At 35.6% G+C, this 69468-nt stretch overlaps 5 protein-coding genes across 6 annotated transcripts in view; 4 read left to right on the forward strand and 1 right to left on the reverse strand.

Annotated features, from left to right (window-relative positions):
* The first annotated feature begins 12113 nt into the window (after window positions 1–12113).
* Window positions 12114–25787, forward strand: LOC123534668 (adhesion G-protein coupled receptor G6-like). Its single transcript, XM_045317011.2, has 2 exons — window positions 12114–12219; window positions 23736–25787. Exon 2 carries the CDS (start codon window positions 23844–23846, stop codon window positions 25686–25688), a length of 1845 nt encoding a protein of 614 aa, XP_045172946.2. The 5' UTR covers window positions 12114–12219; window positions 23736–23843; the 3' UTR covers window positions 25689–25787.
* Window positions 25788–35251: 9464 nt separating this feature from the next.
* Window positions 35252–43091, forward strand: LOC128547190 (uncharacterized). 2 transcript variants are annotated; one of them, XR_008366365.1, is made up of 3 exons: window positions 35252–35336; window positions 35896–42392; window positions 42952–43091. XR_008366365.1 is itself a non-coding variant. In XM_053519037.1 (2 exons), the coding sequence occupies exon 2, from the start codon at window positions 36034–36036 to the stop codon at window positions 42034–42036; it is 6003 nt and encodes a 2000-aa protein (XP_053375012.1). In that variant the 5' UTR covers window positions 35252–35336; window positions 35896–36033; the 3' UTR covers window positions 42037–42692. The 2 variants fall into 2 exon arrangements, 1 of the variants encoding a protein (XP_053375012.1); XM_053519037.1 differs by lacking the exon at window positions 42952–43091 and having other exon boundaries at window positions 35896–42692.
* Window positions 42846–56376, reverse strand: LOC123534423 (uncharacterized). The gene is made up of 11 exons (XM_045316664.2): window positions 56221–56376; window positions 50035–50092; window positions 49472–49606; window positions 48868–48924; window positions 48339–48536; window positions 47511–47582; window positions 46877–46942; window positions 45944–46169; window positions 45409–45546; window positions 44821–45171; window positions 42846–44584 (listed from the first exon to the last, which is right to left on the reverse strand). The coding sequence occupies exons 2-11, from the start codon at window positions 50083–50085 to the stop codon at window positions 43950–43952; spliced, it is 1929 nt and encodes a 642-aa protein (XP_045172599.2). The 5' UTR covers window positions 50086–50092; window positions 56221–56376; the 3' UTR covers window positions 42846–43949.
* A 3787-nt stretch (window positions 56377–60163) lies between these two features.
* On the forward strand, window positions 60164–61955 carry LOC123534801 (uncharacterized). Its single transcript, XM_045317225.2, has 2 exons — window positions 60164–60317; window positions 60460–61955. The coding sequence occupies exon 2, from the start codon at window positions 60462–60464 to the stop codon at window positions 61635–61637; it is 1176 nt and encodes a 391-aa protein (XP_045173160.2). The 5' UTR covers window positions 60164–60317; window positions 60460–60461; the 3' UTR covers window positions 61638–61955.
* A 6435-nt stretch (window positions 61956–68390) lies between these two features.
* Window positions 68391–69468, forward strand: part of LOC123534515 (PI-PLC X domain-containing protein 3-like) — a 9015-nt gene continuing 7937 nt past the window's right edge. Inside the window, exon 1 of the mRNA XM_045316802.2 lies at window positions 68391–68534. Coding sequence (XP_045172737.2) covers window positions 68459–68534 — 76 coding nt within the window. The 5' untranslated portion in view covers window positions 68391–68458. The remainder of the gene's footprint in view (window positions 68535–69468) is intronic.

A 69468-nucleotide genomic window follows, 5' to 3' on the forward strand; every position in this document is an offset into this window, starting at 1 on the left:
GAGAATTACTTTTCAATTCAGAATTGAAAAGCGTTTGTAACGGGGTACTGGATGTAAACTGCCTTAACCCTTAGCTTGCTGGCGGCGATTGATTTTGCCTTTGCGACCAGTGCAGACCAAGATCAGCCTGCACATCCGTGCAGGCTGATCATGGTCTGCACTGTTCGCTATTCAGTTAGTAAATTTTCAGTGAACACCCCTTCGAATAATAAATGGTATTGCCCAAACTGAATGATGGAACAGTCCATTTTAGAAATTTAGCAGGCTAAGGGTTAATTATATTTAACGATCGTTCAGCAAGAACGTATTGCTAAGGCCGCCCGAGTTCAATTACCGACGCAAGCACGTTTTTTATGCCCCCGGCATCTACTGGTATGGGAGGCATATAGTGATTGTCCTGTCCGTACGAGGTTAACCACGTGGGACCGTTTCGTCTAGCATCAATACCGCTTACAAGAATGAATTGATACTAATGCAGATGTAACCTATGACCATTCCTCATCTTTAGACATCACCTGATCTCAGTTTGACCTTGACCTCATTTTGGACTTAGGTTGCTATATATATGGGCCATCTCTTGGTTAACCAAATGGGACCGTTTCGTCTAGCATCAATACCGCTTACAAGAATGAATTGATACTAATACAGATGTAACCCGAGACCATTCCTCATCTTCAAACATCACCTGACCTCAGTTTGACCTTGGCCTTGACCTCATTTTGGACTTCGGTTGCTTTATATGGGTCAACTCTTGGTTAACCAAATGGGACCGTTTCGTCTAACATCAATACCGCTTATAAGAATGAATTGATACTAATACAAATGTAACCTGTGATCATTCCTCATCTTCAAACATCACCTGACCTCAGTTTGACCTTGACCTCGTTTTGGACTTAGGTTGCTGTGTATCGACAAGGATACCACCGGGGCCATCAAGCGTTTATTGAACGCAGCTCCTTGTTTTTTCTTGATTTTGCATTTTTAAGATAGTTTAGAAACAAAACCTCATGTTCTGATATTCACAATATGACCAAACATCAATTTATTTTTAAAAAAGTTATTTTTAGTCAAAATCTGGAGGTCAGTGTCTTTAAAATACAATAAACTAAAGACAGCTTTTCCTTCATCACCTGGTCCGATTTTGAAATTGATTAAAAGAAATGTTGGAGTACCCCCACTAAGGTAATCCAATTTTTTATCCGTCAAACGGAACAGCCGCGAAAGCTAAATGAGAAATATCTTCAAGTGACATGTTTTCGAAATTATTTAACAGAAATATTTCATTGAAACGCTCCTCCAATCCAAATCAGAATTGTTCAAATTCGTTTGTCAGAAAACATTACAAACTGACCTAAGATAATGAAAAAATCTTGAAAGGTCTAGGTATTACTGCGTTTTCCACCCCTACGGATTGCCAAATGTTTGTACGGATTTATAGGGATATTATGTTTTACCTAGGTTTATCCCTTACCCTGCTAATTTTCTATAATGAACTTGTCCATCCTCCAATTTTGACAGTACCATTCACTGTTAAAAGGGGTGCTTACCAAAAGGATACTGACTGAATGGCGAACAGTGCAGATCATGATCAGACTGCACGGATCATGATCTACACAGGTCGCAAAGGCAGAATCAATCGTGTCCAGCATGATAAGGGTTATAGTAACTTCCAAAACGTATTGCCCGGTCTGGGTCACAGTAACAAAGCGTCTCAGAGTCACACTTCCATTTACTAGTTGTTTGCCACGATTCGCTACGTTTTACCACGATTCAGCACTTTTTAATAGGTTGAGTCGAAAACCAAAAAACGTAGCGTAGCTACTCGTAATATGAAAGGTACCAAGTAAAGCCTAAAACCCCAGTCACACATACGGCGTCCGTATTTATCCGTGCCTGAGCCGTACCTCAAAGTAGTAATCCATATCAATCCGTACCTGCAAGTGAATACGTTTTGACCAAGTGTTGGTTCCTCCAATTTTTGAACATGCGCAAAAGTTTGAGCGATCCGTAGCCATTTGAGCGTGACTTTAGTCCAACTTGGTTGAAACTTACTCATCCGTAGTTAAACGTACTAAAATGTAGTTATCCGTATTGAAACGTACATTGCCGTATTGATCCGTAGCTGAACGTAGTTATCCGAGGCTGCCCGTACTTAAGCGTAGTTCGCCGCAGACCCGTCCACGCGCTGGGCAAGTTGCCAGGCGCAGTAAAACGTAGTTCAATGTAGTACTTATATTCGCGTCCTGTATTTTTTGTTCCCCGTTTCTCACCGTTTTTCCCGTACTAAGACGTACTGCTCCGTACTTATCCGTGTCCGTATCCCCCACTTCCCCCCCCCCCCCCCTCCCCCAGCACCCCCAGACAAATCCCATCCGCACCGTACCTCAACGCACGGGCATATCCGTATGTGTGACTGTAGCTTAAAAACTAATATAACTAATATAGCAGACTGCGTTTTTATACGTTCTGCTATGTATATCGAAACCCCACGTTTGCTTCTAGCTCCAACAAGAGAAATCATCGTTACGTGTGTTGTATCTAATACGTTTCTTTTGTTTTACTACGTTTTAAAAAGCCGTTGATGCCTGAAAGTGAAACTGGGGTTTAACGTTAAATGAAGTCGACACCGTTTACCCGTAAGCCAACCGTTAGTTCGGCTCAAGTTATTTCGGGTTTCGGGATTCGGAGGACAGTACAGAAGATGCTCAAATGTCAGAAACGTTACGGTCAAGGTGTCAGTTTTAGGTAAAGGAGCGGGGACTTGAACTCGTGACTCTTAGCATTTCAATACCATTTGACCTTAGAGCCGCACCTCGTGACAAATAAAAAAACACCCGTCACACATTTCGAAACTTTAACACGTAGACTGTCAAAGCATCATATAATATTGGCTTTAAAGGTAATCTAATCACATTTTCTCACAAATGACATACCTTTGTTACTATGGCAACCAGTCTGGCGCTAACCTCGCTTTTGTACATTATTCTTCGGCGAGCCGTTTTAGTCATTTGTGCGAAATATAGACAAAAATGTATATATTATAGATCTATTTTCGACTTTCATTAGGAAATGAATTGAAATAACAGGAAAAGGGGTATGTTTTTTTTTCGTTTCCATTTAAGTATATTAAAATCTGTATTTTTGTGTTTTATGATCCGAAATTAATTGTGACTCCTACCTTGCATTAATAAGAAAAGCTTCTTTTTTTGTCATTTCTAAATTTTATTTTTTTAATGATAAATTTTCTTATTCTCAAATTCTATTAAAATAATGTTTTTTAAATTATTCAAAGAATTGTAGAATGGGGAGTTAATCTACATGATTTTATTTTTATTCGTTTTAAATGCACGATTTCTTTTGTAATATAATATGAAAACGTAACAGTATTATTCTCACATATGGATCTAGTATTAGAAATGCATTATCTTTGTGTAAAATTCCGGCCTTTGAAAATTTTAATTTTTCCCTTGAAATCCTCGTGTAAGTAACTCACTTTCATACATACTGTCTATAAAATGTAACTTTTCATATGCGTGTTGATCCAGTGACTAATAGAGTCATATTGTAATTTATCTAAATTTTATGACCCAAAATATATTTCAGCAGTGACATTGTCAAATATTAAAATGATTTTTTTTTCTAACAGTTTTATCAACGTTACTATTTTCCTTTCAATTAGGTTTTAACTGGGTCACTATTTTTTTTTAGCTTTACAGATAAAACGGACTTTTAACACCAAAATATATATCAGCAATATAAAAGTGAAATACCTATTTTTTTTCTAACAGTTTTGACAACGTTACTGTTTTCCTTTCAATTATGTAACTTGATCACCATCTATTTGCTATACAGAAATTCTTAAAACGGATATCTAACTGTCTTCTTTTCTATTATATTTTGAGAACAGTCTTCCTAAGGTATGAACTACTTTCGTGAGAACTACTTTTTTCGAACTCCTTTTGTTAGAACTATATCGATGGGTCAGTGCAACATGGTCGTAACTTGATTTTTTTACCAAATACACTTTTTTACATAATTTGCCTTATTTAACATAAAAACATCACTTGTTAAAATATCTAAATCACATTCTTAAAATTAAAGTGAAAAAAAGTAAAATTGTCAAAAGGTTGTATCTCAGGAAGACACTTTCAGTCAGTGCAACATGGTCGTATCTCAACATACGTCTTTGTTGCACAGAGTTAGTATGCTATTTCACTTTGAAATTTCTGTGAAACATGGTTGTAACTCACAAAGTGTAACATATTACAATAGTTAAATGATAAATAAGGATGATTTTTGTTTTTAAACAACTTAGAAAATGGTATTTATATTACAAAATTAATATTGTTACCATATTTCATATTTTATCAATGCAAAGTGGTGTTAAGAATTTATTGACCAACATGTTTAGGATTTTACCAAAACACTTAATACTTTGTTAAAAAAATACTCTGTTAACTATTTCTCAGCAAAACTTCTTCCAAATTCAATATTTTTTAGCATTCATAATGTCCTGACTTAATTTTAAGAGGAAAAAAGGCACCTTTTTATACTTGTAATTATTAAATAAACTTTCCTTTATGCAAGTTTCATGTAAAACTGTGAAAGGATAACAATGAAATAACATTTTTTCTTTTTGTATGCATATTTCCATGAATTGTGCAAAATACAAAATGGTATTATTAAAGGTGGAAATTGTGCTATAAGTGAAGCATGACTTCTACTTGTAAAGCTCGTATTCCGATAATTTTTATTTGGATATACAGAAGATTTTGTTGGGTATATCGAATATTTGTATAAGTCGTTAAACCACTAAAACATAAATAAATTGACCAGCATTTACATTCAAATCTAATGAATGATTTACTTGATTTTTATGTTGCGAAACACCAACATAAAGGCCTGGCTGATCAAGGGCCATGACCAAGAGAGCCCGTGCTCCCCATATACACCCCAGTGACTTAAACTCATCCAAGCTGCATGCAAACAAAATAATATTTTCTCAATATATAGACCCAAAACTGCACCAGAGGCCACCATTTCATGCCTGCATTTCAAAATTTCCAGGAGGGGAGATGCTCCCAAGCCCGTAACAGGAGGGAAGTATCCCCTCCTATACCTCAACTTACAGACGAAAAATGCACTAGAGGCCATTATTATGTCTCCCACACCACTGTGTGGTGGGAGACATATTGATTTACTCCTGTCTGTCCATCCGTCCGTCTATCACAAATCTTGTCCACACTCTTTAAGTCGAACAGTTCTCATCCGATTTTCACAAAACTTGAAAAAAATGTGTTTGCCAATAAGTCCTCAGCCAAGTTTGATAACTTGCCAAATCATCCAAGGCACTTTGGAAGTATAGCCCTTGAAACATTGGTTTTTGATAATCAAAGCACTGGAAGTCTAATTAGGTTGTATCAAATCTCTGAAAGTCTGATTGGGTTGTTTTTGATAATCAAAGCACTGGAAGTCTGACTGGGAAATAAGAATACATAGGGTGTAGGGTTTACGCTTGAACATTTCTTGTCCAATCTTATACTACTATTCAGATGATTTGGCAGTTGTGGGAAACGTGCGCTTTTCTCAAAAGCAGCTCTAGTTTCATACCTAAATTTCAAAAACTTCCAGAGAAGACCCTTTCCCCCTCCCCAAATAGGAAGGAGGTATTATACCAAACAGGAAGGAGTTATCCCCTCCTGTACTTCAAAAATTTAGACCCAGAAATGCACAGGAGGCAACCATTTCATACCTAAATTACAGAAATTTCCAGGGAGAGCCCCTCCCCTTGGCTAACCTCTTGTACCTCAAAATTCAGACCCAAAAATGCACAAGAAGCAAGTATTTCATAACTATATTTCAAATATTTCTAGGGGAAACCCTCTGAACCCCTTCTCTACCTTTACATTTAAACCCAATTGCACCTGAGGCCACCATCTCATACCTATATTAAAAAAGAAAATCCAAGGAGAGATCCACCTGACCCCCCTTAACAGGAGGGAGGTGTCCCATCATGTACCTCAAAGTTGTGACCCAAAAAGGCACTAGAGGCTTCCATTTTATACCTATATTCCAGAGGGAGACTCCCCTGACCAACCTAACAGGAGGTGGGGACCCTCTCAATACCTGAAAATTTAGACAAAAAATATGCATCAGAGGCTGCCATTTCATACATATATTACAAAATATTCCAGGAACAGACCATACTGACATTCAAATTTTACATCAGGGGTATGGCATCATTTTTGATGTTAGTTCCATGTGACTGTGTTGTTGTGTTTATCATGTTCTTTAATTATAACGTTTTCAGTTTAACTCAAGCTAAAGAGCAAATTTATACCACTGATAATTGTTTAAGTGTAGATTTTTATGTAATAAAAAGACTTTTAGACTTGTATCAAGAAGCATGCACATGTGCTTTTGCAGAATAGTATTGTGCTCCTGTTGCATGCATTATTTATGCTGCAGAACCGATGCATATTTCTTGATGAAAATCTAATAACTAAACACAGACATATTCAAATACCTTGGACCTTAAAGGCTCATAATGCCTATATTCTATAAAATATGCAAATATCTTGTACTTTAAAGACACTCAGTATCTACATACTGTAAAATATTCAAGTACCTTGGACCAGTCAAGCACTTATTGTCCATTTACTGTAAAATACTGAAATAACTTTGACCATAAAAGCTTTCAGAGCCTATATTCAGTAAAATATGCAAATATTTTGGACCAGTCAAGCTTCTATTGTCCATTTACTGTAAAATAATGAAATACGTTTAACCATAAAGGCTCCCAGTGCCTATATTCAGTAAAATATTCAAGTACCTTTGACCAGTCAAGCTCTTATAATGTCCATTTACTGTAAAATACTGAAAAAACATTGAATACTAAAACTCTCAGTGCCTACATTCAGTAAAATATGCAAATATCTTGGACCAAGTCAAGCTCTTATTGTCATTTTACTGTAAAATACTTTTAGATAATTTAAAATGTGTTTTTGTAATAGTACATTTTTATTTCTACATATTATATGATTTTTTTGACATTTTTGCGAGTAAAACAAGTCAATGAAAGTACAGAAAAAGATAAATGGATATGCTTAAAAATATTGAATTAATAGTCTTTTGAATAAACATCTCTGTTATGAATTATCTCCAATAAATTGTGTGTTATCATTTAGTTAGACCTTGTTGCACTAAGTTTTTGACAAAATTTCCACACATTTCAGCGCAACATGGTCGTAACTGGAAAACTTTCAAATAACTCCTCAGTGAACATTTTTTTGACATTTTTTCCCACAGTATTGTAGTTATTATTGTTATTTGATACAAATAATATAGATTGTATTGTTTTTCATTACATCAGTTGAATACAAAAATATTTTTTGCTTCTCCTGTAAAGTTTTCAAAAAATGAGTTACGACCATGTTGCGCTGACCCATCGATATTATGTGTGAAACTGATTATATATACATGCACAGTGTTGTTTTTGTTCACCATTTCAAAAGCGTTAACATTAAAGAAATATATTTTCTGTATGTCAATGGATAAAAAACTTAAATTTAAAAAAATAGAATAATTTGACAAAAATCGTAAAATTAATGTTCAAACTTGTATTTGCATGAGTGAGGGTGTCCTTCGTTCAGTACTGGATTTAATAGAATACAAATGATTTCTGGTTTACATGGGGGTAAACTAGCCTGGGAAGCCGTTGATAATATTTGTGCTTTGTCAGAAGCATTCATACCTAATATCTATGCATGAAATATCCCACTTAATTTACGTTAATTAGTGTTAATTGGCATTCTTCGAGTTTCTGATATTATCTGTCAATTTGCAGGTAGAAAAAAAGTTAGAAATTGTCAGACTGAATTCCCAGGCTAGGGGTTAACAAAATGCCGCTTTACGAGTCGCTTTAAAGACATTCGAATAGCGTTATGCAAACCAAATCATATGATACGTGTATCATTATATGGTGGCGTGCCTGAAGTGCACGACTGAACATATATTGGCATGACGGCGTTATCCAAGGACAAATACTCGTTTTTTTTCTTTTCTTTTTTGTGTGTCCCTATTTTGTTGGTTTTTACGTCGCAACGACATAATTATAAAAAAATATACCATATTCCAGCTGTTCATGGTGGAAGAAAAGCCCTTTCGATTATTATGTAAGGTACGAACGGGCACTTTGGTAGAGCCGTCGGCATTACGTAAACCAGTTTGTTGCCGAGCGAGGTTTTAAACCGACAGCGGGGGTGGAGGGACTTGATTCGAAGCGTGTGAGCTTAATCACTGCCCCTTTTAACCAAAATAAATCTTATGGGAGATATCTTGTTCCGTTTCTGTTTTTAAGACCACGTTGTCTTTAGAATCATCTGTTTACAAAGAAAAACCAAAAAAAAAACCTGACCCCTTCTGTGTCGTTTCAAAGATGTTTGCGCAAGTTCATAACGTCAAAATGTTGACGTTATTTTTTTTTTTAAATATTTCTAATGATGTCTCTCACACTTTTAATATGAAGATGCATATTTATATTATTATGCTCTTGAAAGAAACTGAAGAAAATGTAAATGTAATATGATTCCCCAGTGTTTACGGGTAGTTCCATTTAAGGATAACATGGTGTAATAGCCATATTTCATATCTTGTAACTGGATGGTAATAGTTAAATAAAATTTGGTCACTTTAAAGACATTCAAAATTAAAATCTTTTCACCGAGAGATTTTTCAAATTTTATCATTTTTGGGGGAGATAATCGGTATTGAAGTTAACATTGATGCCTATGGGAAATATATAATTTCTTTGATTATAAGAATCTGAACTTGAGTTTCAAGAAATAGTTGCGGTAGAAAGCTGCATTATATGATTCTGATACAAATATCAAAAAGAAATCTAAAATTCCCCGTAGGGAAAAGGAGAAAATCATTTTTTTTCTAGTTTTCAGGGGAGATAACTCATGAAAAACCAAAATTATCAGGGGAGGTAATCTAAAGGATTTTTTCTGAGAAATTCTGTCACTATATAACTTGTCAATATGTACCTTATTTCTATCGTTTGACATTTTTAAAGCTTAAATTATCAAGTTTTATGTAGCTTTTGGTGAAATTGAGGCCTATTATACCATGTTATCCTTAAATAATTCCGATAACATTGAAAAAAAGAACTACGTAATTTTATTGTTTTAGTTTCAAGGTCTTTGTCAGTAGAGTCGATTTTGACTTAAATGTATACAAGACCCAAATTTCGTATATGAAAATATAAAAAAAATACGGCACATAATTTATTTAATCATAAAATCAGCAGGTTTATATGTATTAACTATATCATGAAGTAAGTTTAAATATTATATACACTTAAGACATGTCGGAAAGATTTCCATATGTATATAGGCAAAAATATTCTATCGAAAGAACCGAAAGAATTTCTTTAAACTTTGTGTACTGACTGAGAGTCAAGTTTAAAATTGTATTAAAAATCATAGGTACCCGGGCTTGATCTTGAATTATCTGCCCTTGAAAATCAGAAAATCTAAAAAAAAATCCAATTTTCAAGGACAGATAATTCAATATTAAGGCAAGGAAACTGTGCGTTTAAATTTATATTTCTGTTTCAGACTTCATTTGCAGTTAGTATACAAAGTTTAAAGGAATTTGGTCCATGGAAAAGACCAGGACTTTGCGGTATCATTTTGTCATGTTCATAGTTAAGGACATTTGCCACAGTGTCTATATTGACATGGGGCAAAATTTTGTAAGGATAGAATTTCTTCCTTAAACTCTGTTTACTGACAGAGAATCAAATCAAAAACAGAAATATAAAATAAAACAAATCATAGGTACCCAGTCTTGGTCAAGAATTATCTGCCCTTGAAAGTCGGAAAATACTGAGAAAAATTCAAGGGCAGATAATTCAAGATCAAGCCCGGGTACCTATAATTCTTAATACATATTTCCGTTTTAAACTTGATTCTCAGTCAATACACGAATATAAAGAAATTTTGTCCGTAGGAAAACTTGTTGCCTATATACATACAGAAAACAGTCAGATATGTCTTTGATACGTGTATAGCTAAACAGAGATTAATTATGTACCTCACAATACTAAAAACCCGGAAGTTTAACAATAAAAATCGACAGCTGCATACACAGTTAATTCATATATTTAGTAAAGTTAAATACAATTGATTATGACTTTCGACATTTCAAGTAAATATCTAAGGATAAAATATTTTCGCAGAAGATGTGAACTAGATATGTTTAAGGCCATTTTAGATACACAAGCTGAACACCACTCAATCCGGCTGTTCTTTATTTTATATAAAATCCACTAAGTTATTACGTTCTGGCATACCATATTTTCAGAAACCTCCCATAACGAACTACATTGTATATCGCTACTATAGAAAAAGTAAAGGAAACAGGGGTATTAACTTTTATATAAGAAAGCCACAATTTGTTAAATGCAACCCTCTGAATTTACTCCTTTTCGTATCTTTCAAAGTCTCTGTTCTTACGGCGCCATTCTTATCTAGCATGTCGAATTCGACAGAATTACCTCGTTTTCGCCCGCTGCACCAATATCGCCCTTTCAGTCGGGCTAGTTGCGCGCCGAAAATTCGGTACACCTGCGGGACATGCCGAATAGCCCGATCGAAACATCACGGTGCATTTTGGTGTGCCGATCATATGATCGGGATAGCCCGATGTTGTATAAATCGAAAAGACAATAAGATACGGTTCGGTCAACATAAAGATTTATCGGTCGATATCACTGTTTCAAGGTCGATAAATCCTCCTGTTGACCTCACTAAAAGGCAATAATATATATGGTATAAAATCGGGGCATAAAGTGACACAAGAACACTTTTGTACTAAGGCATAACTTTATTATCATTAAAAAAAAACTTTCAAATTCAAATGTGTTATTCAAAACACTCGTTAAAAATGCAAGAACAATAAAAAAAAGACTAATATAATCGTATTATAAAGTTTTAAAATGTATACAGTAAGAGTGTATGAAGGTCTAAGTATATATATTTCTTTGCAGGACTGGTTTGTTAATATATTCTTGTCAACCAGACTGGCACCACAATGGACCACAACTCTTACAGGTTCCTTTCTTTGTTGATGTTAATTGCCTGGAACAAACTTATCGTGCATGCTGCGTTGACGTCAAGTCAAAACATAACTTTAAGCTTAGCTTGCCCAGGATATAAAAACTGCTTTAAGGAACAAACTGCGGGATCCTGTTGTTTACCGTGTTCCTGTGATATTTCTGTCTGCTGGCGTAAAGGAAACTGCTGCCCGCATTTACATCCTTCAAATCGCACTGAACAACCAGCAAATCAAACGGAACAAACTTCAAATCAAACGGAAAATCTAAGAAATTTGAGCAATGGTTTCTTACCTGAACAATCGTGCGTCACAACAACCATCAATCTTAATAAAAAACGTAAACAACTATCTCAGCACGAAGAAAATGGCTCAATGTCACATTTAGGTGTCACCATGGTAACCGGATGCTTGCCAGGAGCTAATGAGACTCGCTGCACCGACCCTGATGTTACTAAGCCGAACGAAAGTATCCCTGTTTACAACTTTGACAATGGGATATCGTACAGAAATATATTCTGTGTAAGCTGCAACAATATAAGTACGGACAATACCACGAACCTGGGGCAATGGAAAGTTTATATTACCTGTTCTAAAGTAAACATTCTAAAATCAGACGCTTTGCTGTTTCCCGATTCAGCCGAGGCAATTTTCACATTCGCTGCTACTACAAGTGATCGTTCTTGTGGTATTGATTTCCTTCCGCCAGACGGCGTTATCGTAAAGCAGAACCTGTGCTTTGAGGAAGCTAAAGTTATCGGCACATGCCCAGAGGAGTTCCAAGACCAGTCGACACGTGTTGCATGTGGCGAGTTTCATATGCCATATATTAGTGCACAGGAAAATGAAACATTTGTATACGCGAACTACTTTTGCTATTTATGCAATAACGTTGAGGTCAAGGTCAAGGACAACCACAGTTGTCTTGCCAATATGGACATTCTGGTATACGACAATAACGACCTAGTTGCCGAACTAAACACGGACAAGAGAGACAATTCAAATATTGTGCCACCATGGTTACAAGTTGATCTAACACCGGGTAGTTATATACCTTCTGGTGTAAACTGCGGAGAACACTCGACTTTTGACCCGTTTTTGGTAAGAACATCCTTTTTATACTTAATATCAAACATTTATAAGTACATTTATATGTATAAAGAAATCTTGCACAAAGCCAGCTGTTCATCTGAAAGGATAGATACATGTTGAGGTATTTGCTTTGACTCATTGACAATATTACCTAGCATTGTTTGAAAACCATAGACATATATATTACCCACCATCACAACTCCAGCATATATTTAAGAAATGGTTTACACACGCCCGTGCCAACCATTAATTGGCATTCAATAAAAGGAAAAATAATGAAAAAAAAAATCAATATTTCCGCTGTTGCCGAGAAAATATTTTTTTATTGTAGTCGTCCTTGCATTGTCACGTAAAAGTCAAGCAAGATACCATAGCAATGTAATACTATACAGCACGTTCAGGTGTGAAAGCTCTGTCTGCCTTCTTTTGGTTTATAAATGGTAACAGCAATATTACATTACTGGCCACACCTGAAGTCGTGTCTGTGTACCGTAGATGAACAGTGTCTTATTTTTATTTAAAATTGCGCTACAAAACATCACTCTAATCACAAAAAACCTAAAGATTCCATGTCCAGGATATATATTTAACCATGAATTCCGTTGGTGCAGATAGACAACCGCATAATAGCACGAATACTATGTAATATTATATTTAATTGTACAGTGGTGTGGGAGACATATCGATTTACTCCTGCCTGTGGGTGTGTCTTTCTGTGTGTCTGTCACAAATCTTGTCCGCGCTCTAAGTCGAACATTTCTCATCCGATCTTCACCAAACTGGACTATAAGTCCTCGGCCAAGTTCGATAACTAGCCAAATCGGCCCAGGCACTTCGGAATTATGGCCCTTGAATTACCGATAGACCGCTTACTCCAACACGCTTACTCCAACATACCAATAGGTCGCTTACTCCAACACGCCTACTCCAACACTTATCCGATAGACCGCTTACTCCAACACGCTTACTCCAACATAGCAATAGGTCGCTTACTCCAACACGCCTACTCCAACACTTATCCGATAGACCGCTTACTCCAACACGCTTACTCCAACATAGCAATAGGTCGCTTACTCCAACACGCCTACTCCAACACTTATCCGATAGACCGCTTACTCCAACACGCTTACTCCAACATACCAATAGGTCGCTTACTCCAACACGCCTACTCCAACACTTATCCGATAGACCGCTTACTCCAACACGCTTACTCCAACATACCAATAGGTCGCTTACTCCAACACGCCTACTCCAACACTTATCCGATAGGCCGTTTACTCCGAATCTTACTCCAAAACTATCAAAGGTATATTTTCTGTGAGTAAACAGTATATAAAGACAGACTTACTATTCAGATGATTAGGCCGTTGTTGGAGACATGCGCTTTTCTCAAAAGCAGCTCTAGTTCAGTATTGAAATTGTTCAATGTTCGTCCGACTGCTGCAATGTACAACTGCCAGCCATAAAAACAAGTCGTCAGAACATACATGTAGTTATATATGCCTGTTTCTCGTCAATTCGAGCTTTCTCATCGATTCGAGCCCTTGTGTTTTAGTAAAATTCATGCTCATGTAGCATGTTCTTCCATCAGAAACTTTTGTCATTTACATTTTAAAATGCCTTGGAAAATATTAGTCATAAAACCACTGAAAAATTGATGAAATACCTTTTTTAAATTTTTGCATCTAAAATTACTTATTTCGAAAGGAAATTACATAGTGGGTAATATTGTGAGCCCAAATTTTTAAATTAAAAGCACCCCGAGCATATTTCGACTGTTGTAACGAGTGAACAAGAAGTCAAACTTGATAGAAATTTGCTTTATGGAAATAGAATATGCAAACATAAACATTTAATGACCTTCCAAACAGAGGGCTCGAATCGATGAGAAAGTTTTAAAATGATGTGGAGTTTCACCTCCTTCAGTCTCATGCAAAAAAGTACATATAAAAGATGATAACATTGTAATTCTTATTGCCCATTGTTAAATGCAAATATTTTTGTAATAAAAAACAAAAATTATTTAATTGAACAGGTTGACAAAAATTTGCACACCTCTAAAAGATTTAAGAGGCTCGAATCAAGGAGAAAGCAGCATACACGAATAAATTGTAATTGATTTTTCTGTTAATCCGTAAGCCTGGAGGGTTTGCGTTGACATTGATTTAATTGCTGATAGTGGATAAGAATTTCAAAGCATGTTAAATGAACAACAATATTGATCATCCAGAAACGCTATTAATTTAAAAGTAATATTTTCCACTTCAGAAAGAGAATTTATTTATTTTGTTGGGGTTAACGTCGCAACGACAAAATTGTAAGTCATACAGGGCGACTTTCCAGCTTTGATGGTGGAGGAAGACCCCTGGTGCCCCTCCGTGCATTATTTCATCACGAGCGATCACCGACCTCCCGTAAGCCAGCTAGATGGCTTCCTCACGTGTAAAAAAAATCAACGCCCCGCCCATATATCGATGAGGGGCAAGTGATTTGAAGTCAGCGACCTTAACCACTTGGCCACGGAGGCGCCTCAGAAAGAGAAATGTACTTGGTAAACAATTCAGCTTAAACGTTTTTTACAAAAGAAATGTTGATAGAAATATGTATCTAACATAAGATCAAATCTTTAATGCAGATAATGTTGCGAGTTCAGCCAATGCGGCTTTAGCTCTTCTAACTGACAAATTTAAGAAGTTAGGAGGTATGCCTTTTGAAGTGTTCTCTCGTCTTCTTGACGTAATAGCACATGGTGCGTCATTTATGGTTGACCTGGAATAAGTACAACATAGAGAAATGTGTTTTTTCTTGGGTGTCTAAATTTGCGCTATCTGCTACAGTGGCAAAAGAATTCTGGTGGAAACACACACCTGAGAGACAAATGGGGTGTGTCTGTAATTACTGAAAAATGTCTGAACCTGGAGTGAATGTAAAGTTTCCGAATAATGATTATAACAGGCAGAGCATAAAATTTAAAAAGAAATATCATACAGCTGGCCAAGGATTCAAAATTATCTGTCGTGTAGCATTATATCATAGTCAAATTCTTCCACGTCACAGAAAGTAACACACGGTTTCTACGGAAATGTATGCATTACTGTAAATTCACAGGTAATAGAGTACAAGCTAGACTATTGTAAAGTTACTAATATCTTCGTTGTTAGGTCGCACCAATTCGTATAGAAACATTGGGTTATGAGAGGTTAGATGTTAATAAAGACTATGTCCATTTTGTAAAGATCAATTTGGAAACAAAAGAAAAATTGATTAATGCCCACTGTATGTTGACCTTCGAGTAAAACTGTTTATAAAAGCTTAAGTTGTTAACCAAGAGTTTTCAGACTAAGATGATAACTTAATTTTCATTCTATTGTATTAAGAAGAATATTTTTTTTTAGCCAAAAATCTACTTTTTAAAGCTAAAGGGTTGATGCTTTTTACAAGACTTAGTAAGGAATAATTATGTACAAATATAAATAATGATTTTAATATTACATAATAACAATTTGGTAACTTCATTCTATATTTGATATAAGGTGATAAATTTGCCAATGTGGTTTAAGATGTGAAGCTTTTGCTGTATATTTAGTCAGGTCTTTTTTATCTGTTTAAAATTCTAGTTAGCTTTGTTCTGTTTTAATAGAATATCTGTGAACTGTTATCTTTGTAGTTATACAGGTACTTTCTGTAGAGTTAACAATAAGCGTTATGGTTTATTTGAGAGTTAGTCTACCTTATAAATGTATTAACACTTAGCCTGCTGGCGGCAAATGATTCTGCCTTTGCGACCAGTGTAGACCAAGATCAGCCTGCACATCCGTGCAGTCTGATCATGGTCTGCACTGTTCGCTATTCAGTCAGTAAATTTTTAGTAAACACCCCTTCAAATGATAAATGGTACTGCCCAAATTGGAAGATGGACCAGTCCATTATAGAAATTTAGCATGGTAAGGGTTAATAGGTGAGAAGAGGAAACATACTTTATGTGGGACGCTAAAATAACCCTTGGTCATAATCCCCTTGACTCAAAAATGACAAAGTAATAAAAACTCTCTCAGCTGAAATAATGTGGTCAAAATAATCCCCTAAATGGGTAGTAAAAATCCCCTTGACAAAAATGAAGGGGTAGTCAAAAGGTGGTCAAAATCTCCACAGTGTATAGTCAAAAATCACCTTGGCAAAAATGATGGGGTAGTCAAAATCCCATCAAAAGTTATGTGATGATTATCCCCTTTACTCAAATTTCAAATTTCTCTTTAAACTTTGTCCTTTGAAGGCAGCAGTTGTGTTGAGTATGGGACTGTTAGGAGACGGCAATTAAGTTGAGTAGGGGAAAGAGTACCTTTCCACAATATAGAAGACCTATCTTAAAAATAATTTAATGGTGCGGGTGAGAAAAGCATACAAGGTCAGCTTTTATTGAGAATTTTCAAGAATTCTCTCCCTTAATTATTGACTGTGTTAAAGCAACAATCTGACTAAAGTACATCTCCTCGTCACGCCCTCGTGTTTTGAGAGAAATCATATGTCATGGTACGGACTTGGTCACGTACAGTATCAGACAGCCGGTTAGTTCAGTCGGTAGGGCACTCGCCCTGTAAGCGAGGGGTCCTGGGTTCGAGCCCCGGACTGACTGCACGTTTTACTTACTCTTTGACATTCGACGCTATTTTGATGGTACAGCCAAATGCTTGTTGAAACAAGTCGTCTGATTGGTTCAAATAAAAATAGATTTGCGAACATAAAAAGGCAATATTCGAAATCCAAAATATACAGAAGACGGATGTGAATGGGTCATTCTCAGATCATCGTTTAGAAGATCAAGTACTTTAGTCAGATTGTTAAAGCAATACCCTTTAAATTGGATTGTCTCCCTTACATTAGCTAAAGTCATGTCATTCATGACCCAAGTCAATAATTCTTTGTCATGGATTTTGCATTATTTTGCTTTGGGCATTACACGGAAATTAAGCTCGCATATTACTCCATAGAAAGCAACAAAACATGTAGCCAGTTTTTTTTTATATAAATCATGTTGTTTTGTAGATTCATATAGAAATATTATTCTTGTAAAGATATAAAACATTTCTGTATGTTAGCTTATGATATTGCGAAATTCGTGTTGTCATGTAACAGAAAATGAAAACATTTAAATAAATTTCTTTTCCTTTCTTTTGAAACTTTGAATCCCGCCAGAAAATGACGGCTAAATATTGAAATCCGAGAATTATTTTATAAGCGAACTTTCCCACAAAAACATGTACATGTATAATAATTTTCCTCGAGGAAAACGAGACTTGTGTAAAGATGAATATTGACATTTTGTTTGAATGTCCTTGTCCATATAACGGTACTTTTGTGCGGCCACAATCACAATTCAGTAGCAGTTCATATTTTCAGGCCGAGTATCTTTCTCTTGAATATTGTACTAAAGTCAATAATTTTGTCATAAATTATGTTCTGAATATCTATTTGAACATATGCACATAGAAGGATTTGCATTTCACTGCCTGTATTACGCTTTTATTAGATACTTTTCTCTGGCTAAAATGACAAAATTATGCGATTTTACATTCAGTCAAATTCAATATATATTCAATCATGTAAAAAAATTTAATTACAACGAATTGTAAAGCAGACCGTTAAGAACACAGTCTTAGAGATTTATTTTGAAATTTTACCTGGTTACTGAATTATACACAAAAATCCAACACCATCAATTTATCCAATTTGTAAATCTGTTCACACATAATAATAATATCCAGTTACATAATAACAGGTGATATGATAAGTTGACTGTACAATGAAAAACTATCTTATCTTCCAATATAAATCAATAGAGTTAGTGTAGTGTTGCATTCAACAATCGATGTGTACTGGTTTGCCTTGCTAGCTGTGGTCAAATTCAATATATATTCAATCATGTAAAAAAAAATAATTACAACAAAATCAAAGAAAAACCTTGTGTATGCGATGGAGGCTGTATTTTTCAATTGATCTTCATGAATTTTGATCAAAATGATTGCCTTGATGAAATCTAGCCAAGAGCGAAAATGGGTCAAGTGGGATCAAAAACTAGGTCACTAGGTCAAATCAAAGAAAAACCTTGTGTATGCGATAGAAGCTGTATTTTTCAATTGATCTTCATCATATTTGATCAGAATGTTTGTCTGGATGAAATCTAGGTCGGGTTTGAATATGGGTCATTTTTGGTTAAAAACTAGGTCACTAGGTCAAATCAGAAAAACCTTGTGTATGCAGTAGGGGCTGCATTTTATACCAGATCTTCATGAAATTTGGTCAGAATCTTTGTCTGGATGAAATCTAGGAGGAGTTTGAATATGGGTCATCTAGGTCAAAAACTAGGTCACCCGGTCAAATTAAAAAAAACAACTTGTGTACCCAATAGGGGTTGCATTTTACACTGGATATTTATTAAGGTTTCGATGGAGGCCTTGAGAAACAAAAATCAAACAACACCAAATCATAGAAAGAAAGAGTTGTTTGACATGAAAATTGAACAGCATGTAAAACATGTATATTACTTTACGAAACAAGTGTCAGTATACTGATATAAACATTGAATTCCGGAAAAGGGCTGCCTAAAGGGGCTCCGCTTCCGGACAGTTAAACGCCTTTAAAAACTCACCATTTTCAAAGAACTGTTACACATGTTTGTTTTGATGCATTTGCAATAGCGTGCGAGTGGTGAAATTTCACGTAACAAGGTGGAACATAGTTTTCAGCAATTGTTTATTTTTTTTTTCTTTACAAATGGCATTCATTTTCAAAGGGAGACAACTTTTTCTCAAAGATTACTTAAAATAATCGGAAAAAGTTTTTCCCTTTGAAAATGAATGCCATTTGTACTTAAAATAATCGGGAACAGTTGTCTCCCTTTGAAAATAAATGCCATTTGTAAAGAAATAAAGATAAACAATTGCTGAAAACTGTGTTCCACCTTGTTATGCGAAATTTCACCACTCGCACGCTATTGCAAATGCATCAAAACGAACATGTGTAACTGTTCTTTGAAAATGGTGAGTTTTTAAAGGCGTTTAACTGTCCGGAAGTGGAGCCCCTTTAGGCAACCCTTTTCCGGAATTCAATGTTTATATCAGTATACTGACACTTGTTTCGTAAAGTAATATACATGTTTTATATGCTGTTCAATTTTCATGTCAAACAACTCTTTCTTTCTATGATTTGGTGTTGTTTGATTTTTGTTTCTCAAGGCCTCCATCGAAACCTTAAATTTAGTCACAATGATTGCCTTGATGAAATTTAGGTCCAGTTAGAATATTGGTCATCTGGGTCAAAAACTAGGTCACTAGGTCAAATCAAAGAAAAACCTTGTGTATGCAATAGAGACTGTATTTTTCAATTGATCTTCATGAAATTTGGTCAGAATGATTGCCTTGATAAATTAAGGTCAAGTTTGAATATGGGTCGTCTGGGGTCAAAAACAAGATCGCTAGGACAAATCAAAGAAAAACGTTTTGTATGCGATAGAGGCTGTATTTTTCAATTGAGGTTTGATGAAAAATGGTCAGAATGATTGTCTTGATCAAATCTAGGTCAAGTTCGAATGTAGGTCATCTTGGCTCAAAAACTAGGTCACTAAGTCAAATTGCAGAAAATTCTGTTCACACTTGAGACCACATTTTTGGCCCAATCTTAATGAAAATTGGTCAGAATACTTATTTCCATTAAATCACTAGGTCAAACATGTTTACACTGTTATGGTGTGTTTCTCAGGTGAGCGACCTAGGGCCATCTTGGCCCTCTTGTTTATGACCTTGTGTATTGGAACCTATTAGAACCTTATTTAGTAATTTCGTTGGGTCTAAGGTCGCACCTACACAATTATAGAACTTTGTGACAGGATGGACGTACCAGGGACAATAACTATCAGAACAAATCAACACCTATTACAATATTTACAAATTTATTTACAGAAAATGATTATTTACAATGAATAAATGAAAAGTGAAAAAAAGAATCTTATTGTAAGAAAGATATAAGAAAAAAATCTGAGCTCAGTAACTCTTTTAACAGGTATAAAGTCCTAACACTAAAAGTTTCGTGACACAGGTGTTTCCGTTAACTTCGAACTTTAAGTAGCACCAAAATAAACAACATATCTTCAAGTCAAGTCCCTCTAAACCGTGAAAACGTTGACTCCGTTTTGGCACCCTATGATGGTAGGTGATTGCATCCCTGAGCCGACTTCAGTGGATCACAAAAATCATCGTCTTTGCGGGTTACGGCACAATCATGGGACGAAAGCTCTGCGCTGCGAAAATCACATCCAGGCGAGTGAAGACAATTGTACTTTCGGGTCGTGACATCACCAGATAAAAGTCGTCTGGTGGAAGAAGCTAAAATACATATGGAAAAGATATGAAAACATATAGATACGGAAATGATAAACTGCAGCTATTATTTACAACTACAAATTAACACAATGCAACGCGAAATAAACGTTGTACAACAGCTGGTATCAATATAATATAAAATGCCATACAACAAAACGGACATTGTATGTACATACTATAGACTGGCACACAATAATTTCAAATTACAATAACATATTACATACATGGTACTAGACTTGCCACATAGATTTAACATTACAATGCAATGCAGTATCGGCGTTCCATAATTAACAACGAAATGTTTGACATATGTTTATGACAAAGAGTACTTTACAATTATCATGTTACACAAATTTCAGTTCAAATCTTACAGCTTATATAAACAAAATATTTGAGAGTCCTCTTTCGAAATAATTTACAAAAGTCTGATAAATTTGATAAATTAGCCTGACATGCCGAAACTAGCCAAAATCACATGTTGCAAACTCCAGTAGAATGAACAAAAATTTACTAAATAAAAATCGTAATTCAACAATTATACAAAAATCTAACAAATAAACTTCTTACCTCGATCGAGCATAAATTTTCTACCAAGAAAAATCAATTTGACGTAAATTCGTCTAATGTCGAAAGTGGTGTGCACTAGGCATTTCTAGTCCAGTCTATTTGTAGGGTAATGTCCCGCCAAATACTAAATTTCATGGGACTCATGACATATGCGTGTACTCTGACTATTTGCATTTCCACGGGATCCACGATATAGCCGGGAAATCTTACTACTTTGGCGCGGATTGGAATTGACAATTTAAGGCCCGTTATAGTGGTTTTGGGGATAAAAACATAAATTACTGAAGTTTATAAAATATCAACTTTCTTATTACTGAACAGAATTTAATAAAAATTACATGGAAATTTAAGTTATAGAAATACAGAAAAACATGAGAGGTATTTTATGCGTAAAATCTGACATTTACCTCAATAACTCAAAAATTTACAAAAAGATGATGCAGTACCTGCATTTACACTACAGATACAATGAGGCCCGTATGTCAGTTTGTGACACACTTCTAAAAGCCATCCTTTACATGAAGAATTCAACGCCCCGAGTTAGACTCGAACCCACATCGGTGAAGTGAGGGGAAAGTGATCCAAATTCAGCGGCCTTAACCACTCGGCCACGGAGGTCATACTGGAACTTCATTGTAAACAAATCTAGCCCTTGCTTCTACAATGAAGTCACACTGCCAATATCTAGGCTTTGAAACGTTGAATTTTATTGCAAAAGTCTTTGCCTCTCTCATATTGGATTTACACGAAGCTGTCGTTAAAGGCTGGCTCTGGAATGAAATAAAAATGTGGAAAACTATAAGCTTAGACATGGAAAGACATACTAGTACAAACAATGCAACAATAAGTAGTTTTATCCAATATTCAGAGTGGATTATTCATCTTCAGTATCTTCTGTACCAACATTGAAAAAAATGTACATAGGACTGACATTTATAATAATATTGTTTATAATATTGAGCCGTGCCATGAGAAAACCAACAAAGTGGCTTTGCGACCAGCATGGATCCAGACCAGCCTGCGCATCCGCGCAGTCTGGTCAGGATCCATGCTGTTCGCTTTCAAAGCCTATTGGAATTTGAGAAATCGTTAGCGAACAGCATGGATCCTGACCAGACTGTGCGGATGCGCAGGCTGGTCTGGATTCATGCTGGACGCAAACCCACTCTGTTGGTTTTCTCATGGCGCGGCTCATATACTTTAACGAATTTTTACTGGCAACTGATTTGCTTATCGAAAAGTATAAATGCACTGCTTTAGATTTCATAGAAGGCAAACAGCATCAATATATAGTTCATTTTAAATAGCAGGTGCTGTGGACAACTACGGAGTCATAACAACCAATTATAATGCATTGTAACATCTGCGTTGTCATTAAAGCAGGTCATTAATCCAAAGGTGTATCATAAAATCTAAGATGGTATGAATACAACTGAAAATATATTTTATTGATAAAAGCATAGAATGTGTGTTGATTGATTCAGATGAGACACTTGTTAATAAGAAAAGTCAAACATTTGGTGACAGGTACAAACTTAATACATGTATGTGATTTGACTGAATGTTTCTTTCTGGAATTCATTTAATGAAGCATACTTTTGGATTTCCCGTTTTCAGTTATGTCGTTGAAAGTGTAGTCTCCATTATTGAATTAGACTAGTTCCCGTCTCTATGTTTGTTCTGTCATATTTCTCATATACATATATAAGTTTGAAAAAAAATCATTTTCCTTCAGTGAATGTAGAATAATTAATGATAATAATAATAACATTATTATTATTATTATTTTCAAAAATATAGTAATGCTAATAAGAATAAAACACAGGTATAAAGAAAAGTCAATGATTTCTTTGTATTGACAAACAATATCATAATGATGAAAATGGTCACAACAGTGAAAGTGATCATATACAATACTCAATACAAAAAGAATGGGAAAATGATTTTCTCTCATATGTGCAGTCAGCATTATTGAAATACCAAGAATAAAATGACAGAATAAAATCAAAGTATTGTGTTTCATTTACACTGAATTTTTTTATTAAAATAATAAGTTGCACAAAGCGTACCTTTTTCAAGCTTTACTTTATAACGCTTAAATACACCTTTGGTTTTCAGTCTTTACTATATTCTGAAAGCAGTAAAATAAAAATTTAGATTAGTGAATGTCACATTTCTCTCAAATATAAAAAATTTGAAAACAAAATTTCTTCCTAAAAGCATGGTGAAATTTGTAACATATCATAAATATTATTATATCATTATGTTTGAACAACGAACATTTTTCTTTTTTAAAAAAAGGAGATTACAAAAATAGATATAATGTTTAAAGTTATCGCATAGTTATTGAATAAGTTTGATAATAAAATACACTGTTTCCTTTTCTCACTTTTTGATAAAGTTATAAGGTAGACTGACTTTCCAATAAACAATGGCTCTGTTTATTGGAGCCATACTGTAATTGTCATTAGCCCCCAACTGTGCTAAAGAAGACAGAAATCCCTTGGCCCGTTGCCAAGATCTAGGCCTTTAACATATCAAGTATATTATTTTAGAAAGGTATTCTTTGCTTTTTCTTTCTAGGAAAAATGCAGGGAGTGGTATTGCCCAAATGGACGACAGCTAATTGACTCAAAGTGCGTTCCGACCTATAATGACGTCATCAAAGCCAAGTATAGCCTCTCTTTGAAAATGACACCAGACAGTCTGTCAATGGACGATTTCGAATCAGCGAATAAAACCATTCTCACGTACAGTATATTATCAGAGATGTTTGGAAATGGCAATCAGATCAGGGCAGAGATAATCGTACTATCAGTGAGGGCAGATAACTCTTACATGTACACTTTTGTGTTGGTAAGCATGGATCATAATTCCACAAATAAAAACAAGATTTTTGGTGAAACAACGTACGATAATGATGTATCCGTCAACACAGAAAATGGTACTGTTACATTCCATGTAGAATTTTCTGTTGGTATCAAGATAGAATTAAGTACATATCCGCTGAGCGATATTGTGATTATTGATTTACTTGAGTACACTGCTTTAACAAACGTGTACAGGGTGGAGGTTGAACGTATCAAACATGCGTTCAAATATATGCAAATCTCGAAGATGTCGTTCTGCACACAGGTAGTCCTTCATAAAAGCGAAATTCACGATTATATCGATATTTTCGATATCATCGTATCGAACACACGTATTTACATTGGCGAGTTTGCACGAACCGCACGCTACGATCAGATACGCATCTGCCTGTCCGACTATCTTCGCGGCGCCGCGAAATATCTAGAAGAAAAGCGAAGGGCTGAAATGTTTACACCGCAAGCTATCGTGTCGGTAGTATGCAATATGATGTCAATCGCCGGGCTGCTGGCTACCATCTTGACATACATAGTTTTTGACGAGTTACGTTCAATCCCTGGTAAGAATAACATGATGTTGTCGATACATCTTCTCTTTGCACAAGTTTTGTTTCAGTTCGGTATGGATCAGACGGAAACACCGAAACTCTGTATCGCTCTAGGGGTTTTCATACATTTGTTCTGGCTCACAGCAATATTCTGGATGAATGCTTGCACGTTGCACATGTTCCGGACATTTGTAACAGGACAAAGCTATCGCTCCGTACGTGCGCTAGACCCACAAGTTTGTTGTTATGCACTCTATTGCTACGGTATTGCCGTTTCGATGGTAGCTATAAACATCGCCGTGTCAATGTACAGGTCTGATGGTAAAGAAATTGGGTATGGTGGACGTGTTTGTTATATATCGAACCCAGTTATGGTGGGATGGGTCTTTGCCTTGCCTGTCGGTGTTATAATTATTTTGAATATGGGCTTCTTTTTCGCCGTCGTCTATCAAATCTCCGCGTCGACGATGCGTCGTCGCGGAAAATCCAGCGACCGCGCTAACACGGTAATATACATGAAACTATCCTCATTGACAGGTGTCACCTGGATTTTTGGCTATTTATACCTCTGGACTGATTTTACCCCTCTTGAATATATTTTCATAGTACTAAATGCGGGTCAAGGAGTGTTTATATTCATCTCGTTTATTTGCACGCAGCGCATTACGAAACTGTACTGGAATTTATTTCGGAAATACTGCAGGTCTTGCCGGGAAAATCGTTCTTGCGCATGCATATGTACACGAAAACTCGACGAGTCGGAAGCAAATGTTGTAGAAATGAACACGGCAAAAATCTCACTCACTGCAGCTTCGATCACGAAAGGTCCTACTTCTCGAAAGCGAGTCAACGAGGCTAAAGATAAATCTAGTTCAAATAATAAAAACCAGTCGTCATCTGATATGTTCAAGGATAGTTCTAAAATCGCTCGCCAGCTTTGTAACCCTGTTTCGCATGGCAAAGAGCACGCGGAAAACAAAAATGAAATTAACATGGACTTTGTTAATTATAACGCAGGAGTGGAGATAAGCGAGGGGTTAAAAAACGGGCTACAAAACATTGCAATCGCAGCCGTTGGGTTGCATGATATAGAGTTCATACCGGCAAAACTCGGTGAGTGAGCTATGATCGAGACAACTGTTTTGATATCAGCTAACACCAACATCTTCTGGTAATATTAGGCAAAAACTTGTAATTGTTGATAGACTATTAATGTTAAAATTTTTACACGTATTCAAAATTTCGAAATGGTGGTATTATTTTGTACTTTTATCCTTTGCGTAGATTTTTACATATATGCTGTCAAAGGAAATTGAATAAATTATTTTTCTATCAAGATACATGTATTTTTGAAAATCAAGAGCAAGGTCTGTAATATTCTCTTTTTAAATAGAGTAACTTACCTTTTCTGAATCGTCTGCAGGCATAAATCTTACTCCATACACAGTTTTGCTATAGTAACTAAAAAGCCCGCCCGCTTAGTTCAGTAAGGAGAGTGCATATCTACGGATCGCAGGGTCTTGACTTCGATCCTGGGCCGATTTGATAAAAATAACAGTATGATCAATCTGACTAAAGTACTTGATCTTCTAAACGAAGGTCTGAGAATGACCCATTCACATTCGTCTTCTGTATATTTTGGATTTCCAATATTGCTATTTTTATTTTCGCAAATCTATTTTTATTTTAACCAATCAGACGACTTGTTCGAGTGTCAAAGAGTAAGAAAAATTTGCAGTCAGTCCAGGGCAAGAACCCGGGACACTCGCTTACAAAGCATGTGCCCTACCGACTAAGCTAACCGGCTATCTGACATCTTACGACATAAGAATTGTATGTATCAAAACCAAGGCTTTTTTAAGCTTGCAGAATGTTGTAAGTTAGCTTTTGATTGGCTAGCGGAAGGGTCGTCAGAACGAGGCTATCAATAGCTCGTTTTCAGATCCTAAGCGTAGCGTAAATAGGAGATGTACTTTAGTCAGATTGCAGTATAATAAAACATATATTGGACAGGTAGATAGTCGGTAAAGAAAAACATATATTGGACAGGTAGATTGTTGTTAAGATGTGGTTCCCGGTTTAGCAAATAGTTCAGTGGTTTGATGATATCCTTCTAAACATAAAAGATCATTCAGAATTCTTAGGTGTCAAAAAGTTATATATCTGTTGATTATACGGACAGTTGTTCTACAAAATGGTTATTATAACAGTAGCTCGATCTGGGATGCAGTATTCGGCTCGAGAGGATTTTTGCCAGATCGGACCTCACGAGGCGCGCAAGCACCGTGTGTGATCTGACCTTGCAAAATCCACGAGAGCCGAATACAAAATCCCAGATAGCTTTAATGACCCTTTAATTAATACCCCTTTTTTAGTTTATTAACAAATCTCAGTTCATTTTTGTTATGGTTATTGCCTCTTTTAAATGTATCTTTTTCAAATGAGTCCGGCAGCATTCAATACGGAAGGTACAATACGGAATTTAAAAGGTACAATACGGATTTTTTCTGCCTCTTCATACTTATTTGTGAAATACAAGCCGATTTTTTACGGAATATATAAAGAATTTATAAATAAACATATTTCATGAAACCGTTTGTGATAATACTGATCGTTGTGATTTATTTATGTGATTCTTGTTGAAAGTTTAAGCACTTTTGAATGTACATTTTGTATGAAAAGAGTGCTATATAAGTGTGGCATAATAATGATAATAAAGTTAGAAATTGTGTGACAAATTCTTTATTATCAACCTAGTAGCTAGTCTAAATAAACCATCGCCACAAGCGAATTGAAACTTTGAATAATTTGATCTTATATGTAAAAAAAAAAACAAGAAATATTTATTTCAAAATTTACCCATCTTACGTCACTTTTAATTTCTTACAGGTGATTTTAAGAATATGTTCGTAAAGATAATGCTGGTGAATGCAATGTTGTTTCACTTCTTAACGTTATGTGCGGTGATTAATTATATTTTGATAAATTACAACATTTGGCTCCAAACGAGTCCAGTACAAGCACCGATTTATTATTACATTTTCTAATGGCTTTTCATCGTTACTGAGTGTAGATAAAACATATATCTCCTAATATGGTTGTCATAAATTATACCGACATCCAAAAACATAAAGAAAGCAGATGTCATTCTAATAACTAATTAATCCGCACGTGACAGTAAAGATTCATATTTGAAAACAGGGGCGTCGGAAGTGGGGCCGCGGTCGCGGCCCCAATAATTTGCCCAAAAACGATTTTTTGTAAACAATACACGCTGTCCAGAGCAATGTGTTACCGTGGTGACAGTGACACGATCGGGGGGTGTTAATTGGAGTCATACACACGTGTCCGTGATTGGACTTAATTACGCATGTACAAATCAGCATGTTTTTGATTGGCATGTCTTTACTAAATTAGTTAATGGTACGTTTAAGCTATACCCGCCGCAAAGATCTAAGGTATTAACTTATAAAATTCAGAAAAATAATTATCATGTTTTTATTTAATGAAAGAGGTAAATGTTAAGATTTATCACACCGCTAAGATGTAAGGAATTAATTACATAAATTGTTTTTACTCGAAAAATTATTGTTCAGTACATTAAATACAAAAAAAAACATACATGCATTTTTGTATTGCGTTACACATTATTAAGTCTGATAAGAGTTTATTAAACTTTATTTTGCTTATAGTCATGTAAAGAGTTAGAAAATACTGGAGACTTGAGATGCGATTCAGTACCTCTAAAATGCACCAGATCTCGCCATTTATGATACCGTTTTTTAAAAAAATTCTGGGGGATATCCCCCATACCCCCATTACGGGAGAGGGTATCTGCCTCCCGTACCTACCCCCTCGCGGCCCCAGTATCAAACACCTTCCGACGCCCCTGGAAAAATTTTGAGGAAACATTTTGTTGCTAATGGGAAAAAGAAATGATCTGAAATTAATGAAAGTTTAAAAGAAAAAGAAATTGCGTCAGGGTATAAAGTTTGCGTTCGTAAATTTACGTGCCAATATCAAAAAGTGCACAAAACCCTTTCGCTACAGTGTAACATGTTATCAAATGTTTTTGACGATGTTTTTGAAAATATGAATGAATGAAGTAACTGGTTTCTGAACGTATGATGTGAAATATGTATAGCCGCCATGCGGTCGTTTTCAATTGGGTAAACTTAAAGGGCAAGGAATGCCTGACAATAAGTTATGTTTATATGAAAGCCATTCTCAAGCCTTTCATAACGGTGAAAGAATTTTTAAAATCGGACCACTGTTGAAAAAGATATGGCAGTTTGAAATTTAAGAAAATGGCTGATTGTGGAGACACCGATTTTACAGTGTTTATGACGTCATTTACACACTGCTGAATTCTTTATTTAGCAAATAATCTTATAAATAGATTAATTTCATATGTTTCTTGAATGTAAGATGTAAAACATGGTAATTTCTTTCATTAAGGATGGAAGAAGAAGAGAAATTATTTTCCAGAAATAAGTAAATATAGTTCAAATAGTTATAAATTTAATAAATCCGCCATTTTGTTTTTTGTTGCAATGGAAACAAAGTGGCCGCCATTTTGATAGAATATTTAAATACTCATTCCTTTCTCATTCTCAAACCGATTTTGAAAATTCTTTCACTTTAAATGATTTAAGAAATCCCAGCAGGTAGGTTTAACATGAGAACAACATTGCCTTTCCCTTTAAAGAAAAGAAAAAAACTTTTATGTTTATGTAAAATTGGTATTGAAAAGACAAATTATTTGTTGACTTGTTCGTAAATAAATTTTATCATTTTTTAATGTTTTTCTTTTGTTTTGATTATGTGAAATAAAGTATAATGACTTTTTATTTTTGAATAAGTGTAGATTAGTTTTAAAAGCCATGTCAGTATCGCTATCAGTTACACCTGTTTGAAGCAATGACAGTCCCTACTTTATTATATAGGTAGAAAAAGTCGTGGGTATAGGATAATCATTTTCAATATAATGATTTCAGTTTAATGATAACGTTACTCTTAACCAGAGAAATCAATATATAACTGGATCTGTGTAAATTATAGGAAATACGCATGTTTGAGAAAATCAAGAATTCATGCCACATACGGATATAATTATGGTGGCTGATTTCTGCCAACTTCGCCTTTTCGCTTTGTCGCGGGCGACAAAGCGAAAAGGTGAGATTTTTGGTATTTGCGCGTTGTCGTCTTTTCGCTTTGTCATGGGCGCCAGAGCGAAAAGGCGAGATTTAGAAATCGACAAGCGAAAAACCACAAAGCGACAAGGCGAAATAGTGAGATTTTTAACGCGCCGTAAACGGCACGTAAAAAAATCTCGCTATTTCGCTTTGTCTCCCGGGACAAAGGGAAAAGGCGACAACGCGCCAAAGGAAAAATCTCGCCTTAAATATCCATTACAGTATAACATATATTGGACATGTAGATTGTTGGTAAATGTGTTGTATGTTTGTTGATGTACTGCTAATCTTTAATTGAATTTGTATGATTATTCGAAATCCTTAGTGTCAAAAAGTTACATATCCTTTGAATATACGGACAGGTGATTTATAGAATGATGCTTAAACAGATTTAATGAAAACATTTGTGATAAATATTGATTGTTGTGATTTTTTAAAATGTGTTTCTTGTATAAATATATTTGTGTTCATTCTGGCTTTACCTATTACTTCTAATAGTCGTATCACCTGTCTGTTCTATAGAGGTTGTTTGTTTCTTTCCGTGTAACACCAGGTTTAACAAATTTATCCTGATGGCCTTGAAAAAAAAAGATCTGATATACAAAATAAAACGAAAAATATTCATTTCAAAATTGACCTATATTACGTCACTAAATTTACGAAATTGTTCCTAAATATATTCTGCGTAATACACTGTTGCTCAACTTCTTAGCTTTGTGTACGTTAATTGAATTATTTTGATGCTTTACAAGGTTTCGCTCCAAACTAGTCCATCACAAGCACATATATCTATTTATTTATTTTGAAAGAAAAAACTTCACAATTTTCCATAGTTCTTTCATCATTACTGATATTAATTAAAATATATATGGTTGTCATAGAATTGAGGTATTACTTATATATCAAGAAAACGAAAAGAAAAGGAATTTATGATAATGTAAACATACTGTCTTTTTCTTAATTTTATTTCAGGATTTTACTAATTCGCCTGTTATTAAGTTGTTTCTGTTTAAATTTGAAAATAAACAAAATGAGCCGCACCAATAGAAAACCAACATAGTGCGTTTGCGACCAGAATCTGCGCAGTCTGGTCAGGATCCATGCTATTCGCTATTGGTTTCTCTAATTGCAATAGGCTTTGAAAGCGAGCAGCATGGATATTGACCAGACTGCGCGATGCGCAGGCTGGTCTGGATCCAAGCTGGTCGCAAACGAACTATGTTGGTTTTCACGAGGTGCTGCTCAAATGATCTACGTTTATATGAAAATGTCAAGGAAATTCTATTCAGTCAAAAGAAGGAAAATAGCAACATAAAATATAATTAAACCGACATCTAGAAGCATAAATAAAGCAAATGTCATTCTAATAACTAATTAATCCACACGTGACACCAAAGATTTATATAAGTGATCTTTTTGAGGAAACTTTTTGTTGCTAATAGGAAATAGTAACGATCTAAAGTTAACGAAACTTTGAAAGAAAAAAACACAATTATTTCATGAGTGTATAAAGTGTGTGTACTTGCCAATATCAAAAAGTGCAAAAACCATTTCACTGCAGTGTAACATGTTATCAAATGTTATTGACGATGTTGTTGCAAGTATGAATGAAAAATGGGAAAGTTCCTTGTATTGCAGAGCTGGTTTCTGAACGTATGATGTGAAATGTGTATAGCCGCCGTGCGGTCTTTTTCAACTGGGTGAACATAAAAACATGTATGTTAATATATATGCTTGTAAAATTGTCATTGAAAAGACAAATTGCTTGTTGACCTGTTTGTAAATAAACTTTATTGTTTCGTTATGGTTGTTCCTTTTTGTTTTGATTATGTGAAATTATAGTATAATGACCTTTTATTTTTGAGAAAGTGTAGTTCAGTTTAAAAAGCCAGGTCAGTGTCGCTGTCAGCTACACCTGTTTTATGCAATGACAATGCCTATTTTATTATATGGATAGAAAGTCTAGAGTATCGAGGATAATCATTTGAGCCGCGCCATGTGAAAACCAACATAGCGGCTTTGCGACCAGCAGTCTGGTCAGGATCCATGCTATTCGCTTTCAAAGCCTATTACAATTAGAGGAACTGTTAGCAAACAGCATGGATCCATGCTGGTCGCAAAACCACTATGTTGGTTTTCTCATGGTACGGCTCATTTTAGTTATAATGAAAACAATGAAGAGGACCGAAACTTCCGAATACAAATGAAAATTTGTTTACCAAGCTTTCTCTACATTAAGCAATTGGCAGGATAAGAACCAGCTAACCTTCCACGAAAAAGAAAAAGATACTCTTTCTCAATGAAAGTTACTTGTTCTTGATGGTATGTCGCGGTACATGAACTATATATGGATTTACAGTATACCAGACATTGAAGTCTGTAAATAATATAGGAAATACGCTTATAGAAGAAATTTATCTAAATCATTTATGCCATATATGGATATAATTGTTATTAAACTTGTCCAGGAGTTTTGATACTGTGATAAAGTGAATAAGAAATCTGTGAAAAAGCTATTGTGGTAAGTTAAGAGTAGTGGGGACTTTCCTTTCTCAACATTATTCATATAATGACATACCAAATAGCATTTATTAGAACACATGATTCTCAACTTTGTATACTATTCTACGTTATAATCTTTTTATAGACAACCGATTGATCTCATCGAAAAACATTTGAGCCGTGCCATGAGAAAACCAACATAATGGGTGTGCGACCAGCATGGATCCAGACCAGCCTGCGCATCCGCGCAATCTGGTCAGGCTCCATGCTGTTCGCTAACAGTTTCTCCAATTGCAATAGGCTTTAAAAGCGAACAGCATGGAGCCTGACCAGACTGCGCCGATGCACAGGCTGGTCTGGATCCATGCTGGTCTCAAACCCACTATGTTGGTTTTCTCATGGCACGGCTCATTTACTCAAGTGCTTATAATTATGACAGTATTTTACTAGAATTTCTGTTACACGCTACAAAATGTAGACTTGTGATGTTGCCTGTTAGACCATTTTTATTAGAAATATTTTTTGCATTTTTGTCAGGTTTTAGAATACTGTTTCCCGACATGTTATTAGTATTCCAATGAAGACGTATTATAAGCCACTTGTCGAAGACTTGTTTTTATATTGCTATGACAGATTTCTTCGCGTTACGTTTATCACCAGATACGCATGTAGATGCCAAGCCCTTCCCAATCTATAATACATTTAGCTTTGATAATCTATACTTTGCTCCATTGGTGGTTGATATATATTCTAGAGAGCGTCAACAATATGGGTACCAATTCTTCTTTTTTGAATTTACATCTCTCCAATAATAATGATATTGTACGTTCGAAAATATACGACACAGTAAATGATTTTAATTTGAAACTGCAAGTTCCCCTCATTTTGGTGGAGATGTACCCCCATGTCACAACTTATGGGGTTTATATTTCACAGCTAGTAAGGTTTGTCACAGCTTTTAGCCATGTTGAAGACTTTAATCTTTAAACCAGAAACACTGGTTAGGTTAACTGCCTGCCGTTGCGTAACTGGAATACTGTTAAACCGAAAACAAACAAATGAACTTACAATAGCAAAAAGGTTATTCCAAATTTTATTGGTATCAACTTATTGACTAGATACTAGTACTAGAGCAAACGAAAAAGAAGTACATTATTCCAACATAACCATGTACTCTTGTGCAAAGTTTAAAGCAACGATGGAAAACTTATCACATAAAGTCTTAGTATAAAATACGGATGTTTGTACCGTATATCTTATTCGCAAATGGACTAATATATGACTTTGTAAAAAATGGACTCGTCCTGTCTGGCCAAGGCCATAATGGAATGTTGTTCCAACTTTAACGGGCGTAGAAAAAAAGAGTTCTGTTGGTATTGTGTCAAAGCAGATTATGCAATATTTTTTGGATGCACCTGGGGTTTTCTTTCACCCACCATTGAAAGCAGGAAAATACGCCAAATTACTTAAATTGTGTCAATGTGACTTGAAATCAAATGAAACAAAAACAGAATCAGCCTTTTTTACAGTTGGTCACGATTTCGTCTTTGAATGTGACAACGAGACAAGTATGCGACTCCACGACAACATTAAATACCATGTATTTTGTTGACATTGCGTATGTTAGCGATTCATCTGGCGGAGATAACTTTTATTACACTGGCCTGTGACTTTTGAGCACGATGACGGTTAAAGGTGGGGTAAGGTGCGCACAATAAAACAGTGCAAGCACCATTTTGGTGTCAATGACTGTTCTAAGGCGGTGCCCTGCTGTGTTCCATGTGTTTGCATTGTCTGTGTAGATGGGTTCAGGGATGTAGATGTGTTGGTTGCATGCATTTCTGTGTTTACTGTTTTGAGGCCTCTAGGGGTAAAAAGTAAAACTAAAGCAACGTTTACATGATTTCTTCTTAATAACCGTTTAGTGCATGTTTACCATACATATGTCGAAAGATCTTGTCCAAGTGAGCAACCTCTTATCATATGTATTTACAGCAAATGGTCAATAGAATTGTCGGTCCCTGATCACTCCAATCAGCAGAATGTGCCCTAGAGTGTAAGTGCCACAGAATGTATGACTCTTTTTTTTTAAATATGCGGCGATGGCCCTTACGGGGCTCTATATGTGAATTCACTGAGGAAATAAGCATAGAATAGAAATTTTTAACAATGTCTTGAGCAGTTCGGCGTATAGTTGGACTCCTGCCGATCCGAAACAAAATATTCTGGAGTCGCCTATCTGCTCTTGAATGGATAATCGTCGTATTTTCCAAAGGGCTATTAGCTGTCATACATTGACAGTCAATGGACTCCATGGCTTCAAAGTTTACGAAGATTAGCCGTCACGTTTATAAGACTTAAATAACTAACTGTTTACGGTTTTATTAAATGGTTATTCAGCTTATTAAACGATATGATATACAACTTTCTTTTCACCTTAAGAGTATGCATGCATCGCATTTATAAGACAGTGAACTTTATTTGAAAATACCATAGAATGAAATAATTTAGCCAGTGTTTTTATTTCAGTCTAAAGAAAACTTTTTTAAGATGTAATGCTAAATTTCATCAACAAAAAGAACATTACATGTATTAATGCTATAACTAGAATTAATGTTGTGCAAGAGTCAAAAACAAAAACAAAAAACACATAACAACCATAGAAGAAAATAACTTTATTAGCAGACATTATGTTAATGGTTTAGGCAACAACCTTAAAAGGGAAGCACACCTGATCGAAAAATCAAAAGCTAACTTAAAAAATCAACAACATAATTATATTGTATACATATGTAATCAAAATTTATAAATCAGTATTATATAGAATTATATTAGTATGATTTAAAGTAATAATGTATTTCTATTATTATTATTTCACATCACATTTCTATTACCGGACTAATGCTCAGGAGGTATTTCTACATACTTTACATTTTATTTCTGTTACAAAACGGTTTTGGTACGTGAGGGACGGGCTTTAGTTGGTCGTATGTTATGCAGGCCGCCATGTTGTAAATTTAAAAGAAAATAAGATTTCCGTGCCTTTTTTTTTCTGCTTTGGAAGGCCATAGTGTAAGTCTGGTGTTTTAATCCTTTACAATATGCATAATTGTTATTGTTTATACCAGGAAATAATGTCTCTGTTACTTAATAACATTTTGGCAGTTTCTTTCGCTTGGGGTTCGTCCCCTATATTTTTCGTACCAGATAGGTGATTTCTTACCTCGTCCCCTACACTTCGTACTCAAAATTTTTGATTCGTCCCAAGTCGTTTCGTACTTGCTTCTTGGAGTCCTTTAAACGTTTCTTAAACGAGTTATTTCAATTTTTTACTGTAAAACTTAGATTCGTCATTCAGTATAACTGTACTTGTGGGTCTATTTTTTACCTTAATGTCAGAATTGCTACAACTATGTTAGTAATTACTATATTTGGTTATTTGTGTAATCTAGTCTCACTGAAATGGTGTAAACTGTCTGTCCAGATTTATTTGGGTATTACTATGGAGATCTGTACAGCTCTAGGTCTTTTTTCTACTGTTTATTCATGCATTTTTATTTAATCTGGGTATATGTTAAGGAACATAAAACATGTATATTTTTACTAAGTGTACTTTCTTTGTTAATTTCAGCCTTTTACGTTCAGATCAACACGCTGTATACATTAACCAGCAATAAAGTATTCAAGCAAACAGTTCTCGCTTTTTGGTTGTGTAACAGTAAAAGGACTGGCGTTATCTTGAAGTAGACGCACTATCTGCACCGACATCATGGCTGAAGCTCCGGAGGGAAGAATAAGGTCCCTTTCTGAAAAGGCTCAAGAGAACTATGAAGAGAGAGTTAACAAGTACATGAAATCGCTAGACAGTGTTGCTGATAAGATGCAGAATTTAATTCAGCAGTCGCGATCAGAAGAATTAACCAATTCAGATGATTTGAAGTCACTGCACCTGAACATTTGTTTGATATCTGGGGAATACAGGGCCTTCTCAAGTGACTTTAATGTATTTTTAGAAAATACGCGAACAGAGCAAAGTTTAAAAATGCTCGCTGAGCAGCGCGAAAGAGACAGTGTGTGCGAACTTGCCATAAAGAGAGCGCTGGAAGAGTTAGATAAGAGAATTACAGATCTACAGCTAGATCGACAGTCGTTAGTTTCAGGGCGCAGTCGTAAAAGTTCAACATCCCAGTTAGCCACTCAAGCAAGAGCCAAGGCTAGTGCAGCCAGGGCGCGTATGACTTTAATAGACAAGGAAAAAGAGCTTAAAAGGCGTCAACTGGACATTGAAATCGAATTAAAGGCTTTGAAAGAAGAACAGATTTATGAAGAGGCCAAGGCCGAAGCTGTGGTATATGAAGATGCTGTGAGTCAGTGGGGCTCTGGTATGCAGGCTGGCAGCCTGCGTAATGCCCACATTGAGGCTGTTCCTGCACCGAACCTTTCACGAACGTTTGTTATGGAAACCAATCACCAAAGTGAGATGAGTACGGCTAGACAAAGTGCTCATGAAGCCGTGAACATTCTGCCGACAGGTGATTCCCGATATGTTCCACCAAGAAGGGAGGCTGTAAATGTGCATATCTCGAGTAATCCGGTAGACGTTCAGCCGCCAAGGAATCCAGATTTAGTCACCGGCCACATCCCGACTCAAGACAGTGTCGCACGCGAACGTACTCGTGAGTATGTGAACTCTCTACAGACAGAAAATTTATTAAATCCTAATGCCGATGAGTATGTGCCATGTGATCGTGAACTTAATGTTACTTCCGAGTTGTCGCGTTTCTTATTACGCAAGGATTTGCTGTTTTCGCGTTTAACTAAATATGATGACAAGGCAGAAAACTATTCAGTTTGGAAGACTACATTTAAAAGTGTTGTTGCAGAACTAAATGTAAATTCGAGAGAAGAGTTAGATCTGCTCGTAAAGTGGTTAGGACCTGACTCGGTTAAACACGCAATAAGTTATAGGACATCTAGTTCATCAGATCCAGCCCGTGGGGTTAGAAACCTTTGGGAACGCTTGGATGAGAGATATGGAGCGCCCGAGATGACAGAATCGTCATTGCAAAAGAAGCTTGAGAATTTTCCGCGTTTAGGACCTAAAGATTCAAAAAAGCTCTATGAATTGGCTGATATTTTACAAGAAATTCAGAATAACATGGCTGATCCTAAATATGCGGACTTGCTTTCATACTTTAACAGTTCGAGGGGTGTCATTCCCATTGTGAACAAGCTCCCTTACAATATGCAGGAAAAATGGACAACCCGTGCCGCGAAATACAAAGCAGACCGAAATGTGCCATTTCCACCTTTTTGTTATTTTGTGAATTTCGTTACAGAAATGAGCAAGGTTAAAAATGATCCAGGATTCATGTATGAGTCACAACAGAAAATCAGCACTGCGAAAAGAGTTTCATTAAAAACGGAGGTTTCAACAAATTCAGAGATTCAAAGTGGTAACTTTTGCACTTTCCACAATGTCGCGGGGCATACATTGAATTCCTGTCGTACATTTCAGAGTAAACCAATGACAGTACGCAAGAAGTTCATAAGGGATAAAGGTATTTGTTTTAGATGCTGCGAATACACCACTCACAAAGCCAGTAACTGTACCAAGAAAAGACAGTGTAACTTATGTAAAGGTCCTCATGCTTCAGCTTTACATTTAAAGGCACCCTCGAGTTCGAATGGCGGGGAGAAATCTGAGCATGATTATAAACCTGAAAGAAAGGAAAATGAGATCCATTCAGCTTGCGCTCAAGTATGTGGCAACATGAGTGGTGGTAAATCCTGTGCTAAGCTGGTATGCGTATATGTTTATCCCATGGGTGATCCAGAAAAGAAAGTGAAAATCTATGCGTTATTGGACGACCAAAGTAACAGATCTTTGGTTAAACCTGAGTTCTTTAACCTCTTTGATGGACAGTTTGAAGAGATCGCCTATTCTTTGTCTTCCTGTGTGGGCAAAATAGATACATATGGTCGCAGAGCTACGGGTTTCGTTGTCGAAAACCTGGATGGTACCAGTTCGCATGAGCTTCCACCCCTAACAGAATGCACCCAGATTCCAGACATTCGTGACGAAATACCCACTCCTGCCGTAGCAAGGGCACATTCACACTTGACTGACTTGGCTGATAGCTTACCTGAGTTAGATCGCGAGGCCCCTATATTGTTGCTTATTGGAAGAGATCTGGCTGAGGCACATCACGTCCTTAAACAAATAATCGGACCTAGACGTGGCCCCTTCGCCCAAGAATACAGTTTAGGATGGGTCATTATTGGAGAAAGTTGTCTGGGTGAAGTGCATGTTCCAGATAAAGTATGTTGCAATAAAACCTACATCGGTCATGACGGCAGAGGCTCCATTTTTCCACCTTGTCAGAGTAGGCTCTTTCTGAAGGAACGCCACGATGTCATGGCCTCTCAGGATGTCTTCGTTCGAACACCAGAAGATGACAAGTTCGGTCTGTCTGCAGAAGATGAAGAATTCCTCGGAATAATGAATAGAAGCTTCCAGAAGACTCCAAAGGGTTGGTCAGCCCCACTTCCTTTCCGTGATCCTAGGCCTAAACTGCCTAATAACAGAGACCAGGTTTTGAGACGAAGTCACTCTCTAAAGGCTTCATTGAGAAGAGACAGTGTGAAACAGGACCTTTTCGTTGAGTTCATGGGAAGAATTTTTGACAATGGTTATGCAGAGCTAGCCCCTCCTTTGCAGCTGAAGGAAGAATGTTGGTACCTTCCCATTTTCGGGGTTTATAATTCTAGAAAAGGACAGATTCGAGTGGTGTTTGATTCAGCTGCTCAACATCAGGGAATCTCATTAAACTCGGTGCTGATGCAAGGACCGAATTTGATGAATAGTCTCCTGGGGGTTCTGATGAGGTTCAGACGACATCCCGTTGCCGTCACTGCTGACATACAACAGATGTTCTTCCAGTTTCGTGTACACGAGGCGCACAGAAATTACCTAAGATTTATATGGTTCAAGAATAATGATCCAGAGCAAGAGCTAGTCGAGTACAGGATGTGCTCTCATGTCTTCGGCAACTCGCCATCTCCAGCCATTGCAGCATACGGCTTGAAGAAGACGGCAGCAGAGATGGAGCCAATTTTTGGATCAGACGTAAGAGAGTTTGTCGAGAAGGATTTCTATGTTGATGACGGGCTTTCATCGTACCCGGATGAGGCAACAGCAATAGATCTAGTAACACGCACTCAGAAGGCTCTAAAAGAAGGAGGTAACCTTCGTCTGCATAAAATTGCCTCTAACAGTGAAGGTGTAATGAAGGCATTCCCCAAAGAGGACTTAGCCAAAGAACTTCAAGATATCAAGATAGGCTCTGACACCTTGCCTACACAGAGAAGCTTGGGTATGAATTGGAATCTAGAAACAGACACCTTCACCTACACTGTATCAAAGGAGGAAAAACCAGTAACTCGGAGAGGCGTGCTGTCCACAGTGAACTCGCTTTTCGATCCCTTGGGATTCGTGGCACCTGTGGTAAACCAAGGGAGATTACTAATGCGAGAACTCATACATGAGACTTCAGACTGGGATCAGCCTCTTCCAGAAGCCAAACTCCAACAATGGAAAGATTGGAAAAAGTCACTGGCAGACCTAGAAAGACTTACTATCCCAAGAATGTATGTTGAAATATCCAACCCAGCCGGAAAACAAGAAATCCATATCTTTTCTGATGCCTCAGAAAAGGCGATTTCGGCAGTTGCCTATTACAGAGTGGCGAACGACAGTACGGGTGTACGAGTTGGTTTTATTCTGGGCAAATCAAAGGTTGCTCCTCGGTCGGGACATACTATTCCCCGTTTGGAGTTATGCGCCGCGGTTATGGCTGTCGAGATAGCAGAGACTGTATACGAGCAACTTGGCTTTCCGATTGAAGAAATGAAATTTTACACAGACAGTCGTGTGGTACTCGGTTACTTAAACAACAAGGTCCGACGCTTTTACATCTATGTGCAAAATCGCATTGCTCGAATTTTGAAGTCTACAACTAGAGAACAGTGGTACTATGTTGGTACAGACGACAATCCTGCTGATGAGGGTACACGTCCCATTCCGGCAGATCAGTTGCAGCAAAGCATGTGGCTGAAGGGGTGTGAACTTTTGAAGGCTCCAGAACTTCATCTCGGCTCGGTTAATCATGAACTACAGTCTCCAGATGAAGACAGAGACATAAGACCATTGGTAAAGTGCGTGAAAACAGTGACAGATCCTAGTCAGAGACTTGGACTCGATCGCTTTAAAGGTATAAACAAGTGGGACCTTCTGGTCAGAGTAATCGCTCTACTTAAAGGCAAAGCCGGACGTGCAAACATACAGGCGAAAGTAAGCAGAGCTGATCTGCTTAGAGAATCCGAAAGAATCCTTATCACAGAAGTTCAGAAAGAATCTTTCAGTAAAGAGCTAGAGTGTATTGCTTCAAATCAGAAACTGCCAAGGAACAGCGCTATTCAGGGACTAAATCCTATCATTGACGAACATGGACTGTTAAGAATCGGTGGCAGATTGAAAAATGCTAGCGAACTTAGCATAAGCGAGAAGAACCCAGTTATACTACCCAAATGTCATTTCGTGAGCAAACTGGTCGTGAGGTACTATCACGAATCGGTTAGACACCAAGGATGTAACTTCACAGAAGGTGCCATCAGATCTGGCGGATTTTGGATTATCGGTGTGAAGCGTTTAGTGCGTGGCATGATTCATGAATGTGTGAAATGTAGGAAGCTCCGTGGCAAAGCAGGATTTCAGTTCATGTCAGACCTACCAAAAGACAGACTTACTCCTGATGCTCCCTTTTCCTCAGTAGGAGTTGACGTGTTTGGGCCGTGGAATGTGACGGCTCGCCGCACTCGTGGTGGACTGTCTCACAGTAAACGCTGGGCCGTGTTGTATACCTGCCTGACTACGCGAGCCGTACATATCGAGCTTATAGAAGAACTCAGCTCGTCGTCTTTCATAAACGCGACACGTCGCTTCATCGCGATTAGAGGACCAGTACGTGTATTCCGTTCCGACAGGGGAACTAACTTTGTCGGGGCAACCGACTGCATGAAAATAGACGCTATCAACGTGGAGGACGAGACCACAAAGAAATTCTTTGATTCTCAACGCACAGTGTGGTTGTTCAATTCGCCTCACTCCTCCCATATGGGTGGAGTGTGGGAAAGGCTTATCAGCATCGTTCGGCGTATATTAGATTCCATGTTAGTGGACTTACGCGGAGATCTCACTCATGAAGTCTTAGCAACGTTCATGGCTGAAGTCTGTTCGATTATAAATTCGCGCCCCCTAGTGACACTGTCGGCTGATCCTGAATGTCCTACTGTGTTAAGCCCAGCAATGCTTCTTACACAGAAGCCAGCAGATGTAGGAACCTTTTTAAGTGAAACAAATTTGAGAGATATGTATAAAGCTCAGTGGCGTCGCGTGCAGTGTTTATCTAACATGTTCTGGAAGCGGTGGAAAGCAGAGTACCTTCAGAAACTTCAGCAGCGTAAAAAATGGACTGTTGTACAGAGAGAGCTTCGTGTTGGTGATGTCGTTTTATTGATCGAGGATGATTGTCAGAGGAACAATTGGCCGATGGGTGTCATCACTGAACTATATCCTAGTCAAGACGGTCATGTACGGAAAGTGATGGTTAAGGTTAATCGTACAGGTGACTCAGAACCGCGATCTTATGTGAGACCAGTAACCAAACTTATCACTCTTCTTGAGTGCGAGGACAAGATCAGTGTAAATTAGGTTTAATGTTAAAATGATAGGTCACTAAGGAACTGTATAAGTGTGCTTTAAGTACTCTTAAGTGACATAAAGATTTGGTGAATTACTCAGAATTCTGAAGTAGACTTAAGTACTGTTTGTCACTTATTGTTTGCTGTTTATAAGTTTTGAATCTTAGCATTATTTTCGATTTTGTTTGTTTCTGTAAGTTTACTGATTAAGTGGTATTTCATACCAGGCGGGGAGTGTTACAAAACGGTTTTTGGTACGTGAGGGACGGGCTTTAGTTGGTCGTATGTTATGCAGGCCGCCATGTTGTAAATTTAAAAGAAAATAAGATTTCCGTGCTTTTTTTTTCTGCTTTGGAAGGCCATAGTGTAAGTCTGGTGTTTTAATCCTTTACAATATGCATAATTGTTATTGTTTATACCAGGAAATAATGTCTCTGTTACTTAATAACATTTTGGCAGTTTCTTTCGCTTGGGGTTCGTCCCCTATATTTTTCGTACCAGATAGGTGATTTCTTACCTCGTCCCCTACACTTCGTACTCAAAATTTTTGATTCGTCCCAAGTCGTTTCGTACTTGCTTCTTGGAGTCCTTTAAACGTTTCTTAAACGAGTTATTTCAATTTTTTACTGTAAAACTTAGATTCGTCATTCAGTATAACTGTACTTGTGGGTCTATTTTTTACCTTAATGTCAGAATTGCTACAACTATGTTAGTAATTACTATATTTGGTTATTTGTGTAATCTAGTCTCACTGAAATGGTGTAAACTGTCTGTCCAGATTTATTTGGGTATTACTATGGAGATCTGTACAGCTCTAGGTCTTTTTTCTACTGTTTATTCATGCATTTTTATTTAATCTGGGTATATGTTAAGGAACATAAAACATGTATATTTTTACTAAGTGTACTTTCTTTGTTAATTTCAGCCTTTTACGTTCAGATCAACACGCTGTATACATTAACCAGCAATAAAGTATTCAAGCAAACAGTTCTCGCTTTTTGGTTGTGTAACAATTTCAGTGTTTTGTACAGAAACACCGCCTAGATTTCATTGAATATTTGGTTTTATTTTCATTTATAATCAATAATAGACTTAAGAAGGTAATTTATCAATACGAAAGTAAATGTGAAATTAATTTGCTTTTAAATCGTAACGGGGCGACAGAGCCTGCCTACATCCGCAGATGTGTTCATATGGCGGTTCACATGGAACCTTCAATGATACACTAGCGTGTAATTCCATGGTCCCCAGTTAAAAAAAAGCCTTAAATGAGAAAACAATGGGGAGAACTAAACAAACTTGAATTAAGAAAGGGGATCTGAGGTTATGGAGCCCGCATATCACAGGAACTGCCGAAAGACAAAACTAAAAAGCTGGCACGATATCCAAGGGGTGATTAGACAAACCCAAAGCGGGAATATTGGAACCACCCAGACCGAAATGTTCAAGCAGAAAAACTAAAGAGTACCAACAATACGACATAAAAGCCGTGCTGAACGATCTGAGAAGATCGAAATATAAGACACGGTTATCCGGTTAATACTTTCATCAGCTGGTAAAATGATATGGAAAAGACAATCTATATGTGTGCATTGCGACGTCAGCAGAACAGAACATTTTCAGTTGTACCAAACAAACAGTTTTAAATTATGTAACAGGTATCTATAAGTACAATAAAGTTAGTCTGCCAATTGTTAGTGAAATTAATTTAAAACATGAAGCCATAGTTAAAAAATTGCTGTTGTGAACGCGGGTTATGAATTTAGTTGCGCCGTAAGCATCACGTCAATGTGTTCACAACAGAACGACAAATTATATGTAGATTTACAATGAATAGCATGGTGTGGATAAGCACATTCTGCAAAAAAAGTTCCAAAGTATTTTATCCAAATGATCATTGTTTGCAACATAATTATGTACAGTCTAAAAATATGTATTGTATTCCTCTGGAATTCTATAGAGTGAACCAAATTCAGAATATATTTGACTTTCCGGATCCTCCTCTGGAAATGAACCCGACCCTCCGGAAAATCCACTGTCAATTGTCATGTTTCGTTCAGATTGCTTACATGCTTCCGGTGGGGAAGGATCGACCAACTTTGTCAAATCTACTATTGCGCATCTGATATCTAATAGTGAATTTTTCAATTCATCAAATAGTTTTTGTTGTTGCAGTTCCATGTCTGCAATACGTTTATTCTGCGCTGTTAGTTCTGTTTTGATTTCACTATGAAATGCAATTTCCTGCTCATTTAGTGATTGCATCTTCTCTCTGGTTTCACCAGCTGCGTGCTTCAGTTCTTGAATATCTTTTTGCTGAATAGCTTTTAGTTCTTTAACTGCAGATATATGCCTTTCAGTTTGTTCTTCGATATTCTGTACGTTTTTTCTAAGGTCAATAATTATTTTGCCCGTTTCAGTTGATAAGCCTGCATCATTTGTCTTGCCATGAGACTCATTATTATGGTGCATGACTACATGTCTGTTTCTGCTGCTGTATATTTTTTCGTAGTGGTGTTTTGAATGACTACACTTGCCTTTCTTAGGATCAGTTTCATCTGAAAATTTGAATGAGAAATGAGAAACATAAGAATTATTTTGCTCCAAATTAATTTGAATAACACTTAAAGGTAACTAACGTGATAAATAAAACTGGAAAAAGAACAGCACGTCAGATTTTGTTTAACTTTGAATATTTTTACTCGTAAGCATATGGTCCTTAATTAAAACGTGATGGCTGAAATAAGACTTTTTGTTATTCTTTTGTACACACGAAGAGCATTGTTTTACATACCGCTTTTAAGTGACGTTGAAGGTTCCTGGGAAAACTGTAGCAGCTTCGCAACGTCACTGAGCCCACATTCGTCCAATATCCCTGATAATCGTTTATCCCAATCGTGTGACCTTGTTGGAACAATGTTAAACATTTTGCAAGCAGCAGCTATAGGCCCGTGGTTCTTCTGTTCAGATTCAATGTCCTCCTTGTCCTTGTCATTAAGCAATTCAGCTGCATATAACTTATCTAAACTATCATCAAGATGGATGTTGTTTATCAGTTGCTGCGACATCAAAGACAGTATTTGTTTATTTTTTTCTTGATCGTTTTCTGTTTCCCCCTTGAGAAGTTTCACAATGAAATTGTAATCTGAAATTAAAAGGAAATCTTTATGAAACGGTCAGAATGTAAACAAATATTTTATCCAAAAAATCATATTAACATTTCCAAATGTACCGATACGTTACGACGTTGTTTTTTTTTAATACAGAGACATTATAATTATCATCGCTGCAGTAAATTAATCCTTCTATTTGATGGCATCTTTTGAAAACAAACTGTATAATAATGTGCATTACTTAGGAATGCTTACAGATTTTTATCTACCTGATCTTTCCAGAGCTTCTATAAGATTCTGCCATTTTCCTTGTTCATTTGAAGATTTTATGGATTCAATTAACATGTCCACAGCCCCTCGTCGCGATTCCCTGGACTTTTTTCCGATTTCTTCTTTCCTTAGGTCATCTGAAATGTAGACTTAGTATATAATCATGGGTATAGTATATTTTAAGAAAAATATCTTTATATGTCGCATTTCAATTAAATTAGCAACCTCGCTTAATCATCACATTTACTATCGTTCTTTTACTGCAAGATATGTACAGTATGTCGATTATCACAAATGCAAGCAAGCTTAAACAAACCCAAACCAAAATTGGACACTTTTTGGCAGCATTAACAAACTCACAAAAATAATAAAACATCAAGCGGAGAATTATGCCTAACGTTTACCCTTTGTATAGTTTACCAACGCAGTGACGACCGGTGTACATATTATAACATTAAATTGTAACCACCACTATCACTAATCTTAACTTTGATACCCCAGTTTTAGTTAGCTTAAATATAACGTCAGCATTACCAATACAGTGAAGATCTGGCAATATATCCTCAACACGAAGGTCACGTTGCAAAGTTCTTTTATAAACGTCAATCATGTACTCCATATTCTCTGCTCTGCATGCCATGCAGTTGAAGCAGAAATAATCTCCGGAACCATTATGATCACTGTTATTTGATGAAGCTGTGTACGCTGAATCCGCAATGGACCAGTTTGTAAGCTGGCTACTCCTTTGACAACAACCTCTCTAGGATATCAATAAAAGAAAAGCTGTTGTTAAAATCGCAACGTTGGGTGACTGGTTCTATCTTACAAACAAGAGAGTGGTGTCCACTGCGTTTCAAAGATCAGAAGAGCGTTTAATTATAAAACAAAAAAACATTAAGAGAAAATATTAAGGTAACTTTCACATTAGATTTGAATGCATATTAAACGTACTACATTCTTTTTATTTTCCTGTATGTATTAATCAGTAGTTGAAGAAAGAACAAGTTCAAATTAAGAGTTATTTCAAAGTTACTGTATATGACCTTAGAAATTAGTAAACAAAAGTCGAGTATTGGCAACGCGGATAAGAAACTCTTGGAAATTAGTAAAAAAAAGTCGAGTCTTGGCAACGCGGATAACAAACTCTTAGACATTAGTAAACAAAAGTTGAGCATTGGCAACGCGGATAAGAAACTCTTAGAAAATAGTAAAAAAAAGTTCAGTCTTGGCAACGCGGATAAGAAACTCTTAGACATTAGTAAACAAAAGTTAAGTATTGGCAACGCGGATAAGAATTCTGGCCAACGCTCATTATGTCATTCCCAGTGTCTTTCGATTAGGGAAAGCCCTCTCTTATACAGGCATCTATACACGATCCATATAATGATAATTACCAGAACCAAATGATTTTTAACGTAACAATACTGCACGAAATTAATGTGCATTGTATATGGATTTTATACTTACGGTAAAATATTCTGGGTTTTCGATGCTAAGTGCAAAACTTCCTTCGGTAGAATTTGTTCTGTAAGACTGTATTTTCAGAAATAAAATTATTTGTCACAGCAGCAAAGTTATTATCTCTTACTGTAAAATATCTATTTTAGCGTGTTTACATCCATTTAACGCCCAATTATTTGTGTTAATATGTATTTCCGCAAGTGAATTCTCTTACAAAAATATAATATTATACTTTAAATATGATATACTACCTCTGTGTGCAAGTATGTAGTTTTGTCTAACAGGTTAAGGTTTAGAACATTATTCATAATTATATGAGCCGTGCCATGGGAAAACCAACATAGCGGGTTTGCGACCAGCATGGATCCAGACCAGCCTGCGCATCCGCGCAGTCTGGTCAGGCTCCATGCTGTTCGCTTTTAAAGCCTATTGGAATTGGAGAAACTGTTAGCGAACAGCATGGAGCCTGACCAGACTGCGCGGATGCGCAGGCTGGTCTGGATCCATGCTGGTCGCACACCCACTATGTTGGTTTTCCCATGGCACGGCTCATATTACACTGAAGGTTTAATGTAGATTATCATCATTTAAGCACTTTATATAAGCTTTTATATTAGGAAAAGTAAGCTATGTTATTTACCCCTACATCGTTTGTGTTGCGAGATGGAGGAATGCTAGCATATACACCGTCGTCTTCGAACGGAACAGAAATCTGTAATAATAACAAAAAGTGAATTCAAACAGAAACTTAAATCTACATCTCTGTTTACATACTGAAAATGAAAACGAACAACTGGCAATTACTTGGCCCAGTAGTCCAGAGGTAACACGACTGTCTCAACATCCAGAGATATGGTGTTCAGACATTGGAAATTTCCAAGATGTTCTTGAGTGTCTCCACAGGGACTGGTTTTCCCGAGGACGATGAAAGAATGCTTCCCGCGTATCGATGTTCTACATTGGAACGTGAAAGAACCAGGCTGTCTATTCACAAACAATTACGCTACACTAGACAGACATGCCTAACCGAAACATTTTGGAATCTGCACTGGCTTTGCATATATAAATATAGGTCATATAGCAACTTTCCAGCTTTGGTGGTGGAGGAAGACCCAAGGTGCCCCTCCGTGCATTAATTCACTCACGGGCAGGCACCTGGGTAAAACCATCGAACCAGCTGGATCGCTTCCTCACATGAAGAATTAAACGCCCAAGGTGAGGCTCGATCCTACATTGGCGAGGGGCAAGTGATTCAAAGTCAGCGACCTTAACCATTCGGCCACGGAGGCATATAATATAGATCTTGCGAAAGTTCATAAGAACAATGCAAGTATCGCATGCCAGTGCGTGATATAATTCCACGTGACATCTTCGCCCACCTTTTAAGCTGGCATGTCGTCATACGACTGAAGCCGGTCGAATTAGACAAAAATACAAACAGTCCATGTAACGGTAATAAAATAATTACTTGGTTCTCATTGTGGTCTACTTCATGGCACTGACTTGCACCAGTATCCACTGCAACGTCACCATTTTCCGATTCTGTTGCGGGAACATTTGCGGCATCGTCTTTATCCATAGCAGCAGGTTCGTGCGTATAACAAGACTCTTGTTCTGTCCCAACGAGCCATTGAGTTGTAATATAACCACTGTTTGTGAGAACACTCTGAAAAACAGATTCTGAGTAATGTAGATGAAATTTGCAGCACTGAATTCCATTGAGGAGTTAAAAAGGTTTATACGAATACTGTCCTTAAAAAATGGAATAATTAATGTGTACACAGAAGGGACGTTTAGTTTGGTCATAAATATATGAAATATGAAGAAATCGTTGTGTTCAACAAAATCTTAAAAAGCTTTGAAAAGCATTTCTATCATTTTCTTTAATATCTAAATTTCCCTATACGGCTATCTCATTTGTAAATTTTCAGTAGCCTACAAGTAACTTTAAAATACACTTTATAAAACAAAGACGAAAACTGTTCACATATTATTACCTGCATTTCCAACGGCTGGTCATCGTCGTTCTTTTTGTAAAATGCTGGGCACGGTGTCTGAAACAAAAGCCATACATTTAAAGGAAATACTATTTAAGCATAAAAGTATTTACTCAGAAAGGTAAAATAATATATGAGGTACCTAGGACCTGTATGGATGTATATAATAAAAAGGACTCAGGAGCTTTAGCTAAGACTAACAATATTGTGATATTTAGTGTTAAAACAAATATATTATTTTTAAAACATGTTTTAGGAAACTCGAAACTTACTGGAATCGTACTGATAAAAATTTGCTTCATGATGTATTATTTGAGGTTTAATTAACCCTTACCCTGCTAAATTTCTATAATGAACTGGTCCATCTTTCAATTTTGACAGTACCATTAACTGTTAAAAGGGGTGCTTACCAAAAAGATACTGACTGAATGGCGAACAGTGCAGACCATGATCAGACTGCACGGATGTGCAGGCTGATCTTGTCTGCACTGGTCGCAAAAGCAGAATCACTTGCCGCCAGCAGGCTAAGGGTTAAATATGTGCGTTGTTAGAAAATATACATGTAATGCATCAACACAGAATGATTTTTTTCCAATATACTCACAGGAGGACACTGTTTTATGTCAGTGACCAAAATATTATCTGTCGGTTCCTTGCAAAGTCCATTATTGTCAACTTCCTGCGATAGTTCCGGACCCAAACCATCCACGGTATGTAGTGTTTCTTGTGGTGCTGGATGCTGGAATTAACGAAAACAAAAAAGCATACTGATTCCGCTCCATATTTATACTGCTTGTGTAACATTATCTTTTAAGGTATTCGGACCACAAATAAGCAAGTTCTATATAACTGTGCTATCAGATATTGATGCCTGGTACGCTCACATAATTTTGAAATCATCTGAAAGTGTATTGTCTATTTAAAAAGAAAATATAAATTACATGACAAAAATATGTTATGTATTTTTTTTTACTTATACTTTTCGATGATACTTTAACAGAAATCCAGCTATTACAGAGTAAATTTATCGTTTCGCAGTCAAAACAACATGTCTGTTGTGATTTGTGTATATAATTATGGTCATCTTATTTCCTAACTCTTGTTCATCAGACACAACTCTTTCAAAATGATACCAAAAATGTCATATATCTATAACTATTAGTGTACCTTTCTGGAAATGGTACCTTTCTTCTTGTAAGACGAATGCCGATTCCCCATTTCTGATCTGAAAATAAATCAATGGAATGTAACATTAATCAAAGGCCTGAATGGCCTGAGTCGGCTAATGATTGATGTACTGACAGTATAGTCTACCAGTTTCAGTTTGTTTTTAGTTTTTTTCTTAAAATTTCATAACACAGCTCGATATTTACCCAAAATATTATATCCGGATACGATTACACTTTTCTCCAGTTTGAACAATATATTTTACAAATTGTGATGATACGAAGACATTTAGCAGCAATTGGCAGTATCTGACATTGAAGTTTACGGTTAAATTACCTCTTATTTAAATCTTTTCATAAAAAAGTTGTTTCGTTTCGTGAAAGCAGCCAAACATAGACGATCTACTTTCGATTTCAAAAACTACAAGAAAATACAATTTAATGTTTCGCCGATTTGTTTATTTCTCGAAAAATAAGAATTAAAATCATTTTTAATATAAGTAGTAACTAAACAAACCAGTAAGAGCTTCTTCTTCCGATAATTTATCCGTTTACTGACTGCAAAATTCAACCCACGCAAAGTTTATAGAAATCATACGATGCGTGTTTACGTTCAATGTGAGAGAATTAAGGCTGATGGGCTGTGTTACCTAACGCATCCAGACGATTCAGATTTTGTTTTTAAAAAAGCATTGTGTGCGTTTCTGTAATTTTATATACGTTTTTATACGCTTAGAAATTATAAGACATGCGTATTTGCATTATTTCTATACGTAATTTACGCTAATACGCATCTTATCTGGAGCCCTGTGGAACTATTTTTGTCTTTCGCTGGATGTTACCCAAGCTTTGTAAGCCTGCGCAATTCTTAAAATGCACATTTATGCTTAATGAGTTACATTCGAGAATTGCACAATTACAAGTCATAAATATGACAGATTACATCGTATATTGGTCATAGCAAAGGGAATTGACACAACTTAACTTCATTCATGCAGTGAACTGTTTGAAGTTTGAGAAATCTAATGGAACTACATCCCTTCACTGTGTTATTTGGTACATTTAGAGAATCGTTGGATAGCAAGGACTCGTCAAAAGGCTTCAGCCTTTAGCCGACTCAAAAACTGTTTTTTTTTCAAAAATAATGTACTAATGACAAATGAGCCGCGCCATGAGAAAACCAACATAGTGCGTTTGCGACCAGCATGGATCCAGACCAGCCTGCGCATCCGCGCAGTCTGGTCAGGATCCATACTGTTCGCTTTCAAACCCTATTGCAATTAGACAAACCGTTAGCGAACAGCATGGATCCTGACCAGACTGCGCGGATGCACAGGCTGGTCTGGATCCATGCTGGCCGCAAACGCACTATGTTGGTTTTCTCATGGCGCGGCTCAAATGCGTATGATGAACGAGTTTAGCTGTTAAAGGACATAAAAAGCGAAATATCATTTCTGACATAAAACGTAAATATTATATTTTACGAAAGGTGCACAACTAGAAAAAAAACTATTTTCCCTACCTTCCTGAATACGAAATAAGAGTACTTTATGCAATCCATTGTAGCAGTAACCAATAAGAAAATAAAACAATTTACTTCCTTGTCCCTCAATGAAAACTTGAATTCAATTGGCGCCGGCTTACTTTATTGTCACCAAATCCAGTCCTATCTTTTGAATATTTGCGGTCGGACCTTAATGACCCAAGTACGAATATACCATTACGATGAATAGAACACACTTTTGAAAATTTGTAATCAAATGTGATTATCTCCTTATCAAATTATGAATTTTTAAGATCATAGCTTTGTGATAATCTAATCGCATGGAATTAGGATTATTATCTTTTGAACGATCAAACAGGATACAATCATAAACAGATAGATAGATAGATAGATAGATAGAACATTTGTTCAAAGTAAGGTAATACCGGTACAACAACTTTGCCAACTTTCAGTCACTATTAAGATATTATCAAAGCTGAAAATGGTACAAATGATACAGTCAAGAAACAAACTTATCGACTGTAGAAATCAAAGTTTCTTACAACAATAATGACATTTCAGTATTAGTTCCGAGGCAGGACTAAATAAAAGATTAATTTCACATGGGTTCGTCCGCTTTGTACTAATCTGGTAGGTGTTAACTGAGTACAATCTATATATATTTCAGTCCATTCAGTATCTATATAAAAGAATTCCGCCAAAGCCGGTGCTAGGGGCATGAACGGTGTTGCACTTTCCATTACCTCTCATGAACAGACTCCATCAAACCGAACCTGCTACTATCTTTTTGGTTGCATTCTATACTTCTATGCTTCCAAAGGACTTTTTCTTTCAGCTTTTATTGATTGTCAGTAGTATTGATTGATCTATTAGGACATAGATGTCCTACTAGATGGCAACAATGTTCAAGCTAGTAAAATGTATTCTCCCTGAATAGAGAATGGTTTTTGTTATACAGTAATTTAATAGAATGTACAATTCAGTTAATTAGGAATTAAGCTCTGTGCCTCACATTGCTTGCCCATCCAAAATGGAGTTACTTAAACATAAATATAAATTTGAAAAACGTACTTTGCCTTAAGAAAAATATCAATCAATAATATTGTGTTATGTTTGTTAAAGATTTTGCGTTCAGCAGAAATGTATTACAAATGGAAGCTTGTAAAATTTAATTTCTTCCTTCCATATTTGCCTATCTTGGTTGACAAACATGATTTACGAAGCTACACGCACGTTTAGAAATATTTGAATATCTATCCAAGGGGGATGTGAACCTAGAAATTATATTGAAATATAAGAAATACTCTATTTTAATATCAAAATTTGTTTATAACAAAATTTTATTAAAACGATTAAAAAGTAATAGTGTTGATATGTATCTTTCTATTTCCTAAATAAATACGAAAAGTGAGAAAAAATGTCACAAAATGACTTTTTTATCATTTTATTGTACAACCAGTTTGAATCGGGTCACACATTTTGAACCACAAAATGTGTGGAATGTTTAACACCTTTTGATAACTTGAATAGTATTTGCAATGCAAATCTATAAATTACCTGTATATCATATGTATTAAATATGTAGTACATTGGTAATGCATAAAATTGTATCTTACAACTCATATGTTTTACAATAGCTATGTACATTATTCTATTTGTGTAATATGTCTGTTATATGTCTTTTCTGTACGTGTATGAGATATAAATGTGGATTCTTAAATTATTGCCTCTCACTTGTGTTGTTGTTATTAATCCTGATTCCTCGTTCTTTGGAATTTTTAAGTTCATTCAATGTAATTTTATTACAGAGTTCCGCTAAAACGGGTGCCGGGGAGGAGGGCGTATATTTAGTAAAGTTAAGTACATTTGATGAGGATTTTATACATTTGAAGTAAATATCTAAAGATAAAAATATTTACTGAAAGGTGACCATTGGATATCATGAATATTTCCAATAATTTATCCGCTTTTGAAAATATAAATTTATGTATATGTTCAGTTTATATGACACTTTGGTATATGTTTAGTTTATATGAAACTTTGATGCCGCATTATTAGAAAAACTTGTGGTTCCTAGAATATGTGTTATCCTGTTTCACTGATTTTATAAGCTTGATAAAAAAATAAGAAGAAAATTAGGAAGTGCTAGCATAATAATATATACAGTGTATTATTACATTTATTTATGTAAATCGGCGGTCCATAGTTTGTACCGTTCAAATTCAATTCAAATTTATTGAGGCATAAGATAAAAAAAAATGCATTATATAAAACTTATTCAATAAAAGTACACTATAGATTTAAATGCTTGGACTGGAATATTATAATCATCTTAAAATAGATATGCTAATTAGTACATGAAAGATTACGTAAAGTATATTTTATGATTTATTAAATAGAAAGGGACCCAATTAAGTATATATAATTTTCAATCATTATCTTCACAATTGAAATGTGTGATCATTACAAATTAATTGGTAAGAAATTCGTGTATAAGTAAAACACATAATGTTATCTAAAAAACTTATGTCCTGAATATTATCACAGTAATGATTTCAATATCTAAAATTAAAACAGAAGAAAATACAGATATTTATCTTCAGGAATGTCTCAGTACAAAATAGTATCAGAAGTTTCTCTTAGACGTGCACACTTGAATAAATGTTTCTTCACTTCCTGTTTAAAGCTATGCTTATTTGTTTTCGCCTTAATAAACTCGGGAAGATTATTCCAATCTTTAATTGCGTTGAAATAAAAAGTATCATCACCAAAACTTTTGACTTTTGGAACAACAACGTTAAGTTTACTAAATCTGGTGCGGTTGTGAATTGATGAAACGTTGCAAAAATTTTGATTAAGATATTGTATAGCAATGCCGTGAAAACTATTATAAACATGATTCGGTCGTGATTGTTTAACCCTATCATCGACCCTTAAGAGTTTGACTTCTTCAAACATATCACACCTAGTACTGGTCCAGGATGGTATATTAAGGATGAATCGGATAGCCTTGTTCTGGGTTACTTGTAATCGGCTTTTTAGAGATTTAGTGAGACCAGCATACCAGGCCGAACAAGAGTAGTCAAACTGACACTGTATAAATGCACTTGTCAACGTTGTCTTTGTTTGAATACTGAAATTATAAAAATTTTACTCGTGCAATGATCTTACTAACTATTGAGTCTACTATCTGCCCACCATTTAAAAACTCCGGTCTATAGTTCAATACTACATTTTGCTTGGCTAAAGTCAAATCTGAATGAAAAAAGTGAAAATTTATTCCTGATATTATGTAATAATATTAGGTTAGTTAACATTGTTCTGTACAATACGGAGATATATTTGGACGAGTACCCAGCTGAGAAAACCATATTGGACGAGCCGCTAGTGTGGAGTCCAATATGGTTTTTCCAGCTGGGTACTCGTCCAAATATATCTCGTATTGTACAGTACAATGTTAAATAACCTTTTTATTCTATATCTATTTTATTTTAGTTTATATTAAAATTATTATGATTATAATGATTCACTGAATCTGCCTTTTCTGTATTTTAAGAAGCATAATCAAACTCTGTACATATCCTATAGCGGCTACTTCACCCGATTTATATTCGGAACATTTTCACGCGTTTCGGGCTTCATGGGACTGCTGAACTGTCTAAATACGGAAAAAATACAGTTTTTTTGTACGCACGTGCGTCCAATATGATAATTTATTACATACTCGTTTCTATTCCCCGTTAAGTTACACTGTTACCGAAAACGTCAATATTTTTCCATACACTGACGCCTGAATTTCATATCAGGTGCGTGACGTAATTCAGTGTGTGTTGTTGCACTATTTTTCCTATTTAGTTCAGTATTGTCAATTCTATTCAGGCTATTGCACATATTTATGATATTTACATAATATTTATACGTGTAGATGCGTATGTAATAAAAAGGTTATTATCTTTGCATCGGGAAATATGCACTCGTTCTTCAGCGGAAGAATATTGCGCTCCTAAAGTCGCGCAATATTTCCGCTGAAGAACTCGTGCATATTTCCGGATACAAAGCTAATAACCTATAAATATTGTACGGTCACGTGTTGCAAATAAACGTTTACGACTGGATAAATAAAATAGATATAGAATAATAAAACACTTATTGTATAGCTTGCCGACCAATAGTCAAAATTATTTCCCCTGGGTCCTTCGGATCTTGGACAATAGTGTTGACTCTTAAACGGCAAGCCATTTAATAATTGTATGCTATGAAACTGAAACGAAAGAAAGAAACATTTTATAGAATTGTTCACTCGTCATTTCGTATGTATATTATGCTTTTTCTTGTATTTGCAAGTCGCTTAACATTCAAAATTGTTACTCTGACAATGCGCGTCATAAAATTCTCCACGTTGTCTCCTTATGTCAAACTTGAGAGGCACAAACAGGCTGCTTAATAATGGTAGTTGTAAAACTAAAGGTCAATTTAGGATGTTAACTGACTCGCTACTGAAGGAAAGTGGCTGTTTAGGTGACCGCAAAGGGATGTTCAACTATAATCATAAATAATATACGTAAGAGAGTATATGATTATCTTGATTATTCGTTAAAAAATAAACAAATTACATAAACTACACGAAAAACAATAGAATAATAATCAACATTTAGAATAATATAAATTTAATAAATGTATTACCTGATTTGGATGCAATTAAACTTTCAATATTCACTTATTTCTAGGACGTAAATTAATTTATCCCAGTAAAAGCGCACGGTTTCGATAGGGAATTCCCCAGTGTTGAAAACACTATTTACCCGATTGGTCGTTTAAACCAAATAAAACCTCTCAAGCGGATTTGAAGAATATACGTTTTACATTTATACGGGTAAGTGCAATTACGATAATCATATTACCAAATCCTTACAACACCAGTATTAACTATAAATACACGAGACAGGGTCGCGTTATAAACATTTTCATAGACGGCATTGTGATGATATAAAAGAAGTGTAATTTTACACCAATATTAAATATAAAAGCAAAATAGAATAAAATTAAAGCAATAATAGTGTATCACGTTCAATATTTTTAAAGCTATACCGGACAAAACAGCAAACCCGGCATTAGTTCATTTGACAGTAATTCAAAAATTACTGAACGTACAATTTTGAAATTTAGTCTTCTCTTTAAACAATATGCTGTTGAAAAGTTTTCACAATTTCAACAAAATCAATTTATGCTATCATATAAAATCGCTCATTTTACGACTTCAGCCCTTCTTTGAAAAGTCACAAAAATACACTTAAACATCAACTAAAACTTACAAACTAGCGGAAAACGTTACGATGGTAGAAAAAGACAACACAAACAGACTAATGGAGTTGTCATGTCCTATCGTAAAAAAGCATTTAATAAGTTTTTGAAATTTAAAAATTAATTTTCCTAGTACAAAAAAAATTTACACTTCCTTATGTTTATAATTTGTATGTATTCGTTTTCTAAAAACACACCTTTCATTTGTATTTTTGCGACTTTTTAAAAGCGGCTTTTGTAGTAAAATAAATAAAAATATACATTTGCGTAATTTAATACTATGTTAATATTAACAGGTCGATCTAACTGTCCCCATAATTTAAGAAATGTACTTTAAGTAATTTTAAAACTATTTGCAAAATAGCAAATGGAGCTTAGCCGTTTGGATCAGTATATTTTAAAATCTTAACTTACAACAAACAGCAAAATAGTAAATGTATCTTAGAACCAAATTTATATATTAGGTTAAGAATTTTTAAACAGTAGCACCAAAAGACAAATTATGCATGGAATGCGAACAAACAAGATAACAGCATACTTTGTTTGACTGAAACTTTTCATAAGAGGTTATGAAACGTGCAACATCACTCAAGCAACTTGACAGCAGCTTTAGCGGAACTTCTTCAACATAGAGATTGCATGAATTTCATGATACCAAGGGACAAGAAAAACATGAGTCGAAGTAAGTGTCGGATACTTTTAACGGCGGGTGTAATGAAGTATTTCGACCCCCATAGAATAACGACTCCCCGGTCATTATTCTATAGAAAATGTGACTCCTTTCCTGTAAAATATTGACTCCCCTTATAAAAAACTGACTCCTTTTGAAAACTCTATAGAATAACGACCCCCCGGTCATTATTCTATAGAAAAACTGACCCCTCCAAGTAAAATACTGACTCCCTAAAGATGACTCCCTTCGAATCTCATAGAATAACGACCCCGGTTATTATTCTATAGAAAAAGTGACTCCTTCCATGTAAAATACTCACTGCCGAAATTACTACATTCGAACTCTCATACAATATCGATTCCCGGACATTATTCTATTTAAAAAAGTTACTCTTTCCGTGTAAAACACCGGCTCCTAAAAAGACTTTCGACGATAATATCTATTAAAAAGTGATCCCCACCAAACCTAACGGACAATTTTACTAGATCTACAACTCTAATACCCTCCATTGCCAATGGTTAACATTTTGATTGTACTACTACTACTGGTGCCGCTACTTCTATTGCTATTACTACATGTACTTCTTCTTCTTCTACTACTACTACTACTACTACAACTACTTCTACTACTACTACTACAACTGCTACTACTGATACTATTATACCTGCTTCCACTAATACGTCTTGTACATCTACCTCTTCTTCTCCTGCTGCTGTTGTTGCTGTCACTTATTCCTCTGCTACTGCTGCTGCTGCTGTAACTGCCACTACCACTGCCACTACCACTGCCACTACTACTACTACTACTTTCTATTGTTGCCGCTACCGTACTTTACTGCCACTGCTAAGTATTGCAACTTCTTTTAATACTAAATTCTATGCTAGCAGTTTCTTGTGCAGTTTTCTTCTGAAGAATTACTTCATACCGAAGTTTGCAGGGATTATTGACACTGGTGTGTTTTGTGAACGTATTGTGAATTGTTATTTTCCTGAAAAAATGTATACACCAAGATACAGCGTCTAGAAATAGAATCCCTTTTCCCGTTGCGGAATGCTCTGATTTCTGTGTCAAGTGATGGTATCTTGGGCTAATGGTCAAAAGGAAAGACGGACGGACGGACAAGGGCAAATCTATATTCCCCCCTCCCCCGAGTGGGGGCATAAAATGCAGCAATTTGGCCTTAGATACATGACTAAAGTATCACTAAATTTGACCAAATGACCGGGGGTCGTTTTATTATGGGAGTCAATATTCTTCGTGAGGTCAGTTTACTTCACGTGGGGGAGTCATAGTACTATGATCTGGAGGTCATAATACTATGACCGGGGGTCACTTTTCTATAGAATAAATACCGGGGGGTCATTATTCTATGGGGGTCGAAATACTTCATTACACCGGCACACGGCACTAGAAGGCTAGTGTTTTAACAGTTAATAAGATACCTTGGTGGCATAGATTGCAATCAAGCCTTGATTAAATTTGTTTATTTTACTGCCACACCCCGTTTTTGAAAAGTCTGTTTTAAAAAAACGGACACAATTTATATACAATACAATTTAAATACTATTTAGACGAATACAGAAACGTAGACTTTTATTTTTCGTGAGAAAAAAAATGGTTAAGTATTCTACAATATCAAACTTAGCGGCCTTTTTCGGTCGGGTACAACAGCAACGTTATTTTATTTTGTTGTCATTTTCTTCCTTCGTAACGTTTATCGTTTTTTTGTAAATTTTAAATAGTTGAGTGTAATTATGTGGTTTTACAAAAAATGCATTGAAGTCGTAAAATGGGTAAATTTATATGAAATGTTTGTTTGAAATTGTTGCAGTTTTAAAATGTTATTTCTAAGCGCACGCTAAGTTTCAAGGACGTTCATTCAGTAATTTTTAAGTCGTAGGCAAAATATTAAATTGCGGGAGAGCTGTTTAGTTCAGTATATAGCAATAAATTCCACGACTGCTTAGGCCTACTGGATATATTATTTCTCAATTAATAATGGTACATAGTGGATATTACATGAGTGTCTTTTCATATTAAATATTAAACTCGTTGAATAAAAATAATAAAATGCTCGGCAGAGCCTCGCATTTTATCAATTTTAGTCAACGAGTTTAATAAATTCCATATGGAAAGTCACAAATGTAATGTTCTTTTTATCACGTGTAAGCTTTCCAAGCTGAAACATCAAAAGTTCTTATTTTTTACCTATAATAGACCAAGTAAATTCGTCCAACGTCTCCTATACTTAAAATGATGTCAACGTCAAAGCTTTATTACACGAGTGTATTATAAAAAAAATTATGTAATGGCTTTATTTCACTTCCACGACTTCAGACATGTGATAAAAATAAATAAATCATACAAAAATTGTAATAATTATAATGATAATTAACACCAAACAAAATAAGAACACTGATTATAATGATATTGAATGTATGCAAATATAAAATTATTAGTAATAATATAATATGTCTAATAATAAAAATGATGATGATGATAATAATAATAATAATAATAATGTGACTGCAACGAATGTATTTTCAAAAACAGTATCGGGAATAATATATTCTTTAGATCAAACAACAGGTCCAAAAATATTTATGTAAACTTAAAGTTACAATTTTCATTTACATGTTAAGTATAAGAGTTTAGTAGTGACAGGCATTAACTATCATGCGTTCAATAGACAATAGGTTTATTAAGCTGTAAAGATCTGATATCATATATCTGTAAGTTATACATGTTATACCTTTGACATTTGCGGCTAATGCGTACGGACTGTTTAAAGGCTGACAGACTGAAGGTAAATATTCATTTTTTCTTTCGTTCAAAATGACTTTTGCATTCAAAAACTGAAAGATTATTTCACTAACTCACATTTACAGACAATGAATGTTGACACTATTTTGACAATGAATATATTTATTTTTTTATAATTGTTTTAGAGATGGCATCGGGAAACTCACTAGGAGGCATTTTACAGAAGCGGGATCCAGGTGTCGATCGTGGGTCAAATTTTGGTCTGAACGACGACATCAGCTATAAAGATGTACATTGTACCTCGTGTCAACGAAGAGGAAGAAAAGCAAAGGGCACCTACTATTGTCAAGATTGCAAAGTTGGTTTATGTGAAACATGTGCAACTGAACATACGAAAGAAGTAAAGTTAAACAGGCACAGCGTCTCGGTCATAAGTAAAACATTTCGGGTGTCTCCGAACCAAGGGCCATACCCAGAACTGACGGAAATAGGAACGATCAAATTTGACGTTGAATGTACTTTAAAAGGGTCCACATTCCTTCCAAATGGAGAACTTGTTGTCACGGACTTCACTAACTCAAAGATTCGTGTCTTTAGTGCTGATTATACACGTAAACCTATCGCAAGTTTGCTAATTCCAAAGCAAAACAAGTGGGATGAGCAGCGACCTAAACCTTTAGATATCACAGAAACTGGGTCCCATTCTGTCGCCTTCACCGCAAACAACGGATGCATCTACATCGTAGTCGTCGGTGCGACCATGGTAATGAAGGTAGAAAGGGTGATTTCTGTGATTAGTTTTGAATCAAATTTTGGTGAATGTCTCGGCCTTGCGTACAACAACCAAGATGAAAATCTTTACGTAGGATGTAGCTCAGATAGAGAAGGTGTCTATATCAAAATATATGGACTTGACGGTGAAACTAAAAGAGTAGTACGAGATGGTATAACTGAGGTGCCTAATTACCTAACGTTTGGTATCGATAAAAATAAAATGTATGCTGCTGACGCAGACAGCGTTACCGTCTATGATGTCAGAGATTTTAACGTTGTAGAAGAATTCACGGAGCTTCAAGCGCAGACAAAAGACATAATAGTTGATAAATATGGGTATCTGTACACACTTGCCCTTGAGCGAAGGACGTTCAAAACACCCGGTAGTATCTACCGACTAAATTCGAACAAAGGTGTCACCAAGGTAACGGAACTAAATGACAAACCCTCTTCTGTATCTTACTGTGTGAAAACAGATGACATTGCCGTAACGTTTGAAAAGTCAAGATATATCTTTTTATATAAACTGAAAATGCGGACATATCAAAAACCTTTCGGTGGCGGTTTGATGCGATACAAAGATAAATAAATGAAATATAGGATATTCAAATTTGTGTAGCGTCTGTGTTTTATTATCATTTTTGCCGCGAATCCTATTATGACTCTGTGTAAAATTGTAACTTTTGTACTTGCATTGCGTTTGAAATATACAATCACTAAACTGAATTATTTGTTATGAATGACTTTTGATGTTGCATATCTTGTGTTCAATTAAGTGTATAAATGTTGTTTTTTTTCCAATGATATCATTTATACTTGTACATTCTTTTCATTTAGCCTTTATATATTTTCTTCTAACTTTGATATTCTATTTTATATTTTTGCATGGTGTCAGTTAAAACAATAAAGCTATATTCTATGTTAACAATAACGTTCAGAAATTGTATTTATTTATTCCTTAAAACTTCATCACTCCTTGCTGATTGTAGCCCTTACAGCCCCCTAAAGGTTAAATGTACGAATTACTTGAATAGCAGCTGGCTGTGGTAGATGAGTATGTCAGTGTTTGAAAAGCTACCTTAGGCGAGCTTCGAGCCTACCAGCTCAATAATGTCAGTTACTTTTTTATGCATTTTGCACTTTAAATACATTTTTTCCCAAATTTAAATCAAATTAAAAACGGACGTACGTTATCATAAAGTGCTTCTTGTTAGTGTAAATAGACCTTGAGCTGACAATTGACCCTGCTCCCCCCCCCCCCCCCCCCCCCCCCCCCCCCCAGGGGAAATTTTCAACACTATGATTTTCTTAAACCTTATGGTAGTTGGCATTCACAGACAAAAGTTTGCAAGTTTCCGTTGGGGGCTTTAACGAGTTACGGAGATTTAAAATACGTTACCATGCAAATTTTCATTTAATTCACCATTTATGTGAATTTAATATTATAAACATGCCTGTTGTACAATTAATCGTAATAAACAAGACATTTAGATATGTTTATGTATTTAAAATTGAAATTATCATATGTTCATATCATTTTAGGTGAACAGATGTTATGCATTATCCGTAACTTACGTTACTCTTTTTGAAATTACTAGAACATAGAAATATATCAACAATGATGATTTTTAAGTTGTAAAATACTGATAAATGGCCAATACACAGTTCAGTAATTAAATTTATATATAATAAAACTGTCCCTAGAGTTAACTTATTCAATACGTCACATATGATACGTTACCTTTCCGAAATATGTGTTAAAGAAAAAATATTTAAAATTTTGGTATTACCTATATGGTTAGGATTTTAAAAAATTTATATATTGGACTATAAATAAACATCACCAGACATGAACAACATTATCAAATAAATGTATATAGATTTTATAATTCATTAGACAATATTATTTAAATGTATATTAAGAATATATAGCTCTTTGAATGTACCAGTATGACTGCATATCATAATTATCATTAGTATAATTAAATAACATAGACTCCGCAATGCGAAGCAATATTAGTCCTAAGGTATGACCTCTGACGACTAAGTGTGACATTGAGCTTGAAGTGAAAATGGTATTCACTATACCAGGGTCGACACTCTTATTAGGGGCAGACGAGGTTTCTAACGCTAAAAGGCAGATGGCCTTAGATTTCGGTTGTTGATGATAAATACAACTGCATTCAACAGAGTCTGGTCGAGAGGAGATACTCCTCATAAACGATTGATCCTCCTAGCCATGTGATGTCGATTCTCCTCGCTGATTTGCTGTTTCTCCTGTGACCTCTGACAGTGACCTTGGTAACCATTAACAGCATTCTCACTACACTCCCCCAGCCCTGTTCTATAAAGTGGGTCATAAGGGCTTGGGAGGCCACAAATGGATTCCTTGCAGAATCAGACATAACAGGGATACCCTGCAGGATAATTAACATGGAGGTTTTGCCAATAACGATTATACATCTAATGCAAAGCAGACCACTACTTCCTTCTTAAAACAGACGAGATTCCCCAATGGATGGTTAATTACTATACTGGAGCAGTTATTCCACACAATATCTTATAATAACAAAACTTAAGGTCATGGGATACCCTGACCCAAGTTCATAAACCTCCGGGATGCCTGGAAAAAATACCAAATTATTAAGGCCCTGGGATACCCAGAGCAAGGACCATAATACTGACAATAATGTATGCCAGGTGATACACATACTGCATTAGTTCATAAACTCTTAGGTTGCACGGAGAATTGTACCAAATTATTACCATGCTGGAGTACCCATACTAATGTGTACTATGGGATACTCATTCTGACCTAAATTTCTAAAACACAGTCAAGATACCTAGCAAAACATACACATCTGAGAAACTTGGGTTTTCTTGAAAGTTTGGCGGACGGATGGACATAGCTTCTGCATCTTTCACAAGGATAAACTTGGGATACCCAGGAAGCTGGGAAGACTTCAAACAGATGGACACAGTTTCTGCGTCTATTGCAGGACTGGGCTTTGCCTCTGCTGACACATATCTAAACGAGGATCTAAAGTAAATGATCCAAGACCCGAAGTCCCTTTCCTAGGCCTCCAGCCCAAGAATCTCTATTGCTTAAACCAGACAGGTCCCGCAACAGGTCCCGAAATACCAATACCCATCTGGAAGGGACTCGTGTTTCAACCCAAGTACAAAGGATGTTGTGGTTACATAAAGGCTGCACAGCCATATCTACCATCAGTTTTAGAGACTGCAGTCTCACACTGGAGATAAGTTGATCCTGCCGCCACATAACCAAATCCACACGTCCACCTACTGAGTAAGGGTAAGCAAGCCAAAACCAGACCAATAAGTGAGACTCTGGCACAACGTGCCCCTACTGGTCTATCCATCAGAACAGGAGACCTGAACACATCCCATAGACCCAGCCCCTCCAAGTCGATGTTTCCATAATTGTGTAAAGCCATAGTTTCAGGAGCAAGGTCCATACAGTAATTGTTGTCATAAACCAACCCTTTCCCCCGGAAAGTGCACAGTAAGGGTAGTGTAAACTACCAACCTCGGAATGAAGGAATTAGTAAAATAGACATGAAGGACACTGATCCCAAAACAACGACACTGCAGTTTGCGACGCAGGACAAGTATTGCTCAACATTTATTTGTTCCATAGTTGCTGTCATGGAGATGGACTTGATGTACATGCACTTAAGTTAAATGCAGGAAGGTGGAACCCTGTTAGAGAAGGTGGTACCGAATACAATAAGGTTTCTAGTGGTGGCAACCATCAGACCTGTATGCCCTCATGACCTAGACAAATGCCCTCATGACCTAGACAAAACAATGATAGATTGATTGTTGGTACCCAACATTATTAAAAGGCAACTGCCCAGTGTGATTGAAGGGCAGTACTCTAGCGGGATTTTGATGTTGATGTTGAATAGGGTTGCTAGTACGAGGTCCACAAACCTTTGGAAGGAAGTGGCCTCCGAACTTCACACAAGTGGCTTGACTTTTAGTAACAATATTCCCCAATAGTGTTATTTGTCTCTGACCTTAGGTTCTCTAGAAACCAGCTGAGCTTCAAATGACTGGAAATCAAATAGGTCCTCTGTCTGGCATAAACTTGTCAACTGGTAACGGAATTCACCCATAAAAGTTTAAAGTCCCATATTTGCCATCAAAAGAGTTAGTTTTGTAAGAACTTGCCTTCAGACTGGGCAATCAAATGCACTTTACTTTACCTACTAGTTTTACATTAATTTCACTTGCAGAATATCCTATTTTGAGGCAGTTCCTATAATTGTCTTATTGAACTACCATCAATAACATACATACCGTATTAAAGAAAGTCACAGTATTCCAGTTATGACCATTACCGGCTCCATAGAAAATACATGTACATGGTATATTTACTTAAGGATACAGTTGAGATTGACAACATGTTGGATGAAGTCTATGTTGATGAATGAATCTACTGTACATTCAAAACAATCACAGTTACAACATACAGCAGTTAACAAAATGTAAAATTTGTGTGCATAAACATGCACAAGATTTCTAAATATCGTGATATGACTGTTTCAAATTTATCATCTTTATAGAGCACTGTGTTGGGCAATGTCTGTATATATTTTAAGTATGTCACTACAATGTGCTTAAATAGCTGAATATATATATCAATTGTTTAAAAAATGTTTGGGTGCGTAGTGTTCTCGTGAAGGTGTAATCATGGACCATGTAAATTAGGTTCTAGAACGTGTTTAAAATTGAAAGCAAAATATTTAAAAAAAAAAAAAAATCATTGTAAGTTTGCTATTTTTCAAAGATAAAGTATATGTTCACAATACAGAATACATGAAAATGTATAGCTTATATGTTAGGTAACGTACGGCGTAAATTGTAACATAGACTTTTTTTTTAAATACATGGGTTTAAAGTTGAAATGCAAAGCTATGTTAAAACATATTTTGATTGAATTGTAGATATGCTTTTTCTAAGTGCTACAGTATATTTAAGGTAACAGAACACAAGATATATAGTTAGTTTGTTCGGTAACGTAAATTGTAACTTAATTTGATATATTTATACGTGTTTTAAGTTAAACCTTCAGTTTGAAATGCAAAACTATACTGTTGAGAACAGAATTATATTGTTGTTATTTTTTTCAACTGATAAAGTGTGTTTAAAAGAAAATGAAGACATACAATATAATTTGTATGTTTGGTAACGTAAATTGTAATGTAGAATTCAATGTAAGACATCTTACAAGTTAGAGGCTTGTTGATAAATAAGTATATAGTTGTATTACATGTAACTAAAGAATGTCAATATAAAATTGATAGAACATTTTAATGAAAAACATGTTTGAAGTAGGTATGATTGAAAATTAGCATATTTTGGAAGAATGTCGTTACATTTTAAGAATCGCTAAAAGTATGTTTTCCCTTAACTTAAACTAGCAATCTATATATCATTGTTTTTGCTGAACTTTGAACTTTTTAATAGTAACTTCAATTTCTAATTACCTGGTCATCTAAATTTGCAATAAAAACTTCATGTCAAAAATGTTGTTTTTTTTAGGGTAACGTATCTTTTTCTGATATTTTTCTTCTTTAACAACACATTTTAGATATTGAAATTTAATCAAATTGCAGCATCTAGTATACGCCTTGTAATAAAATATGCAAACTTGAAATGATTTACTAACATAATGGTACCATTTGTCTGTAAAAATTGGTGAAAAAATTATTGGTTTTGAGGGTAACGTATTTTAAGGTGTTGTTACGGAGAAAAGCCCCACTCGCCAGTTGCAAACTTTATGCCAAAATGTTCACCACACATTGGAGTTTCAAAAAAATATGGTCCACAAAATTCCCCCTGGGTGGGGAGCAAAACCCCTTCTGGCTCATACTCTAAAAGTTTTACTATACGTGGCACAACGTACAAAGCTGCAATTATGAACTACTACTAAACAGCCTTATATAGTACATAAAATACATAAATTCACTACTAAATAGCCTTATTTAGTACATAAAATACATAAATTCATTGCTTAATAGCCTTTTATAGTACATAAAATACATAAATTCACTACTAAATAGCCTTATATAGTACATAAAATACATAAAGTCATTGCTAAATAGCCTTATATAGTACATAAAATACATAAATTTACTACTAAATAGCCTTATTTAGTACATAAAATACATAAAGTCATTGCTAAATAGCCTTATTTAGTACATAAAATACATAAAGTCATTGCTAAATAGCCTTATTTAGTACATAAAATACATTAATTCACTGCTAAATAGCCTTATTTAGTACATAAAATACATAAAGTCATTGCTAAATAGCCTTATATAGTACATAAAATATATACATGCATTCCTAGATAGCCTTATATAGTACATAAAATACATAAATTCGTTACTAAATAGCCTTATATAGTACATAAAATACATAAATTCATTGCTAAATAGCCTTATATAGTACATAAAATATATAATTCATTGCTAAATAGCCTTATATAGTACATAAAAATACATACATTCATTGCTAAAAAGCCTTATATAGTACATAAAAATACATAAATTCATTGCTAAAAAGCCTTATATAGTACATAAATAGTACATAAATTCGCTGCTAAATAGCCTTAATAGTATATAGATAGCGCAAAAATCTACTACTAAATAATCTGAAAATAGTACATAAATAGGACATAAATCCAACACTAATTAATTTTAAATAGTACATAAACAGTACATAAATTTTCTATTAATAGTCTTGGGGCATCCGTGGCCGAGTGGTTTAGGTTGCTGACTTCGTATCACTTGCCCCTCACCGATCTTGGTTCGAGTCCCACTCGGGGCGTTGAATTCTTCATGTGAGGAAGCCATCCAGCTGGATTTTGGAAGGTCGGTGGTTCTACCCAGGTGCCCGCCCGTGATGAAATAATGCACGAAGGGGCACCTGAGGTCTTCCTCCACCATCAAAGCTGGAAAGTCGCCATATGACCTGGGACGTTTAACCCAACATAAACAAGAACTCTTCTACATGTAATAGTCTTATACAATGATTTACCAGCAGATCGATGGCACAATGATATACAGGAGTACATGTTGACAATAGCAAAAACTTACGCATACATTTAACAGCTACCAACTTGTTTAAAAAGTGACATAGTGACATAGGTACGAAACAGCAATCCGATCTTAGTTCATTTATCCAGGTCATGCAGAATATGATTTTCATTGTTTTCGAAAATACTTCAACAATATGAAACAGTTAATCTATCCTCTCATATTACGTTGTAACAATTTATACGATCAGGAGATATTAACTGAACAAAAAACATTTAAACAACACATTAAACATGTTTAATCATTACGATGTATGATAACGAAATGCTAACATTTCTCAATGGCTGGACCTGACTGGATGTCAAAACTTCCGGAGGACCTCTGGGATCATCCTTTGAATTTCTTAGCTATTCCAGGTTAGTTTTTTAAACTTGTTACCCATGTATTTTCAGATTATGTCTATATGTACACCGTTTAAGTATGTACAGCATTTAAGTAAGGTTGACATGGTAATACTTACCCTAACCTTTAGTCAGTATATTATACTCAATGATACCTAACTTAAACGGCGTACATACTTCAACGGTGTGCATACATACATTTTCTGTTTCTTACTTGTCTCAACGTACTTTGACTCTTTATTTCAGCATCAAGATGAGATTTCTTTTCTGATTTTCCCATAAAATAAAATTACCCATAAAAGTCGTGTGACGTGGTGACCTTCTGCAGATATATATGTTGGAACTATTTTCTCAAGTTTGACAGTTACGTAAATATTACATATTTCGAGATATTCACTTTAAGAGGCATTATTTAGATTTAAATCATAATATTGACAGTTTGAAAAGGAAATATAAACACCTATAAATCTAAATCATTTATATTCATACTGGAATGATGGGAGCAAAGTAGTTCAGGTTTTGAGAGGGTCGTGGTTTTGAGCAATATTCTTGTGTGAATTTGAGATAAATACGATTTTAAAAAAGGATTACAGCTTTCATCACAATCGAATTTATACATCAGTTTTTTTGCTGATAGCTTTTAAACATATTTTACAGACTACATGTTCTGTGAGGCAGCGAAAATAAGTGTCTTCTCATCGCGATATCAACTGATGAATAAGAAATAAACCTAAAATGAACCTACAAATCAATCATGTATGTGAAATATGATATTTTTGGAATCTACAATTACTAAAAACGTACATGTTGGTCCAATATTTTCATATCCTCATTATTTCATTTAAGAGGTAATTCAAATGGCATGCGGAAGTTCGTAGCTTATATACAAGTGCATATACATACATTCCGGAAAACTGTTAAATCTTCCTTGAATAGGAAACCCGTATAC

Source organism: Mercenaria mercenaria, chromosome 12, assembly GCF_021730395.1.
Source record: "Mercenaria mercenaria strain notata chromosome 12, MADL_Memer_1, whole genome shotgun sequence".
NCBI classification, from domain to species: Eukaryota; Metazoa; Mollusca; class Bivalvia; order Venerida; family Veneridae; genus Mercenaria; species Mercenaria mercenaria.

What these genes read in the sequence shown, in the direction of transcription:
- LOC123534668 (XM_045317011.2), top strand. Translation starts at nt 23,844, where the DNA reads ATGACACCAGACAGTCTGTCAATGGACGATTTCGAATCAGCGAATAAA.
- LOC128547190 (XM_053519037.1), top strand. Translation starts at nt 36,034, where the DNA reads ATGGCTGAAGCTCCGGAGGGAAGAATAAGGTCCCTTTCTGAAAAGGCT.
- LOC123534423 (XM_045316664.2), bottom strand. Translation starts at nt 50,085, where the DNA reads ATGGGGAATCGGCATTCGTCTTACAAGAAGAAAGGTACCATTTCCAGA. An exon ending in ACCAGCCGTTGGAAATGCAG is followed by an intron (nt 48,537 to 48,867) that starts GTAATAATATGT and finishes TCTGTTTTTCAG; the next exon opens with AGTGTTCTCACAAACAGTGG. An exon ending in TAGACCACAATGAGAACCAA is followed by an intron (nt 47,583 to 48,338) that starts GTAATTATTTTA and finishes TTATTATTACAG; the next exon opens with ATTTCTGTTCCGTTCGAAGA.
- LOC123534801 (XM_045317225.2), top strand. Translation starts at nt 60,462, where the DNA reads ATGGCATCGGGAAACTCACTAGGAGGCATTTTACAGAAGCGGGATCCA.